This window comes from Eretmochelys imbricata, chromosome 4 (genome assembly GCF_965152235.1).
Source record: "Eretmochelys imbricata isolate rEreImb1 chromosome 4, rEreImb1.hap1, whole genome shotgun sequence".
Lineage (NCBI taxonomy): Eukaryota > Metazoa > Chordata > Testudines > Cheloniidae > Eretmochelys > Eretmochelys imbricata.
Window position 1 is genome coordinate 45310901 of NC_135575.1, and position 72089 is coordinate 45382989.

Here is a 72089-nt window from a genome sequence, read left to right on the forward strand (position 1 = left end):
AAGGGTAATGGAGTTACGAGTGTTGGTAGATGACCCTCTTTACACTTTTTTTTTTGCTTTAATAAGGATAAGGTATATTTATGTCTGCATTTGAAATTCCTGACTAAAGTAGTTTCACAATTCCACCTCAATCAAGCCATATACTTACTGACATTCTTTCCTAACCCTGCTCTCAGAGGGTTGAAGAAAGGCTCCATGCCTTGGATGTTCAAAGGACTTTGCCAAATTTGGATCTATAGTCATTGGTCAGATAGATTCCAAAACACGTCTCCAGACTTAACTGCTCAGGGGTGACTTGAAGTGAAATGGATGTTCCATCACTTGAAGAAAAAATGGTTACTAACCTGTTCTGTAACTGTTGTTTGAGATGTGTTGCACATATCCATTCCATTCTTCTTCCCCTTTATGTTGGGATCTGTCCTGTAAGAAGGAACTGAGAGTGATCAAAGGTGGCTCCACCCTCCATAGCATTGTGTAGCAGCACAAGACTGCTGAGGATGCATGTGTTTCCCCTTATGGGCACCACTTAAGAAAAAATATCTCTGACTCTGGTGCACTGGGCATGCACACACCGGAACAAAAATGGACATGGGCAACACATCTCGAAGGAGAAGTTTTTTATTCCTGCTGGTTTCAAGGCCTCGTAAGAATGTGAAATACTAAATCTGAAGTCAGTGGAAGCTGCTGAGAACTCAGCATTTTTGAAATATCAGGAAACAAACAGGTGTCTAAATATGGACTTAGGAGCTAACTTCGGGCATCCAGTTTTGAAAATGCTTGCCTCAAATGCTTACGACCTTTCTAAATCATATTCTAATTTTCATTAGGTTTTATTAGATGCTTAACAAATGCTAGTCAAGTTTTCCTAATTTTTAAGAACCTTTTCTTGAAATGTCCCAAGAAAGGAGGTTGTAAAATAAAACAGATAGCTGCTGAAAAGCAAATATATTTATTATGCACTTTCATATACATAGGGTTTTTTGCTTAATATAATACAAGGAATAAAATAAAAATTTTACAATGTGAAATTCATTCAATGTACATTATAGGCTATATACAACCCAATCCAGGGAGGGGGGAAAAAAAAAGAGTCTATCTGCAAACAAAGTTAACTGAACAGATCAGATGGAGGATATTAAGCATAACACACATTTGCATAGCTGATTAATGAGGGAAACAGCCTTTTATTTTTTAATCAATGGTAATACTTTCAATACTGATCACAAGGACAAAAGGGCATCACTGTACCTCAATACCTTTTTAGTTCTGACAAATTTAAATACTTTTCTCTTTTGAAGACTTTCTCCACAAGTATATGGTATTGATGTTAATGTTCACAAGACAGTCTTTTCTCTAGCTTTCCCATCATGAATTTGTGATCACTTCTGGAGATGGTTGTTGGAGAGACTGCGTGAAATGTCAGGAGGAGGAGATAGGACTAGTCGCATAGTAGCTTATGAAAACAAGATCTGAAACAGAGAAATATTTGACAGGCTAAATTCTGGTCTGAGTTACAAGTGTGCAACCCCACTGACTTCTGTGTGATTGTACAGACAGCAGGACATCACCCAACATTTTAAAAATCCAAACTGAATTGCTAACATTTGGGGGATATTAGTTTTACTTTCTTAGCATGGTACAAACCACATAAGGTATAATATTAAAATCACACACAAAAGCAATGCGGAATGTCTCACACCCTCATCAAAGTATTTTAACAGAGTAATTCATGCTCTATTCCAAAGCAATACTGAAAAGCTGCAGGAACTGTTGTTTTGATTCTGAAAGTAACTTTTCAACAGGTCTTTCAGTTGATTTATATGTGGGGTTTACCCACCAACTGTTTCAAATGTAAATATTATTCATACAAAAACCTGAAGCTGTCTGGAAACTGTAGCCCATTGTGAAATGGACCCTGTGACCCAATGCGCACTTTGTAACAAAAATAAAACAAAACAAAACAATAAAATTAAATAAATATAATCCCAACGACAATCAAGTAGTAGAAAAGGTAAGCCTTCTGGGATATCTTTCTACAGAACAAAACATACACCCAATAGAAAAGAGAAAGTTGTGTTCTTGCACAGTATTGCAAATGCACTATACTTAAGGTTCATAACAAGTCTGCTGAAACTTTCTGGTACTCTCTCTTTACTGAACCATTAACATTCTTAAGGCTATTCTGCAAGAGTTCCATTGTGTTTATTTTATAAATATCCCACAGGGACAAAAAATTAAATACTTAAAACATTCACTTCAGAATTATCAATATTGCTATGGTGTCAACTTCTAACATTACATTTTACTACACATCATATGCCTATGAAAGATTTTCTTTTTACATTTGATAATATGAGTGAATAAGAAGGTGGTTCATTAATTAAAATAATCAAATTTAATTATGTTCTGATGACTGTTCACCACAGTAGTAACCTATCGAGATCTTTAGTGTCCCGGAATATACAATGTATATGCATCCAAGGGCCATTTATCTAAATTTATAAATGGATTATCATCATGACTTTGGATCACACAATTCAGGGAATGCACAGAATCACAATATGAGAAAAGTTGAATTCAAGTCTTTAAAGGAAATACTTATGTAGAAAATGTTAACTTTTATTATCTAGAGTCAGACTATGTAATAGTGAATGGTGCAATATACTTTCTATTTTCAGGTGTTAATCATTTTTATGACTCATGAGCGATGGAGTTAGAGTTGTGCATGTTCATCCCTTGTAAATGGAGAAAATTTCATAGTGTATATATACTGTTACATACAATGGACCTGTTTTTGCTTGCTTGCACAAATATTACACAGGTGTAAATTCACTTACTTTAATGCAGTTATTCCTGAGTTCTTATGGAGGTGTAAGTGAAAGCAGAATCAGGCCTTAAATTTTAGCACATTACACTTAAGCACCTAATATTGAAATTAATCGAGTTTTTTTTTTTTTTAACATACTAGACTATTTAGTATGGACTAAGTTTTGCCCTTGGATACATATGCATAGCTCTATCGTTTTCAGTGGTAGCCAGTCTGTACATCCAGATATCAAGCTGTAATTGTAGAAATTAGATTTTATTACAAAAAATCCCAGAGGTGTGGTGTATGGTTATAATCTTGCAACTCTACCATTGAACAAAGTAATTTTACAGACAGAACATACAAGTACTGTAAGTTCATCAAATACTGTTACCAGATTTGTTTTTCTTGAGAGAACTTTTGAAATACACAGGAAAATGACCATACATTATAGCAATACAAATATGGTATAAACTGTATGTTTAGTTTCTTTTGCCACAGGAAAATAAAATAAATACAAAAAGCACTGTCCTCCCATATATAGTTCATTGTGGCACATGCACATTTATCAAGCCTTCTGGAATAGGATATCAAAAATCCTTGCTCTTACAATTTCTCAGGTGTTGTCAGGGAAACACAGCATATATTATTCTGCAATTAAGAAAAAAAAGTGCTTATTCTGTGTATTACATACAAAGTACACAAAATAAACTTCTGAAGCACAGAGAGTTACACTGAGAAGGCAGCCTTAAAATTTAGGCACATTACAGTAATTAAGGTAATTGTACTGTGGTAATCACATTCTTAGTTTTCTAGGTGGACTACCAAGCATTATATGCTTTCATCCCAGGCAGCTGATTAAACCATTCCAGGCAGAAACTCTTCTGTTCATAGCATCATGGAATTGGCCTAAAAGTGCAAAATTAAAAAGTTAAATTTGGGAATACTACATATACATACAGTATATACAGAAAAACAACTACACACATAGTTTCTAACTAAAGATATTTAGAAATATGAGTCTTGAAACAAAGATTTTCTTTAAAAACAAAAATACACAATTGCATTCACCATCCATCCTGGCACTCATATGGCTCGAATACCAATGGAAACTTTTGAAAATATTGCCAAAAAAAGGCAACAAGTGGTGACAGCTGGAGTTCCATTCCTGGAAATCCTTGGATATTAGATTGGCAATGAGATTCTACATGATGAAGTAATATTTTCTAACATGATGTTCCATAGGTAATTCACTCAAAATAATCAAGATTAATCGATGAAATATTTTTTGGGGCAGGCACTGAGCTGAATTTCAAGAAGTATTCAATCTCTGTTTTGCTGGTTAGTGGATTTTTTTTTTTTTAATTTGGATGTGGCAAAGAAATAAAGAAGACTTCGAAGTAAAAGATAGTTTTGAGGCTGCACCATGCAGCTGTCTCCACAACTGATATGCAAATTTACATTTAAAAAACATAGTTGTAAAAAAGGATTAAAAATGCAAAAGCTGCTCTTTAGTCATATTTCACTTTAACACTATGCAGGTGGGCAGGTGTTAAATGGAAAAAGAGCTAAATGAACAGAGTCAACATACAGTTATAATATTATATATGGGGTTATTTCACAAACTTTTTTTATATTTTAAATCTATTTAAGTCACACAATTCTAAAGAGTTAGCAAATTGAATGATTGTATCTACACTCCTGCAGAGTTTTGTTCTGGTGGGTTCAGTATGGTGGAGTCCTTGACACAGCTTCCACAGTTCCATCATGTTGTTTGAATTTCATTTCACTTAGTTATTATTTAAAGACAGTGTTTGGGGTGCTCACATTATAGAAGAGTTATGAAATAAAGGAACTGATTATGCAGCATGTTAACCTTATAAAATATTATATGCATCAGGGGTAAAATTTTCAAACACACAAAAGTGCCTTAGGAACCTAAGTCCCATTTTCAAAAATGACTAGCATACTTTGGAGTCTAAGTCCTGTTGACTTCTAATGAGATTTAGGAACCTAAGTAACGTAGGTGCTTTTGAAAATTTTACCCCAAGACATCTACTAGAAACAAGGTTGCAGCTATAGTTGCTATATAATTGAAGATAGATAGTAATACTAAAGTTTTATATAGAGGCAAACTCTGAATGGCCTTTGTCTGAGCCATCAAGTTGTTTTAACTGGTTAGCATTAGAGTTGCATCAAACATTTCGGGAAGCAGCTTAGGATTTTGTATAATACTTTGGCTTTCTTCCCTTTACAATAAACCTCAGGAACTAAACTTGTAGCCTAGGAATAGTAGGAAGGGACAGACATGTGGGTGAAAATGACTTCTACATTCCAAGGCAGCCTGGGATAAAAACCCTCTTCTTTCTTTTGCTAGAGCAAGATGTATGAATGTCTCACCATCAGGTAACTGACACAAAACTAATAAGCAACTGTTCACAAAAAAAATCCTTGTTGACTTGCTGCAAGATTAAGCCAGCTAACAAGAACATTTTTGTTTTAAGAAGGAACAAATCTGGTCTGTCAGCATTCTAATGTTAATGTAAATGAACAAAAGAAATATTATGGGAAATAAGCAATGTATATGAAGCTTTTCCATTTCAAAAAGATGCTGCTCCTCTGAAACTCAAATGTTTATTGGGATCATTATTAATAAAGTCAAAATACCTTAAAAAAACCTCAAACTTCATCAGGATGTAGCAGGTATGAGGGTTGGAGGAGAGTGAATTAACTATTTAACTAACTCCTGGATAATTTCTGTAGGGAAAAAAGGCTATTGAAAGCTGCAGAATTTCTGGTTGAAAATGTATTACATAGAGAGTGAGAAACCAAAATTAATTTAATTTGGAGTCTTAGATTATACTTAAGAACTTTTGTATGAATACACAATTCCCACACTCAGAAAACTAGCCCAATAATCTAGAATGAGATGCATGAAGGCCATTTAGAATCCCATCTCCTTTAAAGAGGCATTGTTCTGTATTTCTCTCACTGCAGGATATAGCCACATTAAATATTTCAATTTAAAGTTGTAGAGAACTTATTCTAGTAACTTGAAAGAATATTTTACAGTTTCTTGAAGAGTGTATATGTAAACAAATGAATTTCAGCGTAGCACTGAAAATATAGCAAGGTATTTTAATGTTATCCTTTCAGTTGAAAATAATGCCGTGAATCAAGTCTGTATGAAGCATGCTACTAATTCAGCTACTTATCAAAAGTACTGGAGCAACACCTTGCCTTTAGCTTTATATCAATTTACAAGAAAGTGTACTGATCATCCAATTGTTTTATGCTGATGTTTTGAAAAACATTTGATAATGTAGAAATCCAATGAGCACATGTGAAAAAAATCTGACACTTCACAATTTTTATTAAAAATTTGTGATTCTTTAAAAAAATTTACACTAGTTATATTTTATTTATTTAAAATGCACATATTTTGTCTATGGGTTGTCTACATGGTGTATTATTGTGTACCGGCTAAGATGCAAGTTCTAGTGAATACCAGTGTGTCGCAAGCTATGCATGTGGACCCTGCTGGCGTGCATTAAAAGCTCCCCAGTGTGCAGTGACATAATACTATTTGGGACTATGCCAACATGCACTAAGGAATTTTTAGTGTACGCCAGCAGGGTCTACATGGACTGTGCAATACAATGGCGTCCACTAGCACTTACATCCCAGCTGGTGCACACTAATGCACCATGCAGACAAGTCCTATGTGATAAGTGGTTTACCTATTACAGTGGTGTTTCTTTCTTGTAGTTGAAGCTTGGGTCAGTTCCCTCAAGCTGAAGTTTTAAGGCTTGCTTAAGGCTTAGTTCTGTCTCTGAAGGATAGCCTTCCAAAACTTCTTGAAGTCCTCTCTCCTGTCCTGTTCGCGGGACGGAAACCCTACCAAGAAAAACCTGATTGCTTTGAAGGTGATAATTTGGGTTTGTCATTATTCCATTTCGCTTCTTCTGTTCCCCACTCTGTTGGTGAATTAGGAACTGTTGCTGAGGTCGACAAACTTCTTGCTGAGATGGAGGGACCAAAATTTTGCACTGTGACTCGGCTGGCATTGATTTAAGTGGCACACTGGTCCCAGATTTAGCAACAGGTATTCGTTTATCAAACTGAGTCATTTCATATTCTAAAACTTTTGGCTGGGAGGAGCTGCTCTGCTTGATTTTTTTCCCAGCAGATCCAGATTTGCTGGAGTTTTCTGTTTTCCCCCCTTTGTTTGCTTTAGTTGATTTCAAACTGGGTTTTACTTGGCTCCATTCAAATTCACTACTTGGTGAATTATGATTCTGACTTAAGGAATGAGTTGTGGAAGAAGGAGAAACAATTGACTGCCTGCTTCTGCTACGAGGCAGTGAATGCTGCTGTATTTGTTCTGTAAATGACATACTATGGAAACTATCAATAGGCACTGTCTGAGCAGTTGCTGTAGATGATGTAGTACGCAGAGAAGAGTTTTTGGAACTTTTCAGGGAATTATTTGATAAAGACGACTTCTGGCGGTCCACTGTAGAATCTGGAGATTCTGAAGGAGAACTGAAAGCATGAGCAGGCCCATTAGACAAACCACGCATAGTAGGCTGCATATCTCCTCCACCAGTGCTTCCTGAACTATTTGATTTTATTGTTAATGACTGCATTTTTGAAGAGACTGACTGCAAGGGTTTTTGCTCCATTGTGTGGACTGGTGATGGAGTGCAGCCATTTAGACTAGATGCACCATATTTTTCCAGTAATTTAATAATCTGAGAATGTCCATTTTTTGCTGCAACACGCATAGCAGTACGTCCAAATTGATCTGCATGATTCGGATCAGCACCATGCTCCAGTAATATCTGCACAACATCAATGTGTCCTTCTTGTGCCGCAATGCAGAGTGCAGTAGCACCTTGATTACAGGTGTGGTCAACTAAGGCTCCATGCTCAATCAAAAGCCGAACTACTTTCACATGGCCTTGCCAAGCAGCAGATTGCAAAGCAGACCGCTTCTCATTGTCTGCAGCATTCACATCAGCATGGTATGTTATCAGTATCTGCACCATCTCCAAATGGCCCTGCCAGCAGGAAACATGGAGTGCTGTCCTTCCTTCTGCATCGCTTGCTTCTACATTTGCACCATTTTCTAAAAAATACTCCGCCATTGTAAGCTGGTTTTCTAATGCCAAGATGTAAAGTGTTGGCCGGCCATCAGCATCTTTGTAGTTTACATCTGCTCCATGGCCGAAAAGTAGTTCAACTATATCTCTATGACCTTCTAAAGCAGCAACTCGGAGAGAATTTCTCCCATCGTAGCCTCTCTGATCAATGTTAGATTTATTTTCCAGTAATATCTGTACACAATCATAGTGACCTTCTTGTGCAGCCAGTATGAAAGGTATACGTCCATCATTATCAATTTCATTTGTTCTAGCACCTTGTTCTATAAGTGCTTCACATATCAACCTGTGACCTTCAAAAGCTGCCATGTGCAAAGGTGTCCATCCTGCATCATCTCTATGATTTTCATCTAGTCCTCTGTCCAGCAGAGTCCGTACTACTTCAACATTACCTTGGGCAGAGGCTATACTAAGAACTGTTCGCCCTTCACTATCAATGCTATCCACAGCAGCACCCCAAAATAAAAGAGTATTTACAACTGAAGCATGGCCCATAGAGGCTGCTGCCAGAAGGGGTGTACGACCATTATTGTCAGTGTGATCCACATCAGCTCCTCCTTCTAGAAGTAAGTCAACAACATCTACATGTCCTTCGTAGGCAGCTACCAGCAGCGGAGTCATACCATCTTTGTCACAATGATCTACTTCAGCACCACGGTCAATTAAAAGGCTAACCACTGAAGCATGCCCCTTACTAGCAGGTACACAAAGTGCAGCAACAGACAGAGCAGTCCTTCCATCCACATCCTCATGATTTACCTCTGCACCATGGTCAAGGAGGTGCTCCACAATCTCTTTATGTCCCATGTATGCTGCTGCAATCAAAGCCGTTCTACCTTCATTATCAGCTTTGTTGACTTCAGCTCCATGTTGTAGCAGATTCAGCACTATATCTTCATGTCCTCCCCATGCCGCTGCTCTCAAGGCTGTTCTACTGTCAGCATCTGCACAATCCACTTTGACTCCAGCGTAAAGGAGTGCAGAAACCACCTCGGTGTGTCCACCCCAAGCTGCAGATCGTAGTGCTGTCCAGCCATCATGATCAGTGTGATTTACATTAGCCCCACATCCAATCAAACAATTGACAACCTTGGTATGTCCTTGTCGAGCAGCTAAAGTAAGTGCTGTCTGCCCATGAGTATCTTCTATTTCTAAATCTGCTCCTCTAGAAACAAGTAAGTTAACAACATCAAGATTACCACTATATGCAGCATTAGCTAACAATGTTCTCCCATTTGAATCACACTGATTTACTGATGCCCCATTATCTAACAGGGTACGAATGGAATCTTCTCTTTCCAGAGCTTGTCGTACAATGCAAGATGTACGGTCATCTTCACTGTTGACATGAGCACCAGCTTTTACTAGCAGCTGTAGTACTTCCTGCTCTTTCGGGATTAAAGTGGACAAAGAGTCTTTGACTGGTGTGCCATTCCATATCATCCACAAAGCCAACTCAGAAGTCTCTAACTGCAAATTTGAATTAATTAGATGCAATGCAAATTCTTGGGCCTCTAATGGTGTCAAATCCTTTGCTCGACAGGTGTAACTCATTGCTAACATTCTGTGTCCCTCTGCTGCATTACATAAATATTTCTGTGTACAGTGCTTTACATCCAGCAGCCATTCTGCAAAACTGTAATGAAACAAAATTTTAGTATTTCCTAGCCCATCAACAAGAACTTTTGACAGAACATCTAGTTTGCGTTGAAAGTCTTCCATAGTCAATGTCATGTTTTTGGTCCACACTGCATGATACAATTCTATTGTAGTCAATGGCCTACAAGCTGCAAGAATTACATTCAGAATTGGCTGGACCTTTGCAAACTGTTTTCTTACAAAAAGCCTCTGACAAAGCCAGAGATATAGGCCATTTAGTGTTCCAGGAATGTCACGGATCTCTCTTAGCATGATAAAATTTTCCACAACTCCATCTAGGACACGTTCTAGATATAAAAAGCAACCACTGCTTTTGATGTGAAGCTGGTTCAGCATTTCTGCAGTTTCTTTTGTGAGATGTTGTCTCAGTGCTTCTTCTTGATCTAAACGATGGAGAATATACTGCTGCACATCTTTCACAATATATGCCTTTCGGAGATCATCTAGACTTATTTTTCGAAAACCTATTAAAAAGAGACAAGAAAGATAAAGGTCAATGAACAATTCTATGGTTTAGTTTTCTACTGTTTTTGGTTGTTCAATATTACAAAAGAAAAAGAAGGCTTTTGGTCAGGAAGTTTGGGAAGCAGGAGAAATGATGTATGTATTAACACAGTATATCTGAAATTCAATGATAAACATCTAAACTAATAACAGTAGCTGAGAACTGTGCTATAATGTATAAAGAAGCATATTTTTTCATATTCCACCAAAAAGAGAAATGTACATTAGTAAACAAAACTGAACTGGACCATGGGGCAGGGATTGTGACACTGTCAAACAATGCCAAGCACACTGACAGCACATAAATAAATAAATAATCGGAAATAGTAAAAAAACTGATCTGCACCCTTAACATAAAAACACATTCTATATTAGGAATATGAGAAATTTAGGAACATAAGTTGTCTTTGTTTGTTTGTTTGACGGACCATCTAGCCCAACAGCTCAGCCTTTGGTTCATCTTGACTCCACTTCTCGCTTTTTAAGAATACTCTTTAATTCATTTGAAAGTTGAAATCTAATCTTGGCTTCACAATCATCTACTCAATAGGCCCAATCCTATTCAACATTTTCATCAATGATCTGAAAGTAAACATAACATCACTGTTGATAAAATTTGCAGATGACAAAGACCGGTGGAGCGTTAAATAATGATGTCAGTCATACAGAGCGATGTGATTCCCTTGGTAACTTGGGCACATTCAAAGAAAATACATGTGAAAAAGACACCCCTTGAGCAACACAAGCTATATTGTCCTAAGCACTGTTCACACCAGCACTATGTTGGTGGAAGAGCATCTCCCGCCGACATAGCTTCCGCCTCTCTCAGAGGTGGAGTAATTAAGCATCTTCACCACACATACTATAGCTGTGCCGATGTAGCATTGTAGTATAGACTTGCCCTGTGAAACTTAAATCTGTTTAATTTATCAAAAAAAGAATGAGAGGTGACTCAATTACAGTCCACACATACCAGGGAGAAAGTACCAAGTTCTAAAAGGCTCTTAAATCTAGTGGATGAAAGCATGACAAGAATCAATGGCAATCAACCGAAGCCAAACACATTTCAATTAGAAATCAGGCTTTTTTTTTTTTTTTAAAACAGTGACAGCGATAACCATTGAAACAAACTACTATGGGATTCCCCACCTTTTGATATCTTCAGATCACGATGGTGTCTTTTTGGAAGACATGACTTAGTGAAAAACAAATTATTGAGCTCATACAGGAGTAACTGGGTGAAATTAAATAGTCTATGATATACAGTATGTCAGACTAGATGACGCCTTAAAAACTCTATGAACCTATGACTATTCCTGTGCTTAAATCTTTGCAGGCCCAGGATATCTGAATGATGACCTTGTGTAAGTGTAAAAGTACAAGTAGGATCTAAAAAAGTACCTAACAGAATAACAGTATTACTACTTATTTATCTTCCTCATTAAAACATAGTAAGCTATTTGCCTTTTTAAAAGTTACTAAACACTGGGGTGAGGATTTCAGTACTTCCCCACTATTCTGTATTACCTAAATAACTGTGTTCTTTAAAGTGCTGACTGATTTCTGTATCTAGCAAAAATAAAATTTCAACACAAGTACTAAAAACCTCTTTAAAATGGACTAATCTGAATCTTAAAAAATGATCCAGGCAGGTAAGAACAATTATAATTACTAGTATTGCCCTCTGAAAATTAAAATTTTAATATACTCTAATGCTGAGAGTTGAATACACTCTACATTTCAGAAAGAATTAACCATACCATTTTAATATTTTACTCAATTCTTGTTTGAAATTAATGCAGCTATTTTGATTTGGAACAATATTATAGTTATATACTGTAGAAAAGGATAATTCACTCACATTAGAGGAAATTATGGTTAACAACAAATGCATAATCATGGAGAATTTCCAAGTTAAAAATAAATACAATTTACTGCTGATAGCGTGATCAACTTAATCTCCCTTAACAGCCTTCAAAATATTGAAAGCAAACACTATCAGAGAGCTATTTAAATATCCTTTTAATCCTGTAAAGTGCACAGTATATGATTCTGCAAATGAAGGTTGTAACGTAGATCAATTTCCAACTTCTTCAGCAGTACAACGAACCAGGTTTCCTCAATGTCACGTGGTCCCTTTGTCTTCCTCTCTGTTCTTAAGAGGAAGAAGGGAAATAATTATACATACAAGAATACTACACTTGGAAATATGTCAAAATTGGACTCTTGGAAGTTTTAGTAGCCTGCCTATTCCCAGAATGTAGCAGATGCATAGAATGTAGTGTATAAAAAAAATCAGTTACATGTAGCACACAACCGATCTCTGTCATTTGAAACATCAGCCTTGAGAGTGCCAAGTTTTGTATTTGCCACAGATCCAGTTTTTTTTTCTTAACAATAAAACATAACAATGCTTCCATACCATTTTTCTGGAAGCTACAGAACTCTAAGAAACACTAGAAGTCACAAAAACAGCAATTTACGTTGCTGAGTAAAAATAAATAAATAAATAATTCTAGGCCACAATTGTACCTCACCATTCCAGAGAGAGACAGTAACCTCATCCATCCACAGTAACAACTTGCAACCATTTTCTTAGAGTCAGCTAATCTGCCTTAAAAACTTTATTTTTGAAACCAAAAGTGGTCATCAAACTGCAATTTATCTTGAGGGAGAAGCAATCATGTGGTAACCAGTTCAATTCAGTTTTGACCATTATTCCACAGAGCTAATAGTTTGAAGTGGTACTATGAAAAATGGCATTGTTTGGATCTATGTTTGTGTTTAACATGACTTCCAGATCTAAATACTCCGTTTACAAATTTTGTTCTAGCTGCAAATTCAACCTGGAATCTAAGACTTAAGACTTTTCAAGCACCCTCACTAAAGGTTCTGCATCCCATATTAGGTCCTCCGTGGTACCTGTGCAACCCCAATTACCTTCATTGGGGTTGCGTAAGTAATACTGACTAGAGTTTAGTGAACAATTCTGTTAATATTGCTGAAGAAAGAATGTAGTATAGCTTAGGGATGCAGTTTCATACCTTTTGGAGCTTAGGACTGGATGTAACTACACACACCGACATGAAATGCAGCTATTTCTAGAGTGGAGGGTGGCAGCAAGCCAGCACACAGCCTGCATCATCACAGTCCTATAATGAGGGAGGGATATTTCTGGCCAAAATAATCAGACTAAAACCCTTATTCTCGATAAAGGAACAGGAATATCTTTCACCTCCAAACAAAGCAGAAAGGATCCTCCCAACTCCACCCCATTTTTTTTTTTAGAAGTGTCATAAGGAAGCAGACTGCAAAATACTTAAATTAATGGCCTTGGAAGAATGATGGACTGAGCTGTCTCTGTCAGGATCTTAACCCCATACTTCCACAGAGATTTAGGTATTTTAAATTGAAGCTCAGACTATGTCATCCTCTTTATCATATATAAATGCCATTCTGAAAAATGGCTGAAAAAAGTCAGAGTTTAAAGCCAGGAGGAACCATCAGATTCTAACATCACAGGACACCAACACCACCCACACACTAAAACCAACAACCAAAATTAGACCAAAGAATTACAGCCAACAGGAAACTAGACTATTATATGTCACAGGCAGAGAACAGGAAGGACAGGGGTGCAACCAGTGCCAGAGTCTCCTGCAATGCAGCGAAATGATTAAATTAAATATGCCCAGATAATCTCAGCAAGTGACCAGCACTCCATGATGCAGGGGAAGGTGAAAAAACCCTAAGGGTCACAGCCAATCTGACCAATTCCTTCCCAACTCTACATATAGAAATCAGTTAGACCTTGGTATCTAAGCAAGAACCATCCAGCTGAGAGAACAAACTTGGACCCACCTCAGAGCACGGACCCATCCCATCCAGTGTCCCATCTCCAGCCATGGGCATCTCTGATGCTTCAGAGGAAAAAGAAAAACACCCACCAGAATACATCAGGGGCCAAGGGAAATCCCTTCTTGATCCTTACAGGCGACCAAATGAAGCCCTGAAGTATGAGCTTTTTGGAACATAAGAGGTAAATCAGAAGGGACCACCAGGGCTGCTGAGCCCTGCCCACATCATCATGAGCCACCCCATCGTACAATCCCATTCATAAATTTGTTCAGCTCTTTCAAAACTAATTGTGTTACTTGCCCCACAACTTCTATTGGGAGGCTGTTTCAGAACCTGACCCCTCCTGATGGTCAGACAATTTCTTGTCATTTCCATCATGAATTTGCTCCCAGCCAATTTATATCCATTTGTTTCTGTGCCAACAGTATCCTTCAATTTATGTAGCTCTTTACCCTCCCTGCCCTGGTGTTTACCATTCCCCGACAAATATCTTTATAAAGCACAGTCATATCCACTCTCAGCTTTCTTTTTGCTGAGCTCTTCTAGTCTTGTCTCAAACTACATGCTCTCCATTTCCCTTTGTAATAAGCTTTATACACAAAAAGTTAGAATTACAAGAATTGAGGTTCTAAAATTTCCATCGCTAGCTCAGACTGAAGGACTAAATTAGACAAAGCTGTGATATTTTCTAAGCATTTATGTAAAAGGAAGGCATTTTACGTGTCTAAACAAAAATCCTGCAAACTTGCTTTCCAACCACATCAGAGAAAATAAGCCACTTCCATTAGGCTATCATGGATGAGAAGCATCAAAACATTATGAAAAAGTTACTTTTGTTTCAGATACATTCCCATTACCTTCTTGAGCTCAGCAAAACAGGAGAGCAGCAGACACAACTCACAGTCCCATGACCCCGCTTTTGCATTGTTCAGATTTTTCTTACAACACATCATTTTCTGTCCAATATGGATTTCCCTGATTTATTAAGTTCCCTGGCAGCTCTATAAACAGTTACAAATGTTTGTTCAGTTACAAATGTAATTCTTGGCATCTCACTGAGGTCCTGGGTCATTCAAAACAAAACAAGAGTATCTTCGCTATACAGATACTTTAAGAGTAAAAGGATCCCTTTCAAAGCTCAGTACAACAAATACACATTCTGAACAAACAAATTGTGTTAAATACCATATTTTTTCCTCTCAAACATTTATCTTAAGCATTTTATTAAAGAAAAATTTAAACCAAATATTGTGTGTATATATATTACATACACATACACATATCCTTCCTTCACTTAACTCAAAGCATCTTAAATATTTATGATGGAAGAGAAATACAATATTTTAGCTATGAATAATTTACACTGCTGATCTCAGAAGGATTCAATTAGGTATTTATATGAACTTTTATGCATAACCTCCTCATAAGGAGCTGTGTGATTCACAGAATATCATCCTCTTGAAAACTGAAACACTGCATTTAACGTTTCTGCCTAAGCATGTGCAGGAGACTATACATTCCACATTCCATCACACTCACCAGACACACCTGCAATATCAAATATAACAGAATGAGTTAGAGAAGCCTCAACTTTGAATTTTGTTGCTTTCATCACCCTCTGTCACTGCATAAATATTTATTTATTCCTTAAAACTTTATAAAGAGAACACAGGCTCTTTAGAACATCTTACTCCTCCCAACCTGTAAGAACTATTGATTACTAATTGCTTACGTAAAACTATATTAGGGAGTTTTTACAAATGCATACAGAACTTCATGTTAGTTAATATATTATATTCCATTATATCAACCTGTGCAAAAGTGCAAGAAGAGGAGGCAAACATCAAATAGCTAACTAAAAATCCTACCCACTGGCGAACACTTCCCCCAATTTTAGCTTCCAAGCCTTTAAGTAAAAGTTTAAAAATTTTAGTATAGGAGTACAAAAAGTTCACATCTACATAGATATATGAGACAAAAGATGTTTTATAATCAAACTGCACAATTTCACACAGTGAAATCCACTATTTGTTACCATCCAATTTTTAAGTTCTCACCCATTTTGACTTTATAAATTACACCAGTGAGACAGCAAGGAGATAGCAAGCATCTATGCCCATGACAGACCATCATGATGTCAGAGATAACTCAATCATTTACCACACTTATTCCACAGCTAATTTTGCATGCAACAGTTTTATTGGTTATATGAGGAAGACTGCACAGACGGTGAATTACTTGGCTCAACTGCCACAGTTCTTCAAAACTATGCACACAACACAACCAGCATACACAATAACTCAAACACACAGAGCACCTCACTGCAGCATCTACCCATCATTTGCTCACCTGCAGAAATCCATACAACTCTCCCACCACAACACAACCCAGGCACCAATCAACACAACCACCCACAGAACACAATCAGCACACGTAATAACTCCAAACATCACTCAGAAGCCTAGAACGGCCATTGAGTCAGTGGCAAGCAATGAAAACAGCTACAAGCACGTCTGAGAGCTCTTTCTGTTCAGAATAGCACCAGGTTCAATCACCACTGAGATTCATGGCCTGTTACCATCTAATTTTTTACTTCTCAGCTTTTTTTTAAAAACACAGGGATTTAGGAGTTACATCCATGCAATAGCATGGGCTTTCTGCTGCTTTTATCAATTTTCTTTGGATGACTGAAAGAGGAAACCTCAGCTCCACAAGGGACAATCGATTTTATTAGTGGAATTTAGGAGTAGGATAGACGAAGTAGAGTCAGACAAACAAGTTGAACTTTTGAACTTCAGTAAAACTTGATTATAATTTTTACATAATTCTCCTCAATTGCTAAGCACCTTTTCTCTTCCTAATTTTAGCCAGGATCACAACTGGAAGGAATAAAATACTGGAAGTCAGTATTCTCAACATCCTACCCAACCAGAACCAGGAAGTAGCAGAAAATGTATTACAAAGCTTATGCTCCCTAGATTTTTAGACCAGAAGATGTTCAGATAAACTTCAGAACTTTTTAATGATGACCCAAACATCTGAACCAAAATGCTGGATAAATTGAAGAACGAACCATCTTGCAGTATTCCAGGGGAGGCAGAAACTTTGCATGAACCACAGCGGTGCAGAGGAAGGGACGGATTCAGATATGTTTTGGAAAGAGAAGCTTGTAGAGATGTTTTGGCCACTAACTGCGCCTTAAATAACAGGGATCTTAGCTCCTCCCTCTGATCTTGTGGAAGGTTCTCAGTGCATGGCAACACCTTGCCCCAGTTCATATATCTGTAGTTTAAGAATACTGCCTGGTAATTGTAAATATGCATCTGGAGACCAGCTGAGGAATAGATCTTCCTGCCAAAAAACCAAGCTTTTTAGGGTCTTTTTTTCCCTAGGAGTCATCTTGGGAAGCCTCTGTTGCTTGGATCTTTCATGTTACTAACATTACTTGCAAAATTAATTCCATGCAAATGCCATGAAATTTAATACTTTGCCATTTACACTGTTGTGAATTTTCTAAAAAATAAAAATCATGATTCCCAAAGGGCCCTAGCTATAAAACATGCTTTTCAATCTTCTAGTCTTTCTTGTACCTCTTCTCTGAAACCTCTCCAATTTATCAGCAACATTCTTCAATTGTGGACACCAGAACTGGACACATTATTCCAGAAGCAGTTACATCAATGCCACATAAAGATGTAAAAAACCCTCTCTACTCCTGCTTGAGATTTCCCTGTTTATGCATCCAAGGATTGCACTGGCCTTTTTGGCCACAGTGTTGCACTAAGCACTCATGTTCAGCTAATTAACCACCATGACCCCCAAATCTTTTTCAGGATCACTGCTTCCCAAGAGTCTCTCCCTATTCTGTAAATCTGTCTTACATTATTTTTTTCTAGATGTATAACTTTATATTTAGCCATATTAAAATATATTATTGATTGCTTGTGCTCAGCTTACCAAGCGATCCAGATCACTATGTATCAGTGAGACATCCTCATTATTTACCACTCCACCAATTTTTGTCTCATCTGCAAACTTTATCAGTAATGATTTTATGTTCTCTTTTAGGTCATTAATAAAAATGTTAAACAGTATAGGGCCAAGAACCAATCTAAGCAGGACCCAACTAGAAACACCTGCTCAGTGACGATTCCCCATTTAGAATTATATTCAGAACTGTCAGCCAATGTTTAATTAATTTACTGTGTGTCATGTCAATGTTGTTTCATTTTCATTCTTTAAGCAAACTATTAAGTGGTACCAAGTCAAATACAATACAGAAATCTATTACATCAACACCATTATCATTATCAACCAAACTTGTAATCTCATCAAAGAAATATCGAGTTAGACACAATCTATTTTTCATAAGCCCGTGTTAATAGGTATTAATTATATTACACTCCTTTAATTCTTTATTAATTGAGTCTCATATCAGCCATTCCATTATCTCACCCTGGCTCGATGTCAGACTAACAGGCCTATCACTACCTGGGTCACCCCATTTACCTTTTAAAATATTAGCACAACATTAGCTTTCTTCGAGTCTTGTGGAACCTCCCCATTGTTCCATAAGTTACTGAAAAGCAACATTAATGGTCTAGAGAGCTTCTTGGCTAACTCTTTTGAAACTTCTGAATTCAAGTTATTCGAACCAGCTGATTTAAAAATGTCTAACATTAGTAGCTGCTGTTTAACATCCTGGGATGGAAAGTGTTTCATCATCGTCAGATCATATGAATACATAATCGGTTCCTTCACCCTCAAATACAGAACAGACACATTTATTAAACACTTCTGCCTCTTATGCATTATTATTAATAATTCTACCATTTCCATCTAGTTATGGGCCAATATCATGGTTAGGATTTTTTTTGTTCCTAATGTATTTAAAATACTCCTTCTTATTGTTCTTAACTCTGCTACCCATAGATTTCTCCTTGTGTCAGTTTTCTAAAATTCCAAGCTTTCTAATAATTTCTAAATGATTTTATGTATTCTAATTTATAAAACCCAGAACCTAAATGGGGACGGAGGTTGGACGTGATGAAGGAGTGGAAATGGAGGACTGTCATTATTTGAGCCATCTCAACATTTTTTATTCAAATATAGCTAGAAATACGGTCCAAATTGCTTTGAATTCGTATAATTGCTCTCTGTGACAATAAGCTATTCTTTCTTTGGCTGCTAACTCAGAAAGGTCTGAAAACCATTACACTACTCTGAATATAATACATGTTTGTTATCTAACAAATAATGTTAACAAAAAGCCAATTTGTATTTGAAAAAACTGTTGATCTCAATACTGGAAAAAATATGTTTCATTTAGTAAAACTTGTTGAATAATTATGCTATACTTATCTTGCGTCTCTTAGTTCTTTTGTCACAATTGTGATCTAAATGTAGGGATAGTTGTTTTCTACCTAAAGTCTAAAAAACAAAAATTAAGTAAATACATACCTAGAAATCTGGCCCTTTGAAACAACAGTTAGCAATCTGTGAGCAGAAATATTAAATAATTAAATGGCAAAGTAAAAGGTTTTGAAAAGTAACAGTAAGTATTGGCTTCTCAATACCAAGTATCTTTAAATAAAACTGCCTTGTTTTAAAGTACCTATAGTTATTAAGTCTATTAAGTAACTGAAAACCTATGCTATTGCATAGGTGTAATTAATAAAGTCACACATGTAAAAAAAAGCCAAAAATGGCTAAGAACTTAAAAATTGGATGGTAACAGACCACAAATCCCAGTGATGATTGAAGCTGGTGATATTCTCAACAAAAAAAAGCTTTCAACCATGCGTATGCCTGTTTCCATTGCTTCACACTGACTCAGACATTTTAGATTTCAGAGTGACATACAGTGACAGTCCTGGAATCTTATATAGATATCATGGATTAATTACCTGCCAAATGCCACGTTTAACAAAGCAGTTTATTTTTAGAAGGCCAGCCACCATATTTTTACCAGTTAACTTCACTTTAAAGGGAAAAAAATCCTCTATCACTTATCAGATGAAGTCCTTTTTTTGCTTTGGAAAGTAAATACACAAAAACATTTTTAGCCTATTATGGTCTATGCACATTTCAGCACCAAGCACATTAGAAAGACCTAAAAACATACTACAGAATCTGTAAAAGAAATGCTAAAAATTCCTAACAACCCCAGTAAGTATAGTGAAAAGACTACGTTTAGTACTGCCATTCACTTGCCCAGTAGTTATATATTCATAATTAGACTATAGGGGAGGTGCACCTGAGAGGTGATGAGCATTATGGGAGCAGGGAGAATGAATGGGGACAAGTGGAATGTTGAGTACATGAGAAGAGTGAGCAGCCATGTGGGGAAAGCTACTGGCGGCATGCACAAGAAAAGTAGGCAGGGGAACACTGCCTCTTCCCTGACTTTTCCACTCAGTGAACTGACAATGGCTCCCCATGGAAGGGAGTCACTGCTCCAAGTGAGGGCAGATCAGTTATAAGGAACTGCTGGTGTTCCCTCTCTTCCAAGGACCCATAGTCTTTTTCACTTCTCAAGTCTCTACTTCAGTCCATTTTCCCTCAATTCCCCTTGCCCCATATGACTCAGCATAGCTATTGCCACACCTTTATGCCCCTCAAAGTTCCACTCATGTCATGTCCACCATATGTATCCTTATAGCCTCTTGCCCACAAATCTGCTCACTCCTCACTTCCCCAGGCCCACGATCACTTCCTACGTCCCCAACCCAAACGTATCTTCTCCAGAAATTTTTTGCACCAGTACCCCTCGTATACCAATCTACTGCCTCCCCTTTACTCACCAAACTTTGGTGTCCCCAACACCCTTGAATTCACCATGTCCACTTATTGACGATGTCCCCACCCACAGCCTCCCTAGCCCATTGGCAATACCACTTAATCTTCTATCACTACTGTGAAGTTCATGATAGATACCTTTGTTCAAAATTCTGAATTCCATCAATTCTCACTGGTGCTGCTTCCAATTACTCAAGAGGAAACTGAAACCCAACACTCTACCTTGGTAGATCTGAAGGTAGATAAAATGCCCTAAGGCCTAACTCTCCATCACTTGGGGATACCTCTGAGGTACAGTAGAGCAGAATATGTACATGGGTGGGAGAATTGTGAAACAAAATAAGAACAAATACTAGTAGTTGGAGACTAAGGGCAAAAACTTCAAATGTGCTTGCTCAAGAAACTCTGTATTCCCAATTTAAAATGTAAATACTGTTATGACCATGCACAAGTTGGGGTTTGAGCACACAACCCTGACATATATTCAGCATAAGGGTTTGTATGCACAATGTAGGCACTTTGTGGATAGCCAACTGTGTAAAAGTGTCACGGGACATTCACTTTAATTTTTAGCGAAGTGATGTAGGGATAAGTCTAATGTACTTGTACCACGCTGCAACACAATTAAAAATGGGTTGGTTCCATTGTTTTTTGTTTCACCTTTCTCTGTCCGAATATGCACAAACACACACTCCCAATACACAGACCATGTGGTAGAAGAATGTCCAAGAGAATACTCAGCTTCAAAACTGATTTTTTAATTAACTAAATGACCTACAGTTTGACAACTTCTCTTGAATGTTGAGAAGGCTGCAAGAGGCTAAAGCACACTAAGCAAGACTAAGAAAGATAAACAGTATCTTCCGCAAAGTTCTAAATCATCATACCATTGGGAAGGAATTAGCATTAGGTAATTGTTTATTTCAAACAACATACTAAGCTGGGCACTGAACAAATTACCAAACAAAATTTAATAGACAAAAGACAGATACAAGCAAGTGTGGCAACACTGGTTAGGTTATTTCTTTTAGAGACAAAAGATAAATTCAGGCTACAAAGGTAGGCAGGGGGTTCAATCTGTGCTACAACTATTAGAAAAACCACCTCAGAAAATGTTTACCAAGACAGAAAGCCTGTAAGAAAGTGAAAACATATCATCTGACATTTCAGTTTCCTAGATACTCGGTGAGAGTGTGCTTAAATAATCTAAGGAGCCAGAGAAACAAGGTGGGTGTGGTAATATATTTTATTGGACCAACTTCAGTTGGTGAGTGAGACAAGCTTTTGAGCCACACAGAGCTCTTTTTCAGATCTGGAAACAAGGTACTCTCAGCTAAACAATCTGTTCCAGCTGGCATTTTGCTGTGATGCTCGGAGTACCCTTCTGAACACCTGAAGAAGAGCCCACTATTAAAATATTTATTCCCCATGTAAGATCTTGAACTTCCTGTTCATGAAGTACAAGTTGGTGGTTGTGCTGGAGAAAAAAGTTTCTTGGATTGGAGAGGCAAGTAAAGACGTTACTGAGAATGAGAGAAGCTGAGGACTTCCTAAACAGCCAGAGTTGAGAAATATCAGTATATCAGATTCAAGGAAAAAAAGAACTGGTGAGACAGACACACACACAGAGGAGTCCTGGCAGTTTGTAATCACCAGAGGCAAAAGGTCACGGCAGCATTCTATGTGGCTGGAGATGGACAAAAAAGGGAAGGCGGTGGCCACCAAAGGAGGATCAGGAGGAATTTTACACAGCTAGAAGTTTCCAATCAATAGCATGTTCTCAACATGACAACTGTGGAAGAGACAACCTCTCAAGAGCCAGATGGTCCAAGGGAATGGAGAGATGTACAGGACACAACTGTGGATGGCAGCTTGGCTACACCTGTATGAAAATCAAGCTTGAACACAGATCTCCAACATCCAAGAAAGACAGACTATACTTGTTAGGGATTCAATATTCAGAAGAATTGAAAGAACTTTCCGAAAGGGACAGGTGGACCACAGGAAGGTGTGCTGCCTTCCTGAAGCCAAGACACAAGACGTCACTCTAAGACTGACAATGCTTCTGGAGTTGATAGGCATGGATCCATCGCTGATGTTTCATATCATGTCGCAGGATATCTTAGTTTTACTACTCAGAAAGTATTACTCGTGTCGCAGGATATCTTAGTTTTACTACTTGTGTTTACTACTTATTTTACTACTCATTTTATTGGACCAACTTCAGTTGGTGAGTGAGACAAGCTTTTGAGCCACACAGAGCTCTTTTTCAGATCTGGAAACAAGGTACTCTCAGCTAAACAATCTGTTCCAGCTGGCATTTTGCTGTGATGCTCGGAGTAACCTTCTGAACACCTGAAGAAGAGCCCACTATTAAAATATTTATTCCCCATGTAAGATCTTGAACTTCCTGTTCATGAAGTACAAGTTGGTGGTTGTGCTGGAGAAAAAAGTTTCTTGGATTGGAGAGGCAAGTAAAGACGTTACTGAGAATGAGAGAAGCTGAGGACTTCTGCCCACACCAGACCCTACATGAACACTGAGCGCTGCAGCGAGTATAATAAATACTCTAGCTAGTGACAAACTGGACAATTTATTAAGAGTTATAATATTCTTCTCTGGTGGAGATACAATCTTCTCCAAATATACTCACATTCATTTCAAGTTTTGTCATTATGTTGGGTTTCATTCTCTCTGGCTATACGTAATAGCCAGAGATGCCAGAGAAGAAAAGATTTTAATGGTTCCACAGAGTTGCAACATTTCAAGCTAACTTCCTTATTATGTTATTCATCAAACCACCCTCTGAGGAAATGAGAAGCTAATTCATTCAAATGACATTTATTTCAAAGCTTATACATTAGTTCTGCTGATTTTTCTTGTTAGAAACTCCATCTGGAAATATACTTCGAAGACAACAGAACAGCAATTTTTCAGGACTAATCTGCAACACAGTGTGATTCAAAAGAATGGAAATAAAATTGCTCTGAAGGTAGTTTTTCTCTGCTTTTTTGGACAACGGCTAAATATCTAAGCAGCCAAGGTTTGAAAAACTATTCCCACACATACACCCAAAGAAACTCTAAGAAGCCACCCAAAGCTTGTCTTAATTTTAGTTCTCATAGTCTCCCAAATACTATTTTCATATTTGACACTGATTAATACAGTACCTGATTTCAAAATGCAGTTATCACATTATCCTTTGGCCACTGTGAAAACTAATAAGCTTATCCGAGATTTGGGGCTATATTCCATAATCACATTTTCGTTCCAATTGTTGCCTTAAAACACACAGGCTTTATACACAGGCCTGGAATGCAGTCTTGGTGCTTCCCTTTATTAAACTTCAAGAAACTCCCAGTAACAATAGCATCACACTGATGAAATGATCTTATGACACAGCAAAGACTGGATGAACAAGTTGTAGGAGATTCTTTACTGTATAACCTTTGCCAAGAAATATACTCCCAAGACCTAATTTTGCACTCAGTTACACCCATGCACTTAGCTTGCAAAGTTTAGCCCCTGCTTTCTCAAATAAGATGACATCTTGATGTTAGATGAAAAAAATCTCAGAGACTCTTGCAGTCTGTGTGTATAGGGGAAGGTATATGAGGGGGGAACATATACTCTATACATACCACCGCTACACTTACAAAATCATGACATAGCTTTTTAAGACCAGAAAAAGAAGAAAGACAGCTTTGTGCCAACCTTACCTGGCAGATCTAATTTACCAATGAAGTACTTTGATACTATATATTACCTGCTGATCAGCACTAGAGAAAACCCCCAACACAGGAACATATGTTTAGGATTGTCAAGGTTTTAACTCTTTGGCAACAAATTTAGAGCAATAAAATGAATACTTTGCACTTTCAACCATCAGTAAGGTTCCTGTAAAATTATGTTTGTTACAGTGCATAGGTAGCTAACAATTCATAATTGCTTGTACTCACCTGTAAACATTTTTGTCACAGTTTTACTCTGCTTGCGAGCAGAGCAGAGGAGGAGCAACCAAGGAGGGAAGAACTCGTAGTGATCAGCTAAAAGCTCTGCAATAGTTCCAGATATGCCTGTAGAAGTCTGTTCACCTTCTGCAACATTACAACCCTCATCAATCGAATCTACAAGCAGAAAGAGGCTCTGCTGGGGGGGCTTCATCCCCAAAAGTGGAAGCAGAATGCACCTGTAAGAATTATTAAACAAAACAAAATAAAAAATCAATATTCTAAATATATTGCGCAACACACAAGTTATTGTAATAGTCATTCATGTCAAAGTGACAACCTTTTAAAAGTACACTACCATTTTTAAAACTATCTGAGGAAAGGATTTTAGACGGTTACTTTTAATTGAGAATATACTGACGTAGACTAAGGTTTTTATTAAATAAAGGTATTCTGAATAAAGGCAATCTGATCAATTAGTGATGTTCATCTTCACTAAGCAATGCTAGTCTTCTGGCAACATCAGTATATTACAATTTATGAAAAGCATATACATTTTTCAAGGGCCCTTAGAAGAATTTTAGCTTACAAACTATGTTTCTCTGTTCAAAGTTTAGAAAGTTCACTAACATTGTGTACCAACTAATATTAAGTACTTTTTATCACAAACTACGCGTGAGTGATGGTGAAAAGTCTCAAATAAGAAAAAAAGCATACCTGAGCCTTCTAAGTTGTCAGTGTTATATACTTTACAAAAAGTTTAGTTTTATAAAGAACCATGATCCTATATTTATATTTCATGCTGTCAAGACCAAAAATAATTTAACCCAGGTGTGCTATAGTCATTTTGGTGGTGTATTTCCTTGGGATAATGAAATTGTAGTTTTTTCATTCCTACTCAAGTGGCAAAGATCCCAAGGCTGTGGAACTGAATTCGCAACAATGATTCCTGAGTGTGCAAGGGTCCACATTAGTGGATCCAATTGTAGGATTTAGGCCTAAATATATTGTAAATAATAAATTCTCTAAAAACATCTAAGGCAACCAGATTTAAATGTATTTAACATTGTTCTCATACTGAATGGCATTATTAAAAAACCATGTATACTCCACTTTAAAATACAGCCTACCTTTGCATTTATGTGTATTTGTTTACAGTCAATAGTACACAAACTATACTTCATAATTGCTAGAACGTAACTATTTATTCAGCACTTCCATTCTACATCACAAAGACAGGTTAAAAATTTCCAAGCACCTGAATGATGCAGGAGCTTAAGATCTACAGATTACCAACGGAACTGAAGCACTTAAGTGCCTAAACTGCTTTTGACAATTTTACCCAGAGGTCTTTTGACAATTCAATTTTACAGTGAAAAAATTCTGAACAGGATGCTGAGATATATCACTGTGATGGGTTAGGATCATGTAAGTACCGAGATCGATTAGATGTTTACATATTTTTGTAGGTTTGCTCTTTTGGTACATCCCATAGGTAAATAAGTCATATGACTATTATAAGTCCAGTTTCAAAAGGTAGATCCTTTCATTTGTTTTACTAAATGAATTTAACTTGTAAACATTTTAACTAAAATTTAATGATTAGTTGCCATGCGGTCAAATTAAAATATAGCAAACTCCTTCCCACTAATGGGGAAACACTGCCCTCTTTTCAGATGTGAAGAGTCTCCCTTAGCAGTACTGAAGTGGTTATCCTCTTGAGAAGGTATGGCGGGGGGAGGAGATGGATGAGAAAAAGAGTAAAAAGAGAGGCTGTGAAAGAAGCATCAGTTCCTGTACAGTGTGGTAGCATGTTCCACCAGATTTCAATGTGTGATAGTGCACTACACTACCAAAAATACTCCTACGGAAAAGCAAGTAGTACAAGATTATACAGTATACACCTTTTTCTCTCATACTTTCAGTATATTTAACATTAAATTAACTTTTAATTCTCCCCTACCTTTTATCAGGTTCCCAGGGATTATGTGGAACAACTTCTCTAACCCTTCCTATCCACCAAAAACTCAGCTGCCCTTACAGAAGCATTTAGTTGCCCAAATGTTACTTCCAAATAAAGTAAGTAACTTTTAAATACGTTGGAAGCGTAAAACAGCTACCAATTTAAGAAAAGAAATTAAAGTAGCTAGAGGATCAAAATTATTGCTTTAAGGGATGCCAAGCTCCCAAAGAAAGAAGACAGATACCCATATTCTACTACCTCTGTCCCAAAATACTGCCTCTTCCCTGTCAGTTATTTATGTATGTTTCATTGGTGGATGAAATTTTTGCACTGGATCTTTTTCTATCAAAACAATTTTTCTTCTCATGTAGTTCTCTGTGTGAAGTTAGTTTTACATTTCAAAGTAATGTGTCATATCTGAAATTAATTGATAGTGATGGCTCCAGTTTTTAAATGATAAAAAACCCCATTCTAATTCAAAGCAACATAAAAAAACAAAAAGAAAAATGCAAGTGATCTTTTCAAGATACAGTACAAGTGTATCTGGGTTTCTCATAGTTTCCTTTTTAATATTCACTTATTGTGAACACAACTAAATAGAATTATCAAGTTTCATGTTTGGGAGGGGGGAGAAGTCTTCACTTATTTTGTTTGATAAACATTATTTTATTTCTGAATCTTAACCTAATTTAAATTCCACCAGAAAAAAAAAAAAAAGTGATGAATTACAGTGTGAGTTGCAACCAGTCCTCCAAGGTTAAAGGATCACAGCAGAAGAAGAGCAAGTAGTAAAGGAACCATTTATTACCCTCTCTTTTCAAATGAGCTTACAAACCACTTGCTAACCTCCTCTTCTACCAGTGTGATGACCTCAGGCCTATGCAACAGATTCTTCAATCAGAAAGCTGTTCACAGAGTGAAATAATGCCTGAAAAACAGGCTTTTTTTAAAAACAATTTATTCTGTTTTTCAAGAAGAATGAACTGTGATTCTTCATCCCTTCTTGTTTCAGGTCAATGCAGACACAGTAATATGTCTGGAAGAAAGAGAATATGTAATTGTACTAAAGTGACCTAAGAAGAGTTTTGGCAGTGGAAAAATATGATCCCTAGACATTACACACACTTTCAAAACAGAGATGCAGTAAGATGGTGGCTGAATTTTCAGAGAACATTCATGAATGCAATACTCAGATTTCAGACACTATTCATTTTTACTTCTATATAACTTATGCACTTGAAAAAAAATTAAGTACATATTAAAAATTCATTAATTCAATGCAGAATTAACACAACTTCTCAAAACCTAGTGTGCAAATGTATATAATTACTAGGGCTGTCAATCAATCGCAGTTAACTCACGTGATTAACTAAAAAAAATTAATCACAGTTTTAATTGCACTGTTAAACAACAGAATACCAATTGTAATTTATTAAATATTTTGGATGTTCTTCTACATTTTCATATATATTATATTCTGTGTTGTAACTGAAATCCAAATGTATATTATTTTTTATTACAAACATCTGCATTGTAAAAATGATAAACAAAATAGTATTTTTCAATTCACCTCATACAAGTACTGTAGTGTAATCTCTTTATCCTGAAAGTGCAACTTACAAATGTAGATTTTTTTTGTTATGTAAATGCACTCAAAACAAAACAATGTAAAACTTCAAAGCCTACAAGTCCACTCAGTCCTACTCCTTGTTCAGCCAATTGCTAAGACAAAGAAGTTTGTTTACATTTACAGGAGATAATGCTGCCCTTTTCTTATTTACAATGTCACCTGAAAGTGAGAACAGGCATTTGCACGGCCCTTTTGTAGCTGGCACTGCAAGTGCCAAATATGCTAAACATTCGTATGCCCCTTCATGCTTCGGCCTCCATTCCAGAGGACATGCTTCCACGCGGATGATGCTCGTTAAAAAAAAAGTGTTAATTAAATTTGTGACTGAACTCCTTGGGGGAGAACTGTATGTCCCCTGCTCTGTTTTACCCACATTCTGTCATATATTTCATGTTATAACAGTCCCGGATGATGACCCAGCATGTGTTGTTTATTTTAAGAACACTTTCACTGCAGATTTAACAAAACGCAAAGAAGGTACCAATGTGAGATATCTATAGATAGCTACAGCACTTGACCCAAGGTTTCGAACCACCAAAAAACTTTTAACCTAGCGGTTAGAGACCTCACCGAGGATGAGAGGTTCGAATCCATTTTTGTCTGTCTTCTACCTCACAGGAAAGTCCGTAAAGAACTGGGTTATAGGTAAGCTTGGCAAAGTTTCATTTTTTATTTTTTAAAATATTTGATCATATCTGCTTTTAAGTTCCACCCCCCCAATTTTTATTTAACTATTTAAATTTTCTTAGTGGCATAAAATTACAGAGAGTCAGACAATATTATTTAATGACAGTAGATGTTGAGATTCAAAAAGTTAAAACTGTATAATCATTTAAACAAATTTTCAACATCCCATGTCAAAATATACAAAGTAAGTAGCCTTAATTCAAACTTTAATAAGTTCTCAAGTAGCATTTTTCTTTCTTTGGTATTTGTAAATTTTGATCATCTCTGGAAATATTTTTCCATCAGTTTGTATGTGTACAATGATATCAACATTTAGATAAAAATCTAATCAACAAATTTAGTTATAGGGTATTCTGTGGTAGGTCTTTCTCAATCCCCTCTGTTGAAACTGTTGCACTTTGTACAAAAAATTAATATTCACTGGAACAGGGACTCGAACTTGGATCTCCCACATTCTAGGTGAATGACTCTATAGCCAGCAGTTAGGGTATTCTCACTCTCTCTAGCCAATGAGTATTTAATTATTTATACAACATGGAACAGTGGATTTGGGTTAGGTGCATAAACACAGGAGAGGGTTCACAGCTGGGAAACCTGAGAAGAGTTAGGCACTCAGCAACTTTTGGCTCTCCTCACCATTTCCTACTGGCTCACTTAGATGGCTCCCTGCTCAGCTTGCTGGCTTTTGTGAATACCACTCTTAGGTGTCTAAAACATTCCATACCTGAAGAAGCTAATTTAGGACTAAGGATTCCACTAGGCAGTAAGGTGCCTAAACTTGGCTACTGTAATGCTAAGCTAAATTCCCTCAGTGGATCTAGCCTGCAAAATCACTAAGTACATACCAGCTAAAGTTACAGAGCAAAACTTTTTCTGTTTGGCCGCTGGTATACAATTCCCTCAAATGCATGTAATATAGCTATAAAACAAACCCAGGTTTGTAATTTCTTGTGGACTGTAGGCCATTTGGAGGAAATCTCTCTGGGTGCATTTATTTTGGCTATGGTTATAGTTGTGGCTTTAAGGTTTCTCTCAGCAATTATTTTGTTTTTGCACTGGTAAAATCCCCTTGCTACATCTGCTGTAGGCAAACACTACAACTAAGTTAAATGATAATATTTTACTTACTTAGAGATATGCCAAATTTCCAGTTAGCCCAAAGGAAAGCACAATACATAAGAACACAAGAATGGTCATACTGGGTCAAATCAATAGGTCATCTAGCCCAGTATCCTGTCTTCCAACAGTGGACAGTGACAGATGCTTCAGAGGGAATGAACAGAACAGGGCAATTTATTAAGTGATCCATCCGTCATCCAAGCCCAGCTTCTGGCAGTCAGAGGTTTAGGGACACTCAAAGCATGATGTTGCATCCCTGACCTTCTTGCCTAATAGCCATTGATGGACCTGTCCTCCATGAATTTATCTAATTCTTTTTTGAACCCAGTTATACTTTTGGCCTTCACAACATCCCCTGGAAATTAGGTCCACAGTTTCACTGTGTGTTGTTTGAAGAAGTAATTCCTCATGTTTGTTTTAAACTGCTGCCTATTGCATTCGGTGACCCCTTGTCGTGTTATGTGAAGGGATAAAAACCACTTCCTAGTTCACTTTCTCCACACCCTTCATGATTTTATAGACCTCAGTTTTATCTCCCCTTTACTCATCTTTTTCTAAGATGAACTGTCCTAATCCTTTTAATCTCTCTTCATAGGGAAGTTGTTCCATACCCCTAATCAATTTTGTTGTCCATTTCCCAAAATATCTTTTTTTGAGATGGGGCAACCAGTACTGCACATAGTATTCAAGGTATGGGCATGCCATGGATTCATAGAGCAGCACTATGATATTTTTGGTCTTATTATCTATCCCTTTCCTAACGGTTCATAACATTTTATTAGCTTTTTTGACTGATGCTGCACATCGAGCAGATGTTTTCAGAGAACTATCCATGACGACTCCAAGATCTCTTTCTTGAGAGGTAACAGCGAATCTAGAATCCACCATTTTGTGTGTATAGTTTGCACATTTTCCAATATGCATTACTTTTCACGTATCAACACTGAATTTCATCTGCCATTTACCTGCCCAGTCACCCAATTTGTGAGATTCCTCTGTAACTCTTCCCAGTCATCTTTGGACTTATCTCGAGTAATTTTGTATCATCTGCAAATTTTGCTACCTCACTGTTTACCCACTTTTCCAGATCATTTATGAATATGTTGAAGAGCACTGGTCCCATTACAGATCCTTGTAGAACCCCACTGACCATTTATTTCTACCATTTGTTTCCTATCTAGTTACTGATCCATGAGGACCTTCCGTCTTAGCTGACCGCTTACAAGCCTTTGGTGTCAGACACGGTTAAAGGTTTTCTGAAAGTCCAGGTACACTATTTCCATTGGATTATCCTTCCCATGTGCTTGTTAACCCTCTCAAGGAATTCTAATAGATTGGTGAAGCATGATTTCCCTTTTCAAAGCTGTGTTGACTCTTCCCCAACATGCTGTGTTCATCTATCTGTCTGATAATTCTGTTCTTCCTGATGGTTTCACCTAATCTGCCTGATACTGAAGACAGATTTACGGGCCTGTCATTGCCAAGATCGCCTCTGGAGCCTTTCTAAAAAATTGGCATTAAATTAGTATCCTCCACTGATCTAGCACAGAGGCCAATTTACAAACCAGAGTGTGTAATTCTGAAACATCATATCCGAGTTCCTTCAGAACGCTTGGATGAATACCATTTTGTCCTGGTGACTTATTACTGTTTAGTTTATCAATTTGTTTCAAATCCTCCTTTACCAACACCTCAATCTGGGACAGTTCCTCAGATCTGTCACCTAAAAGGATGGCTCAGGTGTAGATCTCTCCCCCACATCCTCTGCAGTGAAGACTGATGCAAATAATTCATTTAGCTTCTCGCAAAAGAGGCCCCATTCTCAGTCGTCCTAAACACCATTAATGACTGAGAACTTCCAGTGATGATTTCTAGAAGCACAGCATAAAATTTAGTGGAACTCACAGGAAGCAGAATTTAGGGAAATATATGCTTTCTTGTAGTGGTAGGGCCATAGGGAGTATTTTGCAAGTAACCAGATTTCCTTTTCCTACTTATAAAATGTAGAGAAGACAACTAAAATATGACTATAGTAACCACATCGTAGCTGAAAATTCTTTCCTCATGCCCGTTAGAGGGCTGGAGAAGGTTGCTTATCTTCTTATATTTACAAGCAAGACATGTTTGCTTTATGGTGGATGTGTAATATGATCACTTTACATAACCTGTCACTTTGATTTCCAGCTCCTTCTTTTCTGGATCTTCCACAGTGGCACTGATTTTGTCGCACAAATTAAGATCTATACCTCAGATGACTAAAATAATTTACACTAAATTATCATTACTTTTTCTTTCATGGTTGTTTTCAACTAGCTTCTAAATATCCCCTTGAATCTCTCATGTTGGCTCAGGGAAATTAGGATTAACTAGATTTTTGAAAAACCTCAGTTAAAAAATATTTTAATGTTTATTCGAAAGCAATCAAGTAAACACAAATAATAGATTAAGTCCATGGAACAAAAATGCCCTATCAGTTTATTTTTAGAAGATCATATGATTGGAAACCAACCCATAAACTAGTTACAGTCACTGTTCTCTGTGTTCCCCACAGTTTCCCAATCTGTAAAACTGAAAAAACAACAACCTCCTTTGGAAAACACTTTGAAATTACTGATAAAAGGCACTATAAAAAGAATGAAATTATTAAAAAGAAGTTGTTGACCAATCAGTGCTCTCATTTTGACATACAACAGAATGTATAAAACTGCAGTTAGTTTTACAACAACTTTGTAACCAAATGCATTCCAAAATTAAACAATTTGGTCTTTTTATTCTCCTCCAGTAAACAGCCAGCTCCCTTAGCCATACAGAATCAATCTTCACTCCCAGTCAATAGAGCTCCTTCAATAACCAATGTTATCTAAACAAATACTTTGCCTCAGTCTTTAATAAGACTAAAGAGGATCTTAGGAATAATGGTAGCATGACAAATGGGAATGAGGATATGGAGGTAGATATTACCATATTTGAGGTAGAAGCGAAACTCAAACAGCTTAATGGGACTAAATCGGGGGGCCCAGATAATCTTCATCCAAGAATATTAAAGGAATTGGCACAGGAAATTGCAAGCCCATTAGCAAGAATTTTTAATGAATCTGTAAACTCAGGGGTTGTACCGTATGATTGGAGAATTGCTAACATAGTTCCTGTTTTTAAGAAAGGGAAAAAAAGTGATCCAGGTAATTATAGGCCTGTTAGTTTGACATCTGTAGTATGCAAGGTCTTGGAAAAAATTTTGAAGGAGAAGATAGTTAAGGACATTGAAGTCAGTGGTAAATGGGACAAAATACGACATGGTTTTACAAAAGGTAGATTGTGCCAAACCAACCTAACCCCCTTTTTTGAGAAAGTAACAGATTTTTTTAGACAAAGGAAACGCAGTGGATCTAATTTACCTAGATTTTAGTAAGGCATTTGATACCGTGCCACATGGGGAATTATTAGTTAAATTGGATAAGATGGGACCAATAGGAAAATTGAAAGGTGGATAAGGAATTGGTTAAAGGGGAGACTACAGCAGGTCCTACTGAAAGGTGAACTGTCAGGCTGGAGGGAGGTTACCAGTGGAGTTCTTCAAGGATCAGTTTTGGGACCAATCTTATTTAATCTTTTTATTACTGACCTTGGCACAAAAAGTGGGAGTGTGCTAATAAAGTTTGTGGATGATACAAAGCTGGGAAGTATTGCCAATTTAGAGAAGGATAGGGATACCCTACAGGAGGATCTGGATGACCTTGTAAACTGGAGTAACAGTAATAGGATGAAATTTAATAGTGAAAAGTGTAAGGTCATGCATTTAGGGATTAATAACAAGAATTTTAGTTATAAGTTAGGGACGCATCAATTAGAAGTAACGGAGGAGGAAAAGGACCTTGGAGTATTGGTTGATCATAGGATGACTATGAACCGCCAATGTGATATGGCTGTGAAAAAAGCTAATGCGGTCTTGGGATGCATCAGGAGAGGTATTTCCAGTAGGGATAAGGAGGTTTTAGTACCGTTATACAAGGCACTGGTGAGACCTCACCTGGAATACTGTGTGCAGTTCTGGTCTCCCATGTTTAAGAAGGATGAAATCAAACTGGAACAGGTACAGAGAAGGGCCACTAGGATGATCCAAGGAATGGAAAACTTGTCTTATGAAAGGAGACTCAGGGAGCTTGGCTTGTTTAGCCTAACTAAAAGAAGGTTGAGGGGAGATATGATTGCTCTCTATAAATATATCAGAGGGATAAATACCGGAGAGGGAGAGGAATTATTTAAGCTCAGTACCAATGTGGACACAAGAACAAATGGATATAAACTGGCCACTAGGAAATTTAGACTAGAAATTAGACAAAGGTTTTTAACCATGAGAGGAGTGAAGCTTTGGAATAGCCTTCCGAGGGAAGCAGTGGGTGCAAAAAAATCTATCTGGCTTCAAGATTAAACTCGATAAGTTTATGGAGGAGATGGTATGATGGGATAACATGGTTTTGGTAATTAAATATTCATGGTAAATAGGCCCAATGGCCTGGGATGGGCTATTAGATGGGGTGAGATCCGAGTTACCCAGGAAAGAATTTTCTGTAGTATCTGGCTTATGAATCTTGCCCATATGCTCAGGGTTTAGCTGATTGCCATATTTGGGGTCGGGAAGGAATTTTCCTCCAGGCAGACTGGAAGAGGCCCTGGAGGTTTTTCGCCTTCCTCTGTAGCATGGGGCACGGGTCACTTGCTGGAGGATTCTCTGCTTCTCGAGTCTTTAAACTACGATTTGAGGACTTCAGTAGCACAGATATAGGTGCAAGGTTTTTTTTTGTAGGAGTAGTGGGTGAAATTCTGTGGTCTGCATTGTGCAGGAGGTCAGACTAGATGATCATAATGGTCCCTTCTGACCTAAATATCTATGAATCTAGTTGAACATACTAACATTAAACTGAATCCAAGTTCCCACAGCTTTATGCATTCTAGATTGGTCACTTTACAAAACTGTGAAACATAACTAACAAATGACAAATCTGACTAGTCTGGATTTATATATTGCCCAGACAGACAATAAGCAGAGACTGACTTCTATATAGAAGATCATAAATATTGACTTTCAAAGCAAATATTAACCACAGAAAAGGTGGGGAGAGGGGAGGCTGAGGAGCTGGGGCACTGAACTATTAGAGGAGAATACACTCTACACTCTGACTCTTGACAGATGTATTTTGAATTTATATTCTAGGTAATTACACTTCTGATTGTTCTGTAATCATGTAATAAAAGGCACTACCACAAGGCATATGCACGAAGTGACTCAGTAATGGTACAACAGGTTAACAATCTGGGTTTAATGTTAGATTAGTCTTTTCAATATATTTGATCTCAGGAGGTAGGGAGCTATGGAGACTATTTCTGTGTGACATGGGATTCTTCAGCCACCTTGGTACAGCAGACTGGGTCTAGACCACCATATGTCTAATTACATATCTTCTGGGGTTTTCAGTGTACAGGCTGGACAGTAAAATGAAGCTTTTGACAAGTCCAATTCCAAAAATACTGGTTAACATGAAAGAGTTCTGCTGGAATTCATCTCATACCTGGTTGTATACTTGGTAGAGTATTCCCTTTTTTGTTGCTTTACCATATATCTTTTCCCCTCATTTACTGAGTCAAAATGCTTGCTTTCAATCTTTAATTTCAGTAGCCCTTAGCGGAAGAGAAGTCTTTATATTCCATTCTTTCTTTGCTCTAATACAGTCTATGTGGTTATTTTGTTTATCTTTCTCTCCCTTCTATTTCTAGCAGATAGTTCCTTACATAAAGGTTTTATTAACTTTCCATACATCCTTGCATAGTATCTACTGTCCACTCTGCACACTTAACTTTGGTATGTATTCTATAGTTTATTTAGTAAGATCCATTTTTAGCATTATCTATAATACAACAGGGCAATTGATAGCTGTTATTGTACTATCACTTTCTTTTTTCCCCCCCTTTACCATATACAGGAACAAACAGGTTATAAACGGGGTGCCTTAGGGCACCAAAGACAGGAATGATTTTCCTTTTAAAAAAAAAAGGAAAAGGAAGTAAACAAATAAGGAAAAATGTCACCATAAAATATTTGGGAATCAAATTAATGCAGGTGTTAGAATATTCCTTAATTCGTGTTTTCTGGAAAATAATCACAGTTCCATTTTTGTGGGATGAAGGGTGAGATCGAAGGCTGAAACAGGAAGCAGCAGCATAGTAGGATACTATAATGGAGTTGATTTTGAAATTGCGGCATACTGCTGGGTATGCAATAGGTTAATGAAATGGCTTGGATAGTTTACCTGATACTAACTATCCCAAGGAAAAAGCTAGTATGAAATATACCTGTACCACCATTGCCACTCCTCATGCCCAAGATAACGTCCCCTAAATTTTAAGGCAATTCACTGGAAAAAGTTTCTTGCTTCACCAGGGTTTAAAATGCCAGTCATTTTAAGTTTCTTATCATTAAAAATTATATAGCAGAGGAGGTGAAAGGAATAGCTAGTATATTCTTGACTTTGGTGAGAATACAAACTTTCACCAACTGCATCCAACATCTGATATACCCATGAATAGACCCTCTCCTGCTGTCTCCTAGGACGCTTCTTTGTGAAGCTACACAGCAGAATGATGTGGTATCTAGGTATTTATACCATGCTCATCATTGATAAAATACCAAAAATGTACATCTCTTCCTCATTGTTTTATAAGGAACAAATCAATAGAACAATCTTTGGACTGTAACTCTTCTTGTGTGGTCCCACTATTTCCTCTCTTGCTCTCCCTCTAGTACATCTACAATGCAACTGTCAAAATCTTCTTGCTTGACCCATACATGGACCACAGTTACCCTCCCCCTTTCTGAATCCCTAGTAGCCCCCACTGGACCCATCAAATACCTATCAAAGCAAACAGATTCCTGTCCTTGCTTTCAAGGTGTGGCACACTTACATGCCAGCAAGTCTCTCTGATCTTTTGATCACATCCTACCTGCCACACCTTGAAAGCAAAGGATAGTATCGTAAGGCTTTCTTCCGTTCCACCCACACCATGAATCATCTTAGTGTAGCGACAGGATCCCACTCTCTTGAAAACCTACTTCCTTTACACCACCTTCAAAGGCCACCTCCCATGCAAACATCCCCATCACCACTCCAACTTTTTATTTAAAAAGACACAAATAATCACCATCCTCTGGGTCTCCTAATCTAAAAGACAAATGGAAAAGAGAATAAATTCTTCAAGCAGGAAATATATCTTTATATCTAATACACATGTGGATGTTATGAAGCATCGTTAATTTAAAATGAATTAATAGCTATTACTACCTCACAGGCAGATTTCTCAGTCTTCCTGATATATGGCCATTCCACACATTAACATCCATTCCAGGACAAGAGCTAGGTCCCCTTCAGAGTATTGCTCCACTTCTGCTTTCAGCAATAAATCAGTGGTTCTCAAACTTGTATTGGTGACCCCTTTTACATAGCAAGGCTCGAACTGCAACCCCCCCTTATAAATTAAGAATACTTAACACTATTATAAATGCTGGAGGTGAAGCAGGGTTGGGGGAGAGGCTGACAGCTTGTGACCCCTCACATAATAACCTCATGACCCCGAGGGATCACAAACCCCAGTTTGAGAACCCCTGTTCTAAATGCTAGTTTCTCCCAGAGTTCTAGGAGCTTGTGTTGACATACTCAATTCCTGCTAGCTCACAGAAGCCTGTTCTAAATCTTTCGTGTGGTTTAAAAAAAAAAAAAAAAAAGAAGAAGAAGAATTTGAACACTGAGTCACCTGTCTGACAACTAATTAAAAAAGTAAGTCTCAAAACACTGGCACAAGTCCTGGCTGTTGGGAAAAAATAAATCAGGACTAGTTAAGTAGCACCATCTTAAAGCAAGTGGACAGAAATTCATTATAAGAGTACTAGTCTTGTTTTTTATGATTACATGAAAGAGGTTTCAAAACACTAAAATATATACTAGTCTGTTCTAGTCTAGTCTAGTCTGCAGGAGCTATTAGACTTGTGAAATACTTCACAGGAAAAGATGGAAGATTTAAGATTGCACTAGGTGGATGAAAGACGAAACATTAGTGTCTATTAAAATACAAGATGAGAAAGGTCTATAACTTGTCATAATTAAAATTCCCTAAGGGAAACTATCTTAGAGCAATTCAAACTGAATAGGTTAAATGGTATTATGTTCAATGTGTTCACAATGATTCCATACATAAAGAGAAGAATCCAACTTACTCTTACAAACACTATTACATCACCAGAGGTTCTAAAACAGAAAAGCTTCTAGAGAAATGTCACCAAGTACTTAAACTTAATACTTAATTTTCTAATACTCTAGAGCATCAAGCTGGAGAGTGAGAACATGGAAGTACAGTATTCTTCACACAAGACACTGTTTTATTAATTGTGATAAGTAAAAACGTAACAGGCAATCCAGAATAGTCGCGTTTTAGTTTGTACCCTTTCAAAATGGAGTATACCACCTATTGCAAAGTAAGCAGGGTTTCATTACAGTTAAGTGGAGAAATGATGTATACTAAAAAAAATAAGAATTTTCTTTATGAAACATGCAATTTTACAACAGAAAGTTAAAAAAGGCTCAGTCAGAACTACCATTTGAGTAGTCAGTTTCCCTTTAATCTTGTGTGCTGGTTCCTTGCAGTGAAAGAATTATTTCTTCACCTCTGCGTTGGAGTTATCTTCAGTCTGTGTCCTGATCCTTGCATTATTTTGGACTTTCAATAACATCTACTTTAGAATAAAGTTACTGCATAATTAAAGCTAGGGGTCAAATGCTATGTTCTTTAGTGCAAAACCCAGGAAGTGAATTACTAGATCATGTAACTACATATTTCTAATTTAGTCCAGTTGGTTAAGCACAGAGAAGAACGGTATTCAGGATAGTCTATGTGAACTGTTGCAGAGAGTAATAAGTTAACAAGACAGCTAGTGATTTATAACAACATTTAGCATTTATATACTGTAGCCTTCAAAGTATATATCCACAGTGGATAAAATTACAGTTTAGTTTTATGGGCTTATTTTATTTTGCTTTGTTCCTTATTTCTCTCACCGAGGCAATCTTGGTCAGTTTTGGGTTTTTAGCTAGATCTCAAAAGATCTTTTGATCTTGTAGGTAATAGCACAGTTTACCATAAACAGAGAAGAAGGTCCTGTGTTGTAACAGTAGACAGAGCCTTCAAAAACTATTTAATATGTAGGAAGAGATGAAATATTTGCTATGTTTACACTTTTTCAAAACAATGCAGATTTTTTTTTGACTGAAGGTCTTATTGTAGATAGTTTATTTTTAAAATTCAAGTTTATCATATCCACTTGATGAAGGTGGACATTCTTGGCATAGCATTTCAGAACCAGGGATCAAGAGTTCAAAAAAAAAAAAACAAAAAAAAAAACAAACACTTTTTTTATGGTTGACTCTTTGGTACTGGAGTTATAGAAAAGAGAATATCTGTTTTAAGTATTGTTACATACAAAACATGCATGCATATGTGGACTTTTATACTTTCTTTTTAAAGAGTGGCCTTTTATATTTGCCTATTATGTGTTCAGAGCTTTCTCAAACAGCAGCAGAAAGAAATTAGTCAAGTCAGTTTCATTGCTGCTATTTAGAACCCAAAGGACTCAGCAAGGCTGAGAAGAACCATGACTATTTCACTCTGCCGCTGCCTGGGAAAGCTATGATCACAGCAGACACTGCCTGGAGCTATTCACAGGGAAAGAGGATAACCGTCTCTTCCCCGCCCCCCCCCCAAAAAAAAGCACCACCCACGCAGAAGCCGGGGATGATTGTGGTGGTGTCTTCCAGCAGCCAGGACCTGGAAGGAGGGGGAAGGATGTAGTGGACCCTCACTGCAGCAGTCAGGAGACTCAAGTAAGAGAGGACAGGGTATGAAGAGTCAGGTTACCTGACTTTTCCAGAGGAAAATACAAAAGATGACAGAGCACAGTGCAGACAGCACACTGTTAGAAAAATCAACATCCTCCTACTTCACGGCAGCCTAACTTTAGGCTACTGCAACTATCCACAGACTAGATCTAGCTGGTTACCACAGTCCAGCTGGTTCCATATCGGCCTCTGGCTAATACACATCTAGTAATTTTTTCCAGCCTTGATGGTAGTATGGTCTTTCACTAAACTTAGCTCTATTAAAAAGGAAAAGCTGGAACACCAATGTGCCATGCCCTCACCTTTTACTCTCAAAGTTAAGACCTTTCTCACAGCTATGATTTTGAACTTATGAGCATCAGTGAAACTCTCAAAGATAGCGTCCACTTCATACTGCTGACAGCTGTGAACAGCAGAGCAGGCAAACAGTATGAAGTAGACAGCACTGTAGTTATGCATTAGGGAGGTGGACCCAAAACACTGGGGAGGGGTAAAATAGCTAAGATCCATCCTACTCCCCTTCAAAGCAGCCAGGATCATCTCTAGACAAAACTCTTGCCTCAGCAGCTAGTGATGTGGAGCTTCATAGTTTCAGACACCCACTGGTCAAAGTCCAAGCAGCAAGAACCCGAAATGGCAGCAGTCATTCAAAAGGGAACTGGCTGTTGCCTCAATGGTGAAGATCTACACAATCAGTATTTTAAAAATTGAACAGTAAGCACCATCAATCTAAAGCACAATCTAGTTCATATATTTCCACCATGCTAGCAAGGTGCCTCAAATAAATAAATTTAAGACACTACAGTCCAAACAATGAAACATACTAATTAACTACTTGATAAAGTCTGTGTAATTCCTGAACATTCAAATTACTATTATAAAAAGAACAGCTTCTTCACAGTTCTCATTTGACTAGTTATACTAAAATACTAATACACTTGAGCAATAAAATAAATAAATAAATAAATAAAAGAATAAAACCAAAGATTTTTCCTCATTTGCTTTTAAATGGGACTATGCTCAGAAAAGCAACAGTAAAAAAAAGGGACTGTGGCGGTGGTGTATATTTATGATCTCTCAGTGGACTTCCACTCCACTTTTGCTCAGTAAATAAGTAGATTTTTTTTCCCCAAACTGCAAGACCTGTAAAACTCAATCTGAAAGCAAAGCATGTTCTCATCACTTAAAAGGGAGGTAAAAGCCATCCTGAAATTGGAACTTTGTTGACAATACAGCAGCCAGAAAAAAATCCAGCTCATTCCCTGATAGCACTGCAGAGTCAATATTGCTAACAGGAGGAAAAATAATATATAGTAAACTTTTGTCTCTAAAGAAAGCTGACTGAATACACAGATTGAGTAAGATTTTAAATCAAATTTCTGACCATGAAACACAAAAGCTCTAGCCCTTTACACATTTTTCAAACACATGTCATTCCAGTGAACAACACAGCTACTAATGTAGGTGAAGTTACTTATGTGCATGTAAATGTACAGGATGACAGCTTTTATATGGCAACTTCTGGACATATGATTTACTGCTGCCCAAAGCGATGTACTCCAGTACTACATAAGCTTTCGTTTCCAACTCCGACACCCAAAAGCAATATATACCCCAACTTCAAACTTGCACCTAACAAAAAATGTTCAGTGACCTCCTATGCTTTTGTATAAAACAGATCAGCATACGTGGTCACACATTTCATGCACTTGAAGTTCTACTGCTTTAACACTGCTGACACTGTTAAGGTTTTGCATTAGAATGCATGTTTGACAAAACAAATATATATAGTCTTTATATATCCGTTGGAAATGGAAGTGAAAGCCTTATGGAACTCTAGAATACGGGAAGATGACAAAGAGTGTGGATGTCTCTCCCTTTAACATTATTTTCATGCCTATGAATTTTTTGGGTGGATGGTGTATATCTTGCTGCAACCTTAACTGTCACTAAATGTAGTTCTGTTTATTAATTTCCTTGTTTTGCCTTTAAAAAAAAACAACACATTTTTTTGCTATACCTCAGTGGATAACTCCCCAGAATCAAGAAGAGCTGAACCTCCATAGGAATCAGAGGGAGAACCTGTGATGCTGAAATTGCTCCTGTGACAACCCTCCTGAAGAGCTGTGACATGCCACACTAGGTTATGCTTCCATGAAAGTTTAATCCCTATTTAAAAGCAAGCGTATGAAGAAGAACCCTCTATGTTTAGCACAGATGACAACCTATCAGCTACAGGAACTTCCATGAAGAATTCCATGCAACACAGACTCGGAGCAGCTCTTCCCTTATCTTCTCATATCTTGGTATTCATGGCCTTAATCAATAACAAAGGTAGTTAACTGCCTGGGAATTTAAAAAGTTAGAAGACTTGAATTCTTCTTGTCCTCTTTCCCAGCTCCCGGAAATTTCTCCTGGGCTATAAGTATAGTCGACGAATTTCTCTCCCGCGGCTCACTTTCAACTCCATCCTAAATGAAGATTCAGCAGGCTTGCTTTGATGCAGCTATTTTCCATTCTGGCAAAAATATTATAGAATATACTGCAGGCAAACACTACTTCTGTATAATGGATATTCTAGAAATCAGCATATGAGGAGCAATATGGCCAAAGGACAGATCCCAGAGTATTTGAAATTTCTTTAAAAAGGGGTACAAAGGAAAGTAAGGGGCCAGGAGAATTGCCAAAGGTGGTGATATATGAACTATTAGTTTCAAACTACCACGCACAATTCAAATAGCACTCCAAGTTTATATTTTGTTTTGATTTTTGCCATTTCAATGTTTTGTTTTGAAAGAGATAAGCTCCCATTTTAAACACAACTTTAACTTATGTTGCAGCTAACCATTGCACTGTAACATTCAATAAATAACCACTCAATTTATGGAAATTAGAAGTGAAAGTATTATTTACTATCCACATAGCATGGTGATAGGTGCATTTTAAATACCTACACAGTAGTGCTTGAGAAAAGTATTATATTAACAGCAGTGGAGTCTGGTTGTATACTGGTGACTGTTGTACCTGCATTACGAGAAGTACAAACTTGCCTACTACCCCACCTTGCCAATGTACCTCACTGCCTGACCTAGAATGACAATATTGAATGGTTAGGGAAACAACTATTCTTCCAACACTGGCTGAGATGGTCAAGTAAATAAGCTAATTTATGCCAGTTAAAGAAGAAGGCTGCATAATGTGGACATGTGAGCACTGAGACCATTGAATCTTTCCCTCTCACAGCCATGGACCATCCAAACAGCCGCCATATAGTAAGTAGTAAAAGTATTCTAAACCTCTTTGAATTTTAACATGAGGGGAAATTTCATTAAGATATACTAGAAGATTCAAGTTCCCACTGACTTCAATTTTTACCCCTCGGGCCTTTTTAAATTCCCTATATTATGCAATCTTATTTTTAGTTCCCCCCTTCCCTCCTCCCTTTCATTTTATTAGTTTCTGGTCTCTTACTTCAACCTTTACTCCATTTTTTTTTTCCATTTAAACTGTGCTCTGCACCTTTAAATCCACAAAGAATAAGGGTTTTACCTTGTTTCAGGAGCAAGGGAATCCCACAGAAGATTACATCTGTACCTGAGTTGCTCCTTTGTATAAAACACTTAGTGGTATCAGCAGAGCAGAGCAGAATCTTGTCACTGTCATAATGCTCCTGCTGGCACCAGTGGAAAAGATGTGTGTGCAGAAAGAGCATAGGCATGTTACTCTGCTGAGATTGGAGGTGTTCTGTGAGGGATAAGGAAATAGGATAAAAAGGAAAGGCAGACTCTTGCTTCTTCCTTCCTGCTTTCCTCCCTCCATTACTGGGTCTATATCCTGAGCCCTCAGCAGCAGAAAGGGGCAACTGCATTTGCTTCACTATTAGTGCTACAGCAAGCTCACTAGTGAAGCACCATGTACAGAAGTGTGATCTGAGAGGACAGGGAGGCAAAAAGCACAGACCTGGGAGGGAGACATTAAAAAGACAAAGAGGACTGGGAGAATCCAATACAAGAACTGAAAGTGTAACAGCAGGGAACACTGATTTAGGACCATGTTTAGTCTTCATTCCCTTGGCCAACAGGGACTATTTTCAATCATTTCACATTTAAACTTTGAAAACACAGTCTATATAGTTTTGAAAGTTTATATAGTTTCAAAGTTTAAATACTCAGGATCAACCTAATATGAAAAACCGCTATTCCAAATTAGGACTTTACAAGTCATTTAAATAACCAATATATTTTTCAAGAAAATGAATACTGTACCAGTAATGTAGTGCTTGAAGCATAAGGGTAATTTTTTATTAATACTGCCCATGTTTTTCAACACTGGATGCTTAAAGTTAGGCTCAAATCCATACTGAGGCCAGGTCTACAATATAAGCTTCTGCTGGCATATTTAGCTCAGTCAGGGATGGAAAGAGGTGTCATCCCTGACTGACACAGCTGTGCCGGCATGTCTCTCCCCTGGGGGTAGGTTTACTATACTAATACAAAGCATAGGTCTGCCAGTATAGCTGCATCAATATTAGAAGCACTTTATAAGTGCCAACTAACTAAACCAGCAGAGTGATCCAAGGTAAACAAACTAAGTTACATAAAGTGGTCCAATTTTCAAGCTTCTAGAATTTAGTCATAATGGATTGTCTAAAAATAACATATGAACCTAACTTCAGGTACTCATTCCAAAAAACTCTTTACCCCCTGTTGAAGTCTCTTATTTTAACTTTAGACTTCTAACAAGTACAGATAGCATCACAGATTTGGTTTTTTTAAGTAAAAGCATAGCTTCATCTGACATTTTCTGCAATTAAATTAAATTTAAAGCTTTGATCCTTGCAGAGTCTTTTGAATCTAGAACATCTAAAGGAAACAGCAACAAGGAGTGAAGGTAAGACAAACAATAATCTAAAGCAAAGAACTTCAGCTGCAAATGTGTTCATTCCCGAACTATTTTGTGATAGAAAAATGTGCTTATCAAGAGGAGTGCCCAAAAGCAGTACTACCAGCAGCAATTCCTTCTTTTAGTTTTACATCCAGTGACTGATATTTATCAGGAGGTCTGCTCAAGTTTTCCCACACTCTTGATCTCATTTCTCTTTCAATTGTGCATCCAGTTTTAGGAACAGTTTCAAAAGATTATAAATGGGTGGGAGAAAGAAGGTAAAGATATTAAACTGAATGAATTAGTTTACTTGATTTTACCTTTTTGAAGAAAAGGAATTAAAAAATAATACATTTGAAAAGCCTCATTTTTCACAATTATACTGTTACAATTATATTGTTCACTATGCATAAATAGTTTTAAGCATCTGCAGCTCCTAATCTCTCTCGTCTTTTTAACTTTGTTTTTCAGTACCTTTACAATCTCAAATTCTCACATCCACACTTCAGTTTAGTACTCCCAGTGCTAGTAGTATAATTCCATTTCTCTGTTTACAGCTACCAGAAGTGAAAGTGACCAATACCTATCTTTAAATCAGGCACCAGCACTAGCCCCTGATGGACAGAGTCAGTGGGTTCCATGCAGAAGCAGGGTTCTGCCCATGCAAACCCTGTTGCAAGTTCATAGCCTAGAATGGAAAATATTTTGTTTATAAATCTAAACAAGCTTATAATAGTAACTATTTTAAACTTTAACTGGGGGGAGCTGTGGGGGGTGAGGAAGGAAAAGAAGGTATGATCAACTTAATGCTTGTGAAAAATGTTGGTTTGAAAGCGCTGGAGACTTAAAATCCTATTTATCCACAGGGCAAAAACAGAACAGGTACTGTAATGCAAGCTTCCCTCATTCCACTTTGCCAGTGTGATCAGGTACTGTTCTTCAGTTTCAGTGGCTATTTAGCTAACCCTTCGGCTGAGACTGAAAGGAAAAATTCTTTTAGTGATTTTCGTAATGTGGACATTAATCCACTTAGACTTCAGAGACCACTAAAACGTTCACACAGGCCACTTGAAAGCCATGACGTAGCTACTGTTAACTTGGGAAGGTTTCATACTAATGACCTACTGGTAAAAATGCCAGTATTCCACTACAAATACTGTATTGAGTCACTGTCTTTACTGTTTTTTCCCTTCATTTTAATTGTTTACATTAAATTAACCTCTTATGCAGCTATACCAAAAAAAAGGAGGGTCTAGTGGCTGTGATCAATTATACACACCTGAAGATCTTTCTGTAAGTTGCTTTACAAACAATGATCATCAATGTTCCTTCTGCGGATAAAAAGCTTTCAAACAGTATGCTGAACACATTTTTGTATTGCAAGGAGCACTGATGGCAAAAATGAATACTGCAATGTTGAGCTAATGATTTCACTCAGTTATTCAGTTTCTATGATTTTGCTAAAAAAATTAATGCGCACATCTTAAAAGTTATTTCTACAGAGTATGGATTCCCTAGTTTTTTTAAATATCAACTGAAAGAATAGTTATGATTCTGTACCACCTTATAGTGTGAAAAAGTGGTAATTCTGTAAGTAGTTATATGAATTTAGTGCTATCTATGCATATTTAAGTGAGATTGTTAAATTAAAATTAATCTTTTTTCTACCTGATCTTGTGGGATACAGGCCGGGGTTTGATGCAGGATGGCAATTCTTAAGGTCTACCTTGTCCACTATCCTGTCTGACAGTGGCAAGTACCAATACTGCAGAATTCTTGCAATTCCTCTGAACTATGGAGATGTGGGATAATCTGCCTTCCCCCTCCCCCATGGGCTTTAGTAGCTATTCTCTAAGGCCCTATCCTCCAAAAATATTATAGCTCTGGATATTTTTTATATTCATAATTGTATTTTGAAAAGAAGATTTATGTGAGCTATGAGAACAGGAAGTTAGATTTTTTTCCCCCCCATGACAATTTTGGAAGCTATGAGAGCAATCCATAAACACCAACAAGCATATTTTTCCTGTCTGTAAGTGCTCTAGGCTCTTTGAACGAAAGGCACTATATAAACACAACATGGTTTTATTTTTACCTTTTAAATGCTTCAGCAGGATTCCTCTCACATTCCCCAGGTTGCAAGAGACTTTGAACTGCAGGATCTCTTAGTTTGTCTTCATATCCCTGGATGAGTCCACTGCGGCAGATTTGGGTAACTAAACCTCTAATAAACCCTCCCACACACAGTGTGTCAGAATCTTGGGCCCTGCAGAAGTGGAAAGCTAGAGCTTGGCGATGCAAGCCTCTTTGTAGGCTTGCAGGTGAGCTTGGCCACAATAATTCAGTACTGAGGGCTGTCTTCCCACTACCAGGCCCTCCTACCAACAACACCCCCCAGGCAGTTCCTTTCCCCGAGACAACACTAGCATTATTCCCAGAACTTGCTACAAGAGATGGTTTGTTGGCAGCAGTGTTGCTGCAGTTAGCTTTCTCCTGAAGGCAGTGCTGAAGCTTGTGGAAAACCCACTCCCTGCAGTAAAACTGCTTCCCTTGTAGCAAGCTTGTTTGAGCCATTTTGTAGACCTTTGTCCCTGGGATTGGTCATAAGCAGCAATACATCTTCAACATCTTAAAGTCTGGATATAAGGATCCATCTTCTGCATAGAACCAGCCAAAGGGTGACAATGAGTTAACCCTTCTTGTAAAATAGCCTCTTTATAAGACAATCACAGTCATTCCATTCAAATGCTTTATCATGATTAGAGCGTAGCTGTTCAACTGCTTACGTGGCGAAGCGATGCCTGGTACCAAAGGCTCAATAATACTTCTCATATGGCTCAAAAGGTAACAATTCCATGACTACACCTGCAGTTTATACAGTTGTGCATGTTCCCAGAGTACAGGAGACAATGCATCTGAAGAAACTGAAAGACTTTTTTTCAGTATATATTAGATGCCTCTCAATTCCAAACATTAATCTTTCTGGATTCACATTGAGAAAAAGCTGTCCATAGTAAAATACAGCTTCTGAGGAGTCTCTACAGAAGATTTTTTTCTTCAAAATGTAAAATTTATATTGCAAACACGTAGATCTGTACCACTTCTTGTGAACTGGTCAATATAAATACCAAACCTTGCAGGCTTCATACATCTGGGCAAGTACCAGGGAAGTGCTTCAAATTATGGTCTCTTATGTAGCAGAGCTGAAAATGTTAACACCTCCTTAATGTAGGACAAGTGCTTCCTTCCAGATCTTGAATTCTTCCTCAACTCTTTCTCAGAGATCTCAATTGCAAGATGTCAAAAAGTTCTTCTCTGGACCTATGAAATAAAGAACAAGACAATGATTTTAACTCCAGGTGCAAGAAATCACATCATGATTTTACTATACATCTGCTAAAACCAAGAACTCATATTCCCATTTGTACCAATTTCTGAAAGTCTTAAAGTTAATCTCAAACTTACTGAGGAGAAATAAGTTTAGTCAAGGTTCTCCTACTTCTGCTGTGGGTACGAGCTACCATTAGTCACATTCACATCCTTTGATTGGCTTTAAAGTGACCTCAAAACCACACCAAGGAAAGTAAGCCTCCCACTGATCCTAAGGAGACACATGCACCCTATTATCCTGAACGTCCTTCCCTACCAACATTTGTTCATTTGATTATCCTTTTACTTGCTTTCTCTACTGCCAGGTGTATTTTTACATACCAGTGCTGTCCACAGCTCTCTTTACACACTTCTTTGTTCATGATTTGTATGCATTAGGGCACACAGCAGCCTCTTGGAGTCCCATTTTAATACATCCACCGCTAACAACCTATGGTTTATTCTTGTGCAGCACATTTCTCTTATCGGTACTATTCCCTCTGGCTGGGTTCAGTATTCTTTCTTTTTTGGTTCTTTGCTTTAGGTCCCCAGTGCAGGTTTTTACATTTCAGCTGATACACAGGCAGGGCTAAAGAGTCACTTCACCAGGTCCTGGCTGGTCGAGCTACATTTTTACACCAGGACTGTCGAAATGAGCAGCTGTGAGCTCTCCCCCCCCCCCCGCCGTCTGCGTCTCATACACACCACACCAGAGACACACGCCCTGTCCCTCCCCCCGGCCCCACGCAGCAGAAACAGCCTGCGAGCACACAGCGCCCGGCACAAAGATCCCAGCCAGCAGCAGCCCCGCGCCCCTCCTCCTTCCCGGGTGCGTTCGACTTGTCCAAGCCCCTGGGCCCTCTGAACCTCCCCAGCTCCCCGCCCGGCCCCGGGCTCACACCCGCGGCCACACGCCGGGTTTCGCCCTACCCCGGCTCGAGCGGCAGCCGCAGCTACAGACACAGGCTCAGCCCCCGCTCGCTCTGCCGCAGGGTCGGACGGAAGCAACGGCGGCGGCTCCGGCAGCGGCGGCGACTGCACCAGGAGCCGCCGCCGCCGCCGCCCGGCTCCCCCAGCCCGGCTCCTCGGGAAGGGGCCTCCGCGGCTGCTCGGTTACCTTCCCCGGCCACCTCCGCTCCCCGCCGGCCGCTGCTCCCGCACGGCGCGTCTCTGCCCCGTCCCCTCCCTTGTTCTCGCTGCCGAGCCCTGACGTCCGTGACTGTCTCAGCCCGTCTGGTCCGCTCGGCTCCTCCCTGACCCGCCCCAGCCCCTGCGCTCGGGCCGCGCCCCTTCCCCTCTCAGCCCTGCCTCTTCCCCCTCCTCTCGGCAGCGGCCCCGCCCCCTGCTCCTCGCGCGTGCGACGGCGGTTCGAGGGGGGGCGTGGTGGGACAGATGCTGCGTGACATCTGGGGAAAGAAATAGTTCGGGGCGGAGGGAGATGAGTTGAGTAGCTCGTATCCTTCTACCGCCTCATCACCCACCCTGCCCCCCCCGCCTGGGGCTTTGTCCTGCAGCGTGCGTCGCCTGCCCCCCCCCCCCAACTATGGGCAATAGCCGGGGATCTCAGCCCCGCCACCTATAGCGCGGTCGCAGGGGTAGCAGCAATCTCTCCGCGCACTCAGCAGCCGTTCCTAGGGGGCAGCCCCTTCCCCTCAACAGTACTTCCCGCCCCATAGCTATTGCGTGGCTGGCACCTGCCGCTGGGGGCTCCTGCAATAGTTGGGGGGAGGATGATCATAGGAGCCCCCTCCCGAGTCCCGCCTGCCCATTGTGGGGAGGGTCACATCCTCATTTTACAACCTTAGTAAATACCCAAATGTGGGCTCCCGGGCACTGCTAATGCTGAATTGTTACAAGCGGTCACTGCATGGAGAAAGCCCGCAGCCGCAGCACTTTAATGGGTCCTGCATTTTTAAATCACAAGGTGCACCCCACATTTGGGCTTGCTGACCCGGCCAGCACCACGACCACCAGGATTTTGTGTAGTGGCACACCGTTTAATAAAGGCTCCACCAGCCACCACCACCCCCAGCTCACCTACTCCCCTGCACAGCCTCCCACAGGCATAGGAGCTGGAGGTGTTGCTATACCCCCTGGCTTGAAGTGGTTTCCATTACATACATGGTTTACAGTTTGGTTCAATGGTTCTCAGCACCCCCGCTGTACAAATTTTTCCAGCATCCCTACCCACAGGGGAGGTGTGGCAGGCGAGAAAGCTTCCTACCGCTAGTTTTCCTTAGAGCAGCTTCTCTTGTTCAGCAGGGGAAGCCCTGCAGGTGGCAGCAGCCCAGGGTTGGAGGCTCTGCTCCACGTGCCTGTTCTCAGTCTGTTTACATAGGTCTACAAACCACCACCCAAAACTGTTAGTTGCCAGAAACACATAGTTCACAGCAAAGTACAAAAGATTAAGATTAAACAGAAAGCTCACAAAACAGCAATTCTAACTGTACAGATGCAGAAATAATGCATTTAGATTTGCTATATCCCTTGAATTCTTTTTTGTTTAACTAAACCCAAACCTGATAAGCTCTCTCTCCTGGCACTTCATTGCCTTTTCTCATTTTACACTGAGTTGTCCCATTTCAGACACCAAATTTCATTTCGCTGACAGCGCAGCCTTGCCAAGCCAACTCTCACAAATTACTTGCAGTAATGTGATTTTGGACAGTTTTCCCTTGCTGCTCATGATTCATTTAAGCTAAAATCATAGCTTTTCCAAGTCTGCTGCTGCTAGGAGGGATGATATGCTGTTGTTCAGCAGAGCCAAAGAGCCCACACTTTATGGCGAGTGAAAGAGTATCACTTGCTTACAACAGTCTCTGTCCCGTTCATAGAGCACAGGAAGGAGTGTCAGAGCAAGGGAAAAGCATTACTGACAGTCTCCTATGGGGCAGAAGATGACTTGCCATCTGTAGTCACTCTGGGGAGTGAGGATAAGGCAGTGCAACACACTTGCAAGGACATTGCTTCCCTGCTTCAAGCAGAACAGTGGCAAAAAAGAGGAAAAATGAGGGAATAGGGTGACAAGGAATAAATCAACCATGGAGAGAACAGGAGATAGTGATTACAGGGGGCAGAGGAAGTAAAGAAGAAGGTGGTAGAGTGACAAAAGGGAGAAGGAGAGAAAGAGCTCTTTCCTCCCCGTTGAGCACAGGTGGGATGCAGGAAAGAAAGGAAGTGCCTCTCACAAAAGCAGAAAGAACAGGAGTGTGGAACTCAGCCTCCCATTTTTGCGTATGATTTCAGATTGAATTTTCAACGTGATGCACACACAATTTGGATAGAGAGAGAAGGGGGCTGCATTTCACCACCAAGTTCAAAAATAGACAAGCCATGTTATGTTTGCTCCATCATGATTTTCTGACCTCTTGTAGTTGGTTGAATTGTTTATGGGAGGTTTTCCATCTATATCAGTGGATTGTGGCTCAAGTCCTATACAATCACCACATAGTACTAGTACGCAACTGTGACTTTTCACATGTCAGGATAGTGTGGTATATACAGACATCCAAATCCTCTTAGGCATTGCAATGCTCAGCACCTCACCATCTAACTTGTAGGCACTTAGAAAAATCATTGGAATAACACTGGTATCCACAAAGCCTGAGTTAGACAGATGGGCTCCCTATTCAATGCATAGGGAGAGGCACCTAAGAATGGGATTCACAAAAGCCAGCACAGCAAGTGAGGAGCCGTCTAAACTAGCCTCTGAGAAATGCTGATAAGGAGCATTGTAAGCCCACCCCCTCAGGGAATTTGGTGCCTAAGTCTAGGCTATAGGGAGGCTCCTATTTCTGCTTGTGATCCACAGTTTGGAACCCTTCTCCTAAGCTAAAAGAAAAGGAGTCCTTGTGGCTCCTTTTCTTTTTGCGAATACAGACTAACATGGCTGTTACTCTGAAACTTCTCCTAAGCTGTTTCTTGAAAGAATGAGTTAGGCACTTGCCTAACACCACACAATATGGCAATGAGGAGGAGGACCTCCCTTATAAACTTTAGCCCAGTGATTTGGGTACCCACCCAGCATGTGAGACCCTAGTTGAATATCCCCTCTTCTTAATATGGAGAAGAGATTTGAACAGGGGTTTGTTTCCCACCTAGCCGGTGAATGCCCTAACCACTGGACAGTGATTTTTACTCATTCTGGCCCAATTAATATTTAATTAAATTAAAGTCAGATGGCTTTAACAAGAGAGAAAGACTAACATTAGAATATCCTGTAGTCCAGTGATTAGAGCATTCACCTAAAAAGTGGGCCACGCCCACTCAAATCCCTTCTTTACATCAAGAGAGAATTGAACTAGGGTCTCTGTGGGTGAGTACCCTAACCATTGGGCTAAAGATTATAAGGAAGGCCCTCCAGCCCACCGCTGGCCATTTTGTGTGGAGTTAGACATGCATGGAGCACAGCATACCAAATGGCTCAGGCCCTGTAGGGAAAGACAGGTGTTGCAATCCTATCTACCCCCAGTTTGTGGATTGTGCTCGGATTTAGGTATGAGACAGGCCTCTGGAGAGAGCAGTGTGCTTGTTCAAAGGCAGACATTTAAGCACCCAGGGAACTTTTACAGGAGAAATTTAAGTGCTGAGTGAATTTAGGGTTCAGCTGTAGCTGAGCAGGGTATTTTGTGGACCACATGTGGTGGCCTAAATCTGGGATTTAGGTGCCTAGCATTGGGGTTTACGTACTGAAGTCCCTTGGTGTATCTGGTCCAAAAAGATGTTTTGCATTCCATAACTGAGGAGCTTAGAAAAAACAAATATTTGTCAATAGCAGTTGAGAATTCTCAATTATCAGTGAGTGATAGTTACTTGATTGTAAAAATGTCAGCTGCAGTTAAGAGAAGTAGGTCGAGTGTGGTGGACAAACAAATGTTGTTGATTTCTATAATACAATAAGTGCAAAACATTACCAAAGATGCCATGGGATCAATATCACAAGTTGTCAGATCCAGTCTATGCATTGTTGTTGTAGCCATGTTGGTCGCACTAGAGAGACAAGGTGGTTGAGGTAGTATTTTTTATTGGACCAACTTCTGTTGGTGAGAGAGACAAGCTTTTGAGCTACACAGAGCTCTTCTTCAGGTCTGGGAAAGGTACTAAGGGCTTGTCTACACTGGCACTTTACAGCGCTGCAACTTTCTCGCTCAGGGGTGTGAAAAAACACCCCCCCTGCGCACAGCAAGTTTCAGCGCTGTAAAGCGCTAGTGTAAACAGTGCACCAGCGCTGGGAGCCACCCCTCTCATGGAGGTGGGTTTTTTTAGAGCACTGGGAGAGCTCTCTCCCAGCACTCTGCTGCGACGACACCGGCCACATTAAAGCGCTGCTCTGACAGCACTTTAGCCATTGCCAGTGTAGACTAGCCTTAAGAGTGTCACAGCTAAATACAAGTTAGAACAGATAGTTTAGCATAAGTTGTTAGCTCATATGCTAAGGGATCATTCAACGAGAGGTGGCCCATTAACACGCCTGTAGTCATAGGACAAAAAGGGAGGGAAATTAGTGGGTTACAGATTGTTGTAGTAAGCCATTAATCCAGTGTCTTTATTAAGACCATGATTTTTTAATGTCTAACGAAGTAATGAATTTAAGCTCCCATGCTCGTATTTTGAAAGTGTTGTACATGTTTCCTTCTGAGGGTGAGGACTGATAGGTCAGATATATACTGATTGCTTTACGAACAGTGTTCACCCACAGGTGATGTGGTGGTTTTGTCTTTTATCATTTTCCTGTCTGAGTTCATTCAAGAGGATGTAGTGAATGTCTGGTTTCACCCACATAAGAGCTATGTATGATCTTGTTTTTAGCTGATTTCCGTTCCCAGACCTGAAAAAGAGGTCTGTGTAGCTTGAAAGCTTGTCTCCCTCACCAGCAGAAGTTGGTCCATTACCTCACCCACCTTTTCTCTCTAAAATCCAGTTCAGTCATTTTCACATATTTAAACTTTCTTTATGGAAAGAATGGAGTACACGGTAGTAGTTTATCCTTTTTATTTCCTTCATACTGTGTTGTGCACACTGTATGACTCACACTCTAAAATATGTATTCCCAATGCTTGATTATGCAACCTTTATGCGCACACATTCCATTTAATTCAATGCAGGTTTTACATATTAAAGTCTGCAGATTCAAACCCTTCATATTCTTATAAAGAGTCTCACAGGTTTCTACTATGTACTGTAAAACTTTCAGTATGCAGTGATTAATATACAAAATTACATGCTTAATGAAAAATACTAAGGTGGGCCTGGGTCATCTATTTAAGTATATAGTTACATTTTCAATTTAGCCCTTTTTATTACTTTTCCAAGTATAATTGATTTTGCATGGTAATTATAGCTTAGTTAAAAAATGCTGTCATGCTTTGTTTTGTTTCTCAGACAGATCAGATTTTTGAGGAAGAAGATGAATGGTCTGGTGCAAAAACAAGGGGATATATAACTAAAAATATTAGGATGAAATCAGGGAAAAGCGAAGTAATCTGAGTATCAGGAGACTATTAACAAAAAACATCTTTTAAACTGTGTGATGGTTTCCTCAAAGGAAGTGATAGAAACTACATCATTTCAAATATTTACTGTACCAAACAATGTCCCAGCAAAGGAATGGACTTCGTAGTGCTTTTCAATATCTATTTTCCATGATTCCTTTATACTAGGCCCCAGTTCAGCAAGGCTGAGCAGTTCCCCTAATTTCAAAGGGACTATGCATGTTCTTAATTTTAAGCACATGCTTAAAAACCTTACTGAATCAGGGGTATTAGTGAACAAGGGGGAAGCAGCGGCCTGAACTAAGTGCTTAATTTGTGCCAGGGCTTGCCACGGCTGAGCCTCAGCACCTCTAGACTTAGCAGTTCATAACTCTGGCACCTCTAGGCTTGCTGCGTCAGTTATGAAAGTAAAAAAAAAAAAAAAAAAAATGCTGGAATCCCAGCACCTCTTTCATTACAAATTAAGCACTGCCTGAACTGAATTATTTCTTCTAGGTCAGAAATTGTTTTGTTCATGCTGTCAAGAGGCTTTTAAAGACTCTTCACTCAATTGCATGTTCAGTTAGGCAGGTAATTGTGTAAGGAAAAAAATTCCTGTCATACAATATATGTATGTGCTTAAAATTATTTTTTTCAGAATTATTCTGTAAGACTCTGAGCTAAGTTTTCATCAACTGGTGAGGTAAAGGTGTTCATGGGGAGGGAAAAATAACAATCAGACAAGATAAGTGTTTTACAGAAGTAGTTTCATTGCCAGGTAATCTAAAGGGTGTGTAAAGAGTGCTGTCTCTTTAAGGGCCGAACACAAGAGGAAGCTTTCTCAATTTTTCACAGCCCATGCTTCCAGACAAAATGTGATTTACCCTAGCCAAGCCCCAAAAGAAAATAATTCTTAATAATGCTACTTCTCAGTTGCAGGCCTGATGTTGACTTACAGAAATAAATAGCCCAGTTTTCCACTAGAAAATAAAAACAGGTGCCTCAAGGCTGCTTCTTATTTTCAGTTCTGTTAAGAGTTTACTTACTTCCCCTTCCCCTTCCTAATGTAATCCTTATGTAGGGTGCTAGGAGGAGGGCCTTTTCTTTTCCACTGTTGTCTCCACCCTCTCCTGAGTATCTATGCAGTAAAGACAAACATGGGAAGGTGATTAGCTGCTTTCTTGCCAGTCAAGGGAGAAGCTCTCTACACAGCATTGCATATGGCATCTGATTTACAACTGCAAAAAACCAAAACAGACAAACAAAAAACCTGTATGTACGCAATTTTATTTGCTTGTGCAAATACACATCTGCATTGACAATTATTTTAGACATGTCAGATTATGACGTTCTATTCCTTACTGAGTCAAGGTGTTGACTCAGATGTCATGCTTTTACAATATTCCCATTATCCATAATGGGAATGCTGGAACTAGGGGTGCTGCAAGCCCCTGGCTTCAAGGGGTTTCCAACATATACATGGTTTACAGTTTGGTTCAATGGCTCTCAGCATCCCCACTATACAAATTGTTCCAGGACCCCTGCCATTGTGTTATTGAATATTGAAAAATCCATTGACCTTGAGGATTTGCTGCAAAATCCATCTACTTGCTCTGACTTTGTGAAGATCGAAGGGTGTATGTGTTGAGTGTCTTTGGGAAGGGATATATTTTATTTTTAATAATTGACCAGCTGGTACTTTTTATTTTTTGCATGTGGGTTTAGCAGTGTGGCTGTAATTTGATTTTTGTATGAATTGTTATTTTAAGCTGTATATCATTTTGTAATTTGTCACTACCAAAAAGAATAAAATAAAATATCACTGAAACAAAAGATTAAAAAAAGCATAGCTATGAAAGTTTCAGCAATTCATATTAACACAGAGCTCCCATGATATCCATTATCTGTCCAATCCAGCCTATGTCCTTAAACATTGATGTGTACCCAGAAGCTTGTGTATTTCATCTTCCCTTCCAGCCCCAGAGTAACATATCTAATATATGGTTTCAGAGTAGCAGCCGTGTTGGTCTGTATTCGCAAAAAGAAAAGGAGTACTTGTGGCACCTTAGAGACTAATCAATTTATTTGAGCATAAGCTTTTGTGAGCTACAGCTCACTTCAATATATGTATGATATAAATTATAATATTACTTGTTCCATTTAATAACAGTTGTCAATACACAAAGCAGGTCAAAATTAACAATAAAGTGTAATATTCTGGAAACCAGGTGTTGCTGTTGATAACTAGTTTTGTTAAATGAAATGTACGAGGAACTGCAAAGAATTTAAATGCCATTAAATGATGGTATGAAAATACACATGGAGTGGAAAAGAAGGTCAGTCAGCAGTAAGCCATAAGAGAAAACTAAATCAAGAAAGTGACCTTTCATGTAAATTGGACCACAAATATATTCAATATAATTCACAGATGGCATATGACAAGGATAATCAGATGCTTAAGCATAAGGAATAATACTTATGTGAATGATGAAAATGACTACAATAAGAGAGGAAATTGTTAATGTAAAATCTTATGTAAGTTTAGGGAAATCTAACACAAAAGATTGTTTAAACTGTGTGCATCCAGATATTTTTTGTGCCTAAATTGGCCTATGTGTACTATGAACAGCTGACAATCTCATTGGTTTCACTGTAATGTGTGTATTCTGGGGTTTATAAAGCAACACTCAGAGACCTGAGTGCTATTCCCAATTCTGCCACTGATTTGTTGTTTGACCTTGGGCAAGTCCTGCAACTTTTATGTGCCTCAGTTTACCTATATGTAAAATGGGGATAATTCTCTTTCTTTTTTCCCACCTCCTGCCTACCATGTTTGTTTACTTGTTAATTAAAAACTAGAGTGAGATTTATCAGTATGCTCTAGCTGCTTTGCGCAACTCCAGTAGCACAAAGCAGCCATACATTTGGACTAACTGGATAGTTAAGCAGGGTTTATGGCTGCTGAGTATCACTGCAGGGCGGGAGACAGTGCAAAGAAGCCAGAGTATACCAGTAAATCTGGCCGTCAGTTTTTAATTTATTCTGTTGGGCCAAAAATACATAAGGGTCTCGAGACACAGTATTTGAACTTACAAATGTGGCTCTACTTCTATAGATACTCATGTACATTCATGTGAGAAGTCCCATCGACATACAATACTGAATCAATGTAATTCATTCTATCTCATGTGCATTTTGTGGTATTTGTGAATTCATACATTCCAAATCCAAATCCTGCAATCCTTACTCAGACAAATCTACCAAATCCCGAGAGATACTGATCATCCACTGTGCGCTGAAGTTCTTGAGAATTGTGGGTGTTCTACAGGTCATGCAAAATGACTGCAAGATTTGATATTCAATTTGGACTGTGCTTTATATGCGGAATGTACTTACATGGGGATCAATCTGCTCCTTTTGACGTTAACAGGACATTTATTATTAATTTTACTGGGTGCAAGATATTAGATCTATAAAATTAAAATTTAATTTATCTTTAATCTAATCTTCCAAGGTCATTAATAATATTGTGTGAGATCCTGTACTACACCTAATCACCTTTACACAACTCTGGTGTTGTAAAGGGGACTTAAAGGTAACTTAAATTAGCAACTGGTTATCCTCCTTATTTAGGGAAATCCCCACATGGCATAAAGACAATATAGCCAGCTCTGCACGAACCATTCCTGAGCCCAAACCACTGGGTAAACATGGCATGTCAGAAGCAGAAGGGAGTATGGCCAGACTGCTCTATACTCCTGTGATTATTGCTTGTGTAACATCCTTTAGGGGGCCATTATAAGGTTACTTTGGACCTTGACTTCCCCCAGGATTGGGTATGCAAAAAGACAGCATACAACTACCCATGTATACATCATGTACGTTGAGCTGCACCTGAGAATCAAGCCCATTGTTGGTACAGTTATATTTATGGTAGAGGCAAAAACAAAACAACCCCCCTTCTCCACACACAACTGAGACAATTCCAAGAAATTACAATATTAGCCAGTTATTTCATATAATCCAGACTGAATATTGTGCTACTATTAAAAAACTGAATTACTATTATCAAAATATTGATAATTGACAGTTCACTTAACCTTGATAGAATTTGGATATACCATAGTTTGATGAAATTATTAATAGCAAAACATAAAAAACATTAATCATCTCCATCACTCCTCTCTAATACATGTCTACATACACAGAGAAAATATATAGGAAGAAGATGAGATATCTGGACAACAGTTAATTAATGTGCTTTAAAATTAATTTCTAATCTTCTGGATTGGTAATGGACAGCAGAGACAGATTCATGAAGTCGGTGACCCACTTAGAAGTGTTATACTAGCCAGTACAAGTAAATTAATAAAGACATAAATTAACAATGCATTGAAGAAAAAGTGGGTATATTTTAAAATGTACAGTCTACAAAAATATGGTTACCTACTTATACCAGTGGTAGAGTCCCAACCGAATTTACAAATTGGTTTATTTAAAATAACTAAATGCTTTCTCCCTTCCCATATGGAGAATTCAAGTTTAATTCCCAAATAGCACGTGGATTTATGCCCCAATTCAAAAAGGTACATAAACTTATGCCTAATGTTAAGTATGTTAGTAGACCTATAAAAATCAGTAAGACTAGTCACATGCTTAAGTTATGTGCATAAACACTTTATGAATGGGTCTTTTTCTTATTTAAAGATGTTTCACAGTTCTTCCTCTGAATAGCAGAATTCCAAAATCCCAAAGTAAAAAACGGATTTTAAACAATAGCCATCTTTCTTCATTCTCTGTCTTTCAGAGTCCCCATTCTGCATCCTATTTGATTTTGAATAATTAGAGAAATATATTTTTAAAAGGTTTAAAAGAACAGGGCCAAATTCTGCCTTTCAGTGCATGCTTGCAGCGCTCAGTGAAATCAATCAGATCTTCATTCACATGTCTGAGGATGGAATTTGTACTAAGCAACTAACATTTCCAAGAGCTCCTTTCAACTGACAGCCAATTTAAAAAACTATTCCGCCTGTAATAATAGAAGCAGCAGTTTCTCTGTGCTTGTCTACCCATGAAAGTTCAATGGTTTAACTGAACATGAGATTTTAAAACGATTTAGTTGAACCAGTGATAGTGCTGGCTGTTGACAAGATCTCTGCTTAAAGTAAACAGGTTTTGAATTTCATAAGTATGTATTATATGAAGATTGGTAGGATGTTAAATATGTATTATAATGGAAGTCCAAGGGAAAGATTGATTTACAAAGGGAAATATCTGCAGAAGTATAAATAATAACAATAATAAGCAATAGTAATAATAACTAGGATAGTAATGCTTCCTAAAAATGTTAGCATAAAATTATCATGTATCCTAATGGAGTAACAGTGAACAAATAATTTCATGGGGTTTAAAAAATATGAAAATACATTGAAAAAACATTTTAAAACCAGGTTTATGGCAATGAAGTTGATAAATTATTAGCATTTATTTTACACATGGTTGTAACCAGGGTGGGGTGGCAGGTTAGACAAACACCTGTCAGGGATGGTCTAGATAATACTTAGTCCTGCCATGAGTGCAGGGGACTGGACTAGATGATCTCTTGAGGTCCCTTCCAGTCCTACAATTCTGTGATTCTATATAAAACTGCAAATGAACACAGCAGTGCTCAAGATAGAGAAAGACCAGTGTCCTGCTCTGAAAAGCAATTCAGGCAGGACGGTGACAATATCTTCCTCTGTGTTTGTAAAGTGTTAACCCAATATTGGTTAATATCACAATTAAAATAAATAATAATAAATAATAAAAAAATAACAACAGCTTCCACAGATGCCTCCTTCTACCTACAGAGAGCCAAGAAGCTATTGTCCTGTATTGAGGGATGTACTTGGCCATTTATGACCCCAGTTTTGATCATTGCAATGGGAACAAATGTACTGGCTTTGAAGAAGCTTTAGAGGGTTTCAAGTGTGGCACCACACCTGCTAAACAATATATCATTCTATTGCTTCTCACATTTCATTTGTTCCACATAGAAGTCCAGATTAAATTCAAAATCCTGGTCCTGATCTTTAAAGCCCAAAGGATTTGGGCCCAAAATAGCTCTGTAATTATTCCCTCTCTTGATCAGGAAATACCCTGACAAATTCTATCATTAGGACCAATGGAAATGTCAACGAGATTGAAAATCAAGAGAAGAGATGAAGATTTTCTGGCAGATGGCTCACGGCTGTTGAACACCCTGCTACAAGAGATTAGAATGATAACAATGTGACCATCTTCAGGATAGAAGGCAAAACTCACCTCTTCATTCTAGCTTCCTCACAACAGTCTCCCCAAGCAAGGAATGACGACAGGGAGAAAAGATTAGAGGAAAATAAAATATATAAAAATAAGGGGTGAGGCTAGGAGAAGAAAAAATATTAACTTGATAGAGCAGTACCTCTGAAGCAACTCACACTTGTTGCTGTCAAAGACAGGATACTGATCTAGATGGACTACTGGTCTGACCCAGTTGGTTTGATCCACTAGGTCAGTTCCTGTGTTCTTGAACCAAGACAAGACAATATCAGAGTAAAGGAGATGAAAAAAATCCTCTTACTACACACTCAGGGATGGGAGATAAAGAACAAAAGACAAGTTGTTTTCATAGAATCATAGAATCATAGAATATCAGGGTTGGAAGGGACCCCTGAAGGTCATCTAGTCCAACCCCCTGCTCGAAGCAGGACCAATTCCCAGTTAAATCATCCCAGCCAGGGCTTTGTCAAGCCTGACCTTAAAAACTTCCAAGGAAGGAGATTCCACCACCTCCCTAGGCAACGCATTCCAGTGTTTCACCACCCTCTTAGTGAAAAAGTTTTTCCTAATATCCAATCTAAACCTCCCCCACTGCAACTTGAAGCCATTACTCCTCGTTCTGTCATCTGCTACCATTGAGAACAGTCTAGAGCCATCCTCTTTGGAACCCCCTTTCAGGTAGTTGAAAGCAGCTATCAAATCCCCCCTCATTCTTCTCTTCTGCAGGCTAAACAATCCCAGCTCCCTCAGCCTCTCCTCATAAGTCATGTGTTCTAGACCCCTAATCATTTTTGTTGCCCTTCGCTGGACTCTCTCCAATTTATCCACATCCTTCTTGTAGCGTGGGGCCCAAAACTGGACACAGTACTCCAGATGAGGCCTCACCAATGTCGAATAGAGGGGGACGATCACGTCCCTCGATCTGCTCGCTATGCCCCTACGTATACATCCCAAAATGCCATTGGCCTTCTTGGCAACAAGGGCACACTGCTGACTCATATCCAGCTTCTCGTCCACTGTCACCCCTAGGTCCTTTTCCGCAGAACTGCTGCCTAGCCATTCGGTCCCTAGTCTGTAGCGGTGCATTGGATTCTTCCGTCCTAAGTGCAGGACCCTGCACTTATCCTTATTGAACCTCATCAGATTTCTTTTGGCCCAATCCTCCAATTTGTCTAGGTCCTTCTGTATCCTATCCCTCCCCTCCAGCGTATCTACCACTCCTCCCAGTTTAGTATCGTCCGCAAATTTGCTGAGAGTGCAATCCACACCATCCTCCAGATCATTTATGAAGATATTGAACAAAACCGGCCCCAGGACCGACCCCTGGGGCACTCCACTTGACACCGGCTGCCAACTAGACATGGAGCCATTGATCACTACCCGTTGAGCCCGACAATCTAGCCAGCTTTCTACCCACCCTATAGTGCATTCATCCAGCCCATACTTCCTTAACTTGCTGACAAGAATACTGTGGGAGACCGTGTCAAAAGCTTTGCTAAAGTCAAGAAACAATACATCCACTGCTTTCCCTTCATCCACAGAACCAGTAATCTCATGATAAAAGGCGATTAGATTAGTCAGGCATGACCTTCCCTTGGTGAATCCATGCTGGCTGTTCCTGATCACTTTCCTTTCATGCAAGTACTTCAAGATTGATTCTTTGAGGACCTGCTCCATGATTTTTCCAGGGACTGAGGTGAGGCTGACTGGCCTGTAGTTCCCAGGATCCTCCTTCTTCCCTTTTTTAAAGATTGGCACTACATTAGCCTTTTTCCAGTCATCCGGGACTTCCCCGGTTCGCCACGAGTTTTCAAAGTTTTTAGACTTTGCTGGCTTTATTCAATGTTTGGAAGATAGTGTAGTACCACAGTGATGAGTGAAGGATGGATAGGTTAGATAAAGATTGGGGTGATATTATGTAGGGCCCTGACAGTGAGGACTTGGTAGCTTTAATATGATGGAATAGAGAAAAAAGGAGTGCAGGGGTCCAAATGGGGTTAGTGGGTGATGGGATTGGAACAGCAGGGGAGGAACATAATTTTAGCTATGGTGTTTTGGATAAAATAGAATGGGGAGAGCTGAGATGTGTGGAGGCTGAAGAGAATATTGTTTCAATCATGAAGGCAAGAGATACTGAAGGATTCTACAAGGGTTCTGAGGTTTGGGACAGTGAGAAGCAAGATATGTGGCATCTAGAAAGAGACAGTAAAAGGTAAGCTAGAGAAATATGGAAAATGAGAGAAGAGCAGCAGAAAGATCAAGACAGACTGCTTCTCTGATTTAGCTAGCAAGTGGTCATTAGTGACATTGGTGAGAGCAGTTTCATTGCAATGGAGAGGATAGAAGCAATGGAGAGGATAGAGGATTGGAGAGGGTTGAAAAGGCCATCTAGGGAGCAGAAGGAGCAAATTTTGCTGTAAATCAGTTATTTTATTTATAGGCTATATTTTACATATATATAAAATCAGCGCCATAATTAGGCATTTTAGCACCCAGGGAGAACAAGCATATTTGTGCCCCCCAGATTTCTGCCTTCCATTTAGCACAGAGGTTTTCAAACTAGCAAGGCATCTGACCACCACATGGCCCCTCCATGTGTCGCCCCATTTTTCTGCCCAGCTGGCTTTGTGCCCTGGGTGGCTGCCTCACTCACCCCACCCTGGTTACAGACCTGTTTAAAATAAATCCTAATAATTTATCAATTGCCATAAATCTGGTTTTAAAATGTTTTTGCAATGTCTTTTCAAATTATTTTAAACCCTATGAAATTATTTGTGGACTGTAACTTCATTAGGATACGCTAAGTTTTGTGCTAAAGTTTTTAGGAAGCATTACTTTTCTTCCCAGTTGACCTACCAGTCAAGAAACTGTCACCCTTAAGCTTTACATGAACATTTGGCTGCTTAAAGGCATGTTTATGGGAAGTGTTGTCAGCTTTTTGACAGGAAAAGAGTAAGCAAAGGGGACTCAAAGTCTTTCTGATTTAAAATGAAGAATTATGCCTCTACCTTAAAGCTATTGTTGCCATCCTTTATGTAAAGTAGGGATTTATTTTTCTATCATTGAACAAGTGCCTCAAACTCCAGAAATAATACTGAAGGAAAGGTGAAAATGAAGCTCTACCACTGTAGGTTTAATTAAATAATAACTTAAAGGTATTTGGGGTTTTATGAATTAATAACTATATTCTGAGCACTATAAATTCTCAACCGCAAGGCCAAGGAATATGGGTCTAGTCTTACTGCCATTTAAACCCATTGGAGTTTTGGCTTTACCTTCACTGGAAGCAGGATTAGGCCTTTTATCAGTATAGGGTCTAGTTATTACTGAGTTAGCATGAAACATCTTTAAATTAATAGTACACTGAAGTTTTTCTGCCTAAGCTTTAAACCCTTCACTGTAACTACTATTATTCATCTGTACTTATTGGTTACTGCCTTCAGCCATATGCCCACAACTAGGGTTGCCAACTTTCTAATAACACAAAACCGAACACCCCCGGCCCGCTCCCTGTCCCGTTCCTTCACCGAGCCCTGCCCTCCCTGCCTGCTCCTTTGCCCCTCTCTCCATTGCTTGCTCTCCCCTACCTCACTGACTTTCACTGGGCTGGGGCAGGGGTTGGTGTGCAGGATGGGGTTGAGGGCTCCAGCTGGGGGTGCGGGCTCTGGGGTGGGGCCAGGGATGAGGTTTGGGGTGCAAGAGGGATCTCCGGGCTGGGGTCGGGGGTTAGGGTGCAGGGGGGAGCTTTGGGGTGGGGCTGGGGATGACGGTTTGGGGTGCAGGAGGGGGATGGGGCAGGGTGTTGTGGGGGGTGAGTTCCAGGAGGGAGTTTGGGTGCGGGAGGGGATTCCAGGCTGGAGAAGGGGGTTGAGATGTGGGAGGAGGTTCAGGGTCCCAGTTGTGCTTACCGTGGCTCCCGGGAAGCAGCCGCCAGGTCTCTGCAGCCCCTAGATGCATGGGCAACTAGGGAGGCTCCGCACGCTGCCCTCATGCCTGCAGGTGTTGCCCCTGGAGCTCCAGTTGGGGTGGGGGCAGTGTGCGGAGCCTCCTTGGCTGCCCATACTTCTAGGGGCTGCAGAGACCTGGCGACTGCTTCCAGGAGCCATGCAGAGCTAGGGCAGGCAGGGAGCTTGCCTTAGCCCTGGGTCCCTGCTGCACTCTCAACCAGACTTTTAATGGCCCGGTCGGTGGTGCCACCCAGAGCCGCCACGGTCCCTTTTCAACTGGGTGGTCCAGTCGAAAACCAGATGCCTGGCAACCCTACCCACAACAGAGAGGGTTACCTAAACTCACTATGTGCTGACCCAATTTAAAACACAGTTTTCTCATTATCTGCTCTTCACTCCTGGAGGTAATTCCTTTTTAACTAAATTAAATTTAATTTAATTTAATCGTAGCATGGCGATAGGGACTTTATGAAGACCATAGATTAGACAGGTTAATAAGGTTGTTAGGAGTCAGGTGGCCTGAAGCTGAGGTAGCCAATTTTTATGGTGATATATGAATGGAGAATTCTGAAAGCAGTCGCCAAATGAAAGCAAAGGCATTTAGATATCTAAATTTAATGATAAATAGCCTTGTAAACACTATGCAAATAAAATAAAATAAAATTTAAGTCAACCAATGTACTGGGAAGAACATAAAAGAAAATAAGTGCATACTTTTGGGATAATAAATACATCATCTCTGTGCACTGACTGGCATATACAATCCCATTTCAGTAATGCATTAAATTAATTATTATTACATTAATTGGAAAATGTAGCTCACTGAGGAATTAATCCAGGAAATCAGATTCCTAAGAACAGTCAAGCTAATGCCTGCTTTTATGTACAGCAGTTGGTATGACAAAGAGGAGATCAATCAAAATGGACCCAAGTAAAGATGGTCAAAATTTTAAATATTTAGGGCCAGTTTACAACCACTGTGAGATGAATAGGACAGTTTACATTGCTTAGTGCTATGGTTCCAGGAAGGCTTTTCACAGACTGCCGATTATTATTTATATTACAGTAGCACCTAAAGGCACTAGTTGAGATCAGAGCCTCATTGTGTTAGAGATTGTACAGATACATAGTATGATACAGTCCTGCCCCAAATAAATTACAATATAAGTAGCCAAGACAGACAAAGAACTAGTATCATGCCCATTTCGGAGATGGCAGCAGAGGCTACATAGAGATTAAGTGGTTTTGCCAAGGTCATACAAGCATCATGTGGCAGAGCCAGTAACTGACCACACAGACCCTGAAGCTCAGTCCAGTATGTAAGTCACAAGACCATCCTTTCTATCAAATAGGACAGCTCTTCACCTATTTATATTCAGTTCTCATTTGGAAGTTTTTTCCCCCATAACCGTCAAAGGCTAGAAGCCCCATTGTTTTAAAAGGAGAAAGTGTAGATTCTCCTGCACATTTCTGTGACAGAAGGTGAATCCTGCAGCAGATTCCATGACTGCAAAATCATGCAATGCTTGGAAGCTTTTGTATATTATCTACTGTTACTCGTATCAGAGTTCTAAGCACACATCAAAATGCATTGAACACATACTGCTACTCCAAGGAACGTAAGAAAAATTGGACTATACTAGACACCATATACATAGTACATAATGTCTGTCATTATGCTAGTCAGCAAGTAGGGCACATGGTCACCTTTATGAAAATGTACCTGATTAAAATGAGCACCAACATGATATTTTCATTTCATACTAATGAGTACATAATTATTAATTACAGTAGCTCCAGAAACAAAATCCCTGTGAAGCTGGAATCTCAGGCCATAACATTCTTCACAGTTGTTTGTTACCTTCAAATTAATCTGTGCAGAAAATATCATATTAGCCATTATCATTGAGAAATAGTCATAAAACATTCTGACATATAGCCAATGATGACCCATTTTTTTCTTCTACAGCAGACATATAAATCGAAATGTAAGGATAAAGAGCACTGGTCTTTAAATATAGTGCTGTGATGTCATGATTCAATTTATCAACATTCTGTAATATAAAAATGATGGTTTGCAGTGTTGTTGTAGCCATCTTGGTCCCAGGATCTGAGAGACAAGATAGGTGAGGTAATATCTTTTATTGGACCAATCTCTATTGGGTGAAGAGAGAAGCTTTTGAGCTCTGCAGATGTTTTCTTCAGGTCCGGGAAAAGTAATCCAAGGGTCACAGCTAAATACAAAATGGACATGTTATTTAGTGTGTATTTAGCTGTGACACTCTGATTACTTTTCCCGACCTGAAGAAGAGCCCTGTGGAGCTCAAAAGCTAGTCTCTTTCTCCAACAGAAGTTGGTATGATAAAAGATATTACCTGACCCACCTTGTCTCTTATATAAATATGATAACAATTTAACAGTGGACAAAAACTTGACGGGTGTATTGATGGGCATAATCCCATTGATTTCAGTGCAAAGATAAAAATACTATAGTTTAAAAAGTCACTATTGTATTACTAATAGCACCTTATAGTAGTGAAGTTGAAAGACTTTTAAAAATCAAAAAGGTACTTTTTAGGTGCTGTTTAGGTACTTTTAACATTTTATTCAAATGGGACAATGAAACTAAATTAATTAGTTTCAAGTCTTTTTATTGGGATGCATTAGGACTCCCTTTTGACATTGTAACAGGGTACTGGTCCTATAAATGTAGGCGTAGCCCCAGCTATGTAATCCTCTAAGGCCCAGATTTGGCAGTATAGTCTCCAAATGGAGCACACGATGGAAAAGCGCTATGTGACTAAGAATCATGAGAGGTGCTCTTTGATGATATGGAGAGGCTAAGAAACTTCAGGGATAATAATAATAATATTCCAAAATAGCTGAAATGGGGGCAGAGCATAGAGAGAGTTTGCTATCTGCAGCATATAAGTATATTTTTTCCATTTCTAGGAGCAATGTTTTAGCATGAAAGGTTTAATGAACTGCAACAAGATTCACTGGCCCTTGCAGAATGTGCTAGATCATAAGCAGTCCATGACCTGTTGTCCAAACTATGAGGTGAAATGATTCTGGATTGGGATGCAGAGTGAGATCATTTTTTTGTATTGGCAGTTTTGGTGACAGTGGTAGGCTTTTGTGATTGATCCAGGATATGCATGTACTGATGTTGCATGTTTCATGCTGGAGGAACCAAAGGACCTTAGAATTGTCTGTTCTGAGCATCAACGGAAGTAACAACATTGATGGAAGAGTGTATAAAAGAGAGCACATCTGTCATTATGTTTCACTCTGGCCCTGCTGTGGAGCAAAAATGAACACACTTTATACTGCTAGTTGTGACAAAGATACCTATCAAAGGAAAGCGTCACCTTGTGAATAGCAGGTCTACCACTAACTGCTCCAGACACTATTCAGGCTAATTATTGCAGCTTAAACTTGTCTGGCAATACATTTTCCTTGCCAGCAATGATGAACCATATGAGTATCTCATGAACTAGACACCAAGCCAGAAGGCCATTGGTTCCTGACAAAGTTACTGGGGGTGAGCACCCCTATGCTTGCTGAGGTAGAATATGGCTGTTGTATTCTCCATCAATTCTTTAGTACAGGCCAAAAGAATGTATGGACTGCAGCTTTAGAATGTTTGTCAAATTTGGCCTCTTCAACATTCCAATGACCGTAAATATTTTACCTTACGAAAAAAAAGTTGTAAATGTATAAGACCATGATTAGGCCAGCCATGATATAAAGGTCAGAATGCTGCCCAATGAGGAAAAGAGAAGAACAACTACTTTGCACTGCTGAAATGAGAATGCTGATAGGCTGAACAATGAAACAGTACAAGCCATGATGCAGGTAGCCTCATTACAGAAAAGCTGAAGCAGTATCCCTGAAAGAGTGGGATCATATGAGACGATGAGACACAGGATATGTTGTCCAGAGAATGCAATATTTAGTAGTCACGGGACAAAGAGTATGAGGAAGAACCAGAAAAAATGTGCTTTGAGATGATGAAGAAAAGTTGAAGATGCATTCGGCGGGAACACCTGGAGATGAAGAATAACAGCTGCCTAATGAGACAAGGTGAAGATAAAGAAGAAGATTTTTAAAAGTTTTATACATACTAGTAAAAGGATAGAGGCTACAGAAGCTCAAAACAAGAAAGGAATAAGTAGTACAGGAGATACTACACATTAATTAAAAAGGAGCAATTTAACATTGAATTGAAAGAACAGCTTACAGCAATACACATTGTAAAACTAGACACTAAAGATGACTTCCATGTTTATTCACAGCATTGTGGACTTACATTAAATGGAGAAGTGGAACCAGTGAGTCTGCACAGCCTTCTGCACTTTCTTATGCTTCTAAGTTAGCTTTGAAATGGTTGAAAGTGAAATGGTTCACTCTGAATGAGCTATAATGACCTATTCAAAGCTAGTAACATTGTAGTGATACTATAAATGTATTTAAAAATTCGCAAGCACTTTTGTGCATGGATATGAAGAAGTATTTTTGAGCTTGGACAAGTTCTGTAAAGTCCAGAAATACCTAGTGGAGATGGGGCTTCTATTTCTCACTAACTAACTGATATAACTCTTGCCTCATTCATACATGAAAATAATTGTGTTCAGAACAAAATCATCACCTCTCTATCAATCTTAAGATTTTATATTGCACCTATCACCAGGGTAACTAAGTACCATTAGTGCTATTGTTACCTTTTCTCCCAGTAGCTTGTACCTTCAAATGGTTCACTGCTGTAAATTTCAGTTGTTTATTAATTTATGTTTGCACTTCATTTCAATTCTGATGTACATGCTTAATACTCTTAATGACTTAAATGATTTGTCTAGTTTTTTATATTGTCACACAACTTTCTTAGTTATTTACATTTTTTCCAGTTCTTTGTTTAAAGTAATCTCTTCTAATTTCTAGTAGCTCTAGATTTCCTGAACCCTACACAGCTGCTATCTGTTACTAATCCCTCCAGAAAACCCATACCCTTACCCTTTTTGACAAATGTCCTCATTTACATTGGAAACCACTGTATGGGGAAGAGAGGGAATTTAAACTGATATCCTGCTTACAGACCGCAGAAGTAGTCCACTATGCATTAGATTATTCCAGAGTGGCCAAAAATCACAGGCATTAACAAAAGTACAAAAGCATTCTTTAAACAAGATGCTGGTTGCAAATGTATGAAGCTGAAGCTCTCTGATGGGCCAGTTTCCTACCAATTCACAGAACTGAGAAAGGGGGCCCTAGACTGCTTTGTGACATGTCATCAATAAGAAGGGGAGAAAAAAAAATCTATATATAGATTTTTGCATTTGTGGGATGGATAGATGACAAAAAGCATGTGGTAGCAAAACCTTAAAAACTAGGCTTGATTTTTCATTTATTTCTCCAAGTGATTTCTTTAAGTGACCTTACAAATTCTGTTAAGTTTTTTTTACCCAATTTTTAAAATTAATTTTAAAAAACCACTATATTACTGGATGCCTCTTCTAATATGTCATCTTATAATTAAATCAGAAAAATTGATCACATTGAATGATGAGATCTTCTTGTATAAACTCTGACCTTAGGCTGGAATCTTTGTTATGCATTTTAGTAATTATTTAGTTAGAATTGAGGGGAATATGTCCTTGCTACATTTTTACATGGGTACTGAAAGAGGATCGAAATAAATTCATGAAATGCTTTCTCAGGGCCTTCCCAGGATACTTCTAAAATATAATTTCATTATACCAATCTTGATTTTTGCAGGAGATTAAATAGTAGAACTGATTAAATACTTTAAAAAACTGATTTTAAACTATTTTCACAAACAAGAGGGCCAAATTCAATTTACTGGGATTCATAAATCCCATTTGTTATTTGCCAGGTTTCAATCAGATGCTGGATATTTGTTTAAAAAAATGTTCACCTTTTTGAAATTTCTGAAAGTTTCCATTAGTGCAAATTATTTTTCTTCTGACATTTCATACTGGAAGTGAGGTATTTGGTTTTCTTCTGTTTAAAAGTGTTTAAAGACTTCCAGTTATAAGGAATAAAAGCAATACCATCTTAATTACCATAAGATGCCCATTGGAGCTGATTGGAATATTTTTTTCCTGCAGAAGGTTTTGATGACCCATAATGACTCTCCATTCAACATAAACAACAAATGCTCAAAGTAAGCGGTTGTCTGAAAATGATTTGTTCAGGCTCTGAGTAAATCTTTACAAATAATGAATATATTTGAACAAAATCAAGATAGGTTCATAAACAATTCACTAACAAAAAAAGGTGTTAAATTAATAGTACTCCTATTGTACCAGATCAATCAGTTCTGTTAGGGGCTGATTGATAGCCCATAGCAGTCATGCAGGGTCTTTCCATTTGCTCTCGACAAAGTTCTCTATTCTACATGCATCTATGCCAAGATTTTAGCATCATTTGAGCCAGAAAATTGAATAAAATGGCTTACTCGCTTAAGCCTATACAAGATATTCTGTCCTTAGTGTTTGTATGCATCACAAGACTCTTTCTAGAAGATCCCTGAAACTCAGTGGTGTCGGTACTTACCAAGGAAGGATAAGTATAGACCTCCTTGAAGAAGAAATTGAGTTTATCACGTGATTATTAGCACCACATATGTACTGTGCATAGTATATATAAACAAAATCAGTATGTTTCAAATTAAATGGTAAAGATTTTAATTGCATTTGTAGAACTGATTACATTTAATATGAGACTTCTATTGTAGTACAATTTATTTAAATCTCCCTTCTACTGTCTAAATTCTTCTAATATATCGAAAGCAATAGTTGTGATAATTTTCAGTCAAATCCTACCAACTTGTTTAGATAAAACTCCACTGAAATCATGAAGCCTGAGTAGAGTTTGCAAGATTTAGGAATCTGTTATATCACTATTAAACTTCCTAGTGGGCAGAAGATCACATCACAAGAACATTATGACAACTGACATTCTTTTTGGCAGTCTTCAGGAAAGACTTACGGGCCAATCCTGCAGAGAAAGCTCTGTGGAT

The 72089-nt window shown here is 38.7% G+C and overlaps 1 protein-coding gene across 3 annotated transcripts; it reads right to left on the reverse strand.

The window, feature by feature from the left end:
* Nucleotides 1-930: 930 nt before the first annotated feature.
* Nucleotides 931-49550, reverse strand: ANKRD50 (ankyrin repeat domain 50). Of its 3 annotated transcripts, none has more exons than XM_077815198.1 (5): nucleotides 49448-49550; nucleotides 47057-48282; nucleotides 24750-24979; nucleotides 6547-10094; nucleotides 931-3715 (listed from the first exon to the last, which is right to left on the reverse strand). In XM_077815198.1, exons 2-4 carry the CDS (start codon nucleotides 47533-47535, stop codon nucleotides 6550-6552), a joined length of 4254 nt encoding a protein of 1417 aa, XP_077671324.1. In that variant the 5' UTR covers nucleotides 47536-48282; nucleotides 49448-49550; the 3' UTR covers nucleotides 931-3715; nucleotides 6547-6549. The 3 variants fall into 3 exon arrangements, with proteins under 3 accessions (XP_077671324.1, XP_077671326.1, XP_077671327.1); XM_077815200.1 differs by lacking the exon at nucleotides 49448-49550 and adding an exon at nucleotides 48673-48956; XM_077815201.1 differs by lacking the exons at nucleotides 47057-48282; nucleotides 49448-49550 and adding an exon at nucleotides 43627-43815.
* Between the last annotated feature and the right edge of the window lie 22539 nt (nucleotides 49551-72089).

Excerpts from the sequence above, each read along its gene's own strand:
- ANKRD50 (XM_077815198.1), bottom strand. The coding sequence starts at position 47,535 with ATGGCTCAAACAAGCTTGCTACAAGGGAAGCAGTTTTACTGCAGGGAG. Across the intron at positions 24,980-47,056 it reads CCTGCTGAAGCATTTAAAAG|GTGCATTCTGCTTCCACTTT; the intron begins GTAAAAATAAAA and ends TAATTCTTACAG. Across the intron at positions 10,095-24,749 it reads TGTGACAAAAATGTTTACAG|GTTTTCGAAAAATAAGTCTA; the intron begins GTGAGTACAAGC and ends TCTTTTTAATAG.